The following is a 60,948-nucleotide window of genomic DNA, read 5'->3' on the forward strand; positions in this document are numbered from 1 at the left end:
CCGCACCACCAGACTACTGAAGGACTGGATTGGTGAACATATTGTGAATATTCGAAAAGGATTTGAGTTGCATAGTGTGTCTCTACACTTCAAAAAGGTACATCAGTGTGACCTGTCCCTGCACATGTCATTCTGTAGTGTGGATAAATTGATACAAGCCTGGAGGGGGTGCAATAAAGTTTGTGAGATATCTAAAAAAGAGACACGCTGGATATATGAGCTAGATACGTTGGCCCCCAAAGGGTTAAATGTGGATCCGGATATAAATTGTTTTATTAATACAGCATGAGTATCGTACATGTATGGGGTAGGATCGTTTCTATTATTTTCTTCTATGTATTGGTTGCAACAATTTGTTGGAAAATGGTGGGGTGGATCCATACATTTATGATATATTAAGGATGGAATTGGATTAGTAATGACTATATGTAATTGGTTGATCTCTCTGCTGTTAGATGTAGCAATTGGACATATGTTGATAGTTGGGAGCTTATGTGGGTAAATATCATGAATTGATCTAGATTAGGAGTGTTGGTATGTACTAGTTTTAGGTGTGCATCTGTAAGGGTGACGGCTCTGAACGAATACCGTTGAGTTTTTAAATTTTTCATTTTAATTTTCTAACTTTTTAATAAAGATTACATAGTGCGCTGCGAAGGGGGGAGGAGTTAACTACGTCTTAAGCCGCCGGTCTACTGAGTGCCGTCAGCCCCTGATGAGTCACTAGGTGACGAAATGCATTGGGCGGAGCTATGGCACTCGTGACTGACAAGGAAGGAGGAAGCGTGAGAAGGGACGAGAGCGTGAGATTCGAATCCAGGACGGCATCTTGCAGAGCGGTCGCCTGGGGACTTTATCTGTACTGATATGCCTGTGATCTCTCTTCGCTTGTGAGTGCAATACTTTATCTTTTTAATTAAAACGAAGGTTTTACACTATTGTGGCGCTTTTTAGTTTTTTAGAACCCGGCTTGGATTAATTGGATATTGGCCGTGGATTGTATCTGACCCCCTAAGCTGTCATTCCCACCTCCGGATATTTGGGAGGTCTCTGGGATGAGTGCGGGCATAAAGGGGGGGGTGTCCTTGGCACTGGTGTTGTTGAATTGAGGTGTTGGCGAGTATCACATGTGGGAGGTGTTGGATTACATTTTATCGCAGTTATACACTATATGTGTTTTTTTCTTCTTTGCATATGATGTGTGGGCCCTATTGTTATACTGATAACAGCGTGGATCATACTACAGTGTGTGCCATACACAGGAGAAAGGACTGAACTTTATTGGACCGCTGTGGTAAACCGTATGAGTGTTTAAAGGGGAACTTCAGCCTAAACAAACATACTGTCATCGAGTTACATTAGTTATGTTAATTAGAATAGATAGGTAATATAATCTCTTACCCACCCCATTTTAAAAGAACAGGCAAATGTTTGTGATTCATGGGGGCTGCCATCTTTGTCATGGAGGCAGCCATATTTTTGGTTGAAAGGAGGTGACAAGGAGCAGGAGACACAGTTCCAACTGTCCTGTGTCCTGATAACCCCTCCCAAAACAGCAGAACGAGAACAACAACATTTGAAATCCTATCCTGCTTTGCACAGCATTAGGGGAAAAATGCCCGGGCAGTTTTTTTCTGTGCAGCTAAAAATGAGGCTTGTAAAAGAGAAAAAAAGTTCTGATGCTGTGAAACAGTTAAAGAAACACAAAGCCTTTCCAGTGCTGCTGAGTCCATTTTTAGTCTGGAGGTGCACTTTAATTACATTTTGGCCTTTGAGTGCGGATCTTTTTTAGAGCATCCACAAGGCAAACCTAGACAGCTGCCTGCGGGAGCACGCGACATCACATGACGGCACACGACGGGCGCGAACGAGATTTCAAACGATCACAGCACTTTGCTTGGGAGTCGTTGGGGAGCTTAAAGATCCGATTGGCAGTAACATTCGCAAAGCGTCGTTTGACACTCGTAGCCATGTTGCAAAATGATCACTCATCGCTTAAAAAAAAAAAGCCACGTAGGAAGAATCGCATACAAAATTGCAACGTGAGTACGTGCGTTCAGTTATCATATTTATAAACACACAGTTTACTCAGTAGACTTCATAGTTAAAGAGAACCTGAGGTAGCTTGGAAAAAACAAAACACTGGCTCCACTCCGCCTCCCAGACCAATCTGCGCCACTCCACGCCGCTCTCGGTGGTCCCATTCATCCACCGCATAACCTCCGATCACCGGCGGAGGATATCCAAGACGTCCGCGACCCGGAAGTTCTTCCTGGGTCACGGCTTAGATGCCGATTGGAGGAAGCTAGCGGAGGAGGGGAGCGAGGTGACGGAGGCGCGGGGGAGAGAGGCAATGGAGGAGGCGGGGAGAGAGGTGATTGTTGGCTGAAGAGGCTGGCGGCAATCAGATTGTCGCTAGTGTTGGAAGGGGGGGGGGGATGAGCAGAACCTGGGGCAGCACCAGAAGGACATCATAGCTCCCAACTGTCCCTCTTTTGGTGGACAGTCCCTCTTTGGGAGCCCTGTCACTCTGTCCCTCTTTCCTCCCCATTTGTCCCTCTTTCAGGACTTTGTCCCTGTTTCTATGTAAATATACAGATTTCTCTACTAAAAAAATGTAAATGACTCCAAACTTTATTCCCATTCTTTAAATTGATATATTACTCATTTTAAACAATGTTAAAATGAAGAAAAATGAACCAGGATAGAAAGGACCAGTGTGGTTTTAATTACAAAACAACATTTTTCTTATGAAATCTTTGTTATGTGTGACTAGGGGCGCGGTGGGGGCGTGATCAGGGGTGTGGCAGGGGTGTGGCTTAAGTGTCCCTCTTTCTGATCTCAATAAGTTGGGAGGTACGGGACACAGAGGCAAGTCATTGGGCACATGCCTCTGTGTCTATAAACTCCATAAAATCCGCCTCGGGTGCTGAATAATAAAATTCTACCGGTAAGTGGCATAATTAAAACAGCTGTAAAACTGACAAAAGCACCCAGTGGCATTTTCCTGCAGAGTGTCATCCATCCTGGCCAGGTTATTGTTTACATGCAGGAGGAAGGCAGGTGTAATGTAGCAGTCACATAGCTGGCCTGTGTATCACATATCAGAGCTGGGAGGTTCCCCAGTGAGCTCTCTGTACATTGGGAGGGTTGCTGCTGTGGAGAGGTGTCCTGGCTCTGTGGAACGCAACCAATGCTGCAGAGCTGGTCTGTCATGTGCCTGAGTGACACAGACTCACTCGTTACTGAACCATTCTTCACGCATTGCAATGTGCGCGTTACCAGCCTGACTAATGACATCACGTGACAAAGCTGTAATTAGTCACACAGCTTTTTCTAAGCATCCAATCTAGACAGGCATGAAAGCCAGGATGTTTATGTTGGGATTTTGTGTACAGTGTTTGTTTTCTACATGGTACAGGGTCAGAGTTAAAGTGTACCGGAGTTGAATGGGACAAAAGGATATTTACTTACCTGGAGTTTCCTAAAAGATCCAGGGCACCAAAGGCAGAGGTATAGTGTGGTGCGCCGTTGGAAGAAAATGGGTGTGGCTATGATGTGGGCGCTGAAAATGGGATTGACCATGACGTGGGCATAGCCAACTGTAATGTAACAGTGTAACTCAAAAAGGCCCTGAGTTTTTTTTACCCAAAACACAGTAAGGCCCCGTTCACACTGCACGTGTTTCCAGCCGCGTTTTGGAAATGCGTGCAGGTGGCCGACATGCACGACATCAGACATTGCATAGAGTGCAATGTCTGATGTTCACACTGCATGCGTTCCGGACCTGTGCGGACCTGTTTTGCCAAAACGCATGGCTGTCCCATTCACTTTTCAGTGATGGATCAGCCACGCAACGCATACAAACGCGGATGGCGTGCGTTCGTACGCATTGCGTTCCGCGTGCGTGCCCGTCCGCGTTTGTAATGTGAACGGGGCCTAAGACAAAATGACCTAATTAGACAACATTTTCCCCCAAAAAACACACAAGGCAGAATTCCCCCCCCCCCCCCAAAAAAAAAACATAATGCAGCATTACCCCGATGATGTGGTGGTCTCACATCATGGATATACAGGCAATAAATATGCAGAAAATATGTGATGTTATGTCAATATGACCAAAATCTGAAGAATGAAGGCAATTCTGAAAGCAAAAGGGAGGTCCAATTCAGTACTAGCAAGTAGTAACTAACGCCACATATGAAATGCAGAAACGGTTACCCCAGAATGCGTACGAGAGAATTCGCCGCCGGGAGACTTGGGCGCAGGATACAGCCGGTATGGCTTATCCTACTGCTGCACAAGTTCCTGGCGACGTTAATACTATTCCCCCTCTAGGTCCATGTGGATAGTGGGGAATTAAATAATTTGGCTTCCAGCTATAGCTGGAGGCCAAATTACAGTATTTTAAAAGTAACTTCAGCTCCGTCTGACGGCGCTGAAGTTACTCACTGTGCGCCGCTATTACCGTAATTCCCATTACGCCCCATGGTGGTGCCAGCTGCGCCCAAGTCTCCTGCACTGGATTGCCAGTGTTCAACCCCAGATACCAAATGTAGAATCCATTACTCTAAAATGTCAAAATTCAGAAGCCATTACCTCAAATGTAGAATGCAGAAACCATTACCCCAAATTCAGAAACCATTACCCCAAATTTCAAATGCAGAAACCATTACCACACGTCAAATGCAGAAACATTTATCCCAAATGTTAGATGCATAAACCATTACCACACACGTGATAGAAACTGTTACGCCATATACTGGATATGCAGAAGGTGGGAGAGGTCAGTAAGTGCTGGCTGAGGGTGGAAGAGGTGAGTGGGTGCTGGCAGAGAGTGGGATAGGTCAGTGGGTTTTGGTGGAGGGTGGCAGCAGTCAGTTGGTGCTGGTAGACGGTAGGAGAGGTCACCTGTAATGTACTTGTAATTACTTGCTTCGGTGGAGCCCCGGGGACAGCAACAGTACTTCTTGTGAAGGACGCGGGCATCGGTGTTCTTTCACCCAGCATGTTCCTTCCACTCGCTCTCCCGACTCCGGGCTCCGCTGGGTAAAACGCGTTGTCTATTGTGCATGAATAAATATACCTTTTCCATTAACTAATAGTTTCTCCTTCTGAGAAGGTAAGATTTCTCATCTACATAACAATCCACAGTAGTATATCATCAAGGGTGCCTTCACCGGCAACGACGGGTCCGCCGGACCCTCCCGCTGGGCGGATGTTCAGCCGACAGTAGTGCGTGTGTACGCGCTGTTGGCAGACTGCCGAAAGCGCATACACGCACTACTGTCGGCTGAACGCCCACCCAGCGGGAGGGTCTGGGCGGACCCATCGTTGGCGGAAGTAGTGCGTGTGTACGCACCTTAAGACAAGTGGTGAATGTAAAGATCCATCCCTGAAACTTGCTACAAAAAAGACAGTCTGCACTCTGCACACCAGACAGGAAAATAGAGAACACCCATAGAGAAATGGTTGCATTGGGATATTATTAAAACAGTTTTTAATAACAATATACTATTGCATATCAGCCTGGCAACATGGAAAGCAATACTGTCCTATTTCCATGACTGGAGATAATCTTTAAAGGAATGTAGAGTTAAAAATAATAACAACACAACAATCCAAACCTACGCAGGGCATTTGGGTTACCCCCATAATTATTCCAAAGTTTCAATTAAAAATTCAGATGTTTTCACAATAGGCCAACATCCAATCTGGATAACCAGCGGCCCTAGAAATGGAGACATTCGGATGTGTGCTGGAATTCCATATAGGGCATCATTATACGGTGGAACTCTGTATTGTCTTAATTTAGACCTGTCCTCATAATGCATTCAAGTAAGCTCAATTAGCACCTTTCCTTTACTATAGCTGCCATTGACCGTTGGTTGCATTTCATTTAAAAAAGTTGACCGCCTCTTTTAGTACTGCACATTTTTGATCAATCAAAACTGTTCATGGTGTCCACTGGTCCCCAATTTTATGGAATACAGTACCATATTTATGGCACCGTGACTGTCCTGCACTGCTGCGATCTTGGCTCCTGCCGTGAATTCCTTTCCATAGTTCAAGAGGCAGCCAGGCCTCCACTCTGGGTGATCATCCATGGTTCATGGTCATCATGAGTAATGCATTGCTGTATTCCCAAACAAGGCCAATATTGTCTGATTGTGGATGTAATTCCATCAGGAACTCTGAAAGATGGACACAAGTGTTGGTTCCATGGTTTCCTTACTCAACAATTACCCACATAGGCAGTTCTTTTCGGGTTCCTTGGTGACCAAGATCGGCCGTGAGTCCATCACAAAACTGTTGCGTGGAGAATCCTTGTGCAAGTGCAGGGTGTGTCGGGCGATCAGTTCTTTTGCCATAAGGAGAAAGACCTCATCGATGTTACGAGCCTCTTTAGCTGATGTCTCCAAAACTGCCAGGAGCCCAAATTTCTCAGCCAACGTGCAGGACTCTTCAAACAGGACCTGACGGTTCTCCACCAAGTCCGACTTGTTGCCTGTGAAGGAGCCACAAAACATTTGTGAACCAACAAAGCTTTGACATACCACAAGGAAAGATGCCCAATCTAAAGACTTATGTTATAAGTCACAACTCATCACAGCTCAATATGAAGCAAAAAAAGATATATTTATTGAGGACTTATCCAAGACACAAAAATAAGTTAAAAACAATCATTAAAACCACCTTCTTAATCCAAATGTAATTGTAAATCTCTATAGCAGCAGAACAAGTGCCACAGTGTGTGTAAAGTGATTAATGAAAAAATCAATGTGCAATGAATTGCATAACCCTCCAATAACAATCCAAGCAAAACCACAATTACAAAAATTGAACAATACAAAAACTATGAAAAGTACAAAAATGCAAAAATATGTACACGACCAATGAAAAGTGCTAAATGCGTGATCCATGCAGAACCCCAATGCAAAAAGAAAAATACAAAAACTATAAAAAAAAGTACAAAAAATACAGAAGTACAACAGTATGTACACGACCAATAAGAAGTACTTGATGCAGGTAGTGTATAATACGTGGGATGCTTGTGCAAAGTAGCAGGCTAGTCAAGATCAAGCAACAGTGCTGCTATAAGATAATTATATACAAACAAAGTGCAAGATAGTGCTAATGCTTACCAATGTAGGATGGCTGCTGCATATAGAGAGAAGGGGGGGGGGGGGGAGACGCCTTGCGCGTTCACAGCGTGCGGCTGCTTCTATGGAAGCTGAGCCTCCATAGAGGCAGCCGCACGCTGCTAACGCGCAAGGCGTCTTCCCCCTTCTCTCTATGCAAGGAGAGAAAAGGAAGGAGAAAGAAATGAAAGGCAAAGGACAAAGTGAAGGAAAAGGGACAAGCACAGGGGGAAAAAAGGAAAGAAAGGAGCAAAAACAAAGGAAAAGACAAGGTAAATCTAAAGGAAATGAAAAGTAAAAGAAAACAAACAAACAAACAAACATGTTTCTATTGTTCTCAGAACACAAACAACAACAACACACACACACACACACACACACACACACACACGAGACAACCTACCAATAAGCATCACCATCAGGTTGGCGGCTCCATATTTCTCCACTTCATGGATCCAGTGGGGGACAGACTCGAACGTCTGCCGCCGAGTGACGTCATAGGCGATGATGGCCCCATGGGCACTGCGATAGTAGCTCTGTGTGATTGTACGGAACCTCTCCTGACCAGCCGTGTCCCAGACCTGTACCTGAAGGAGATCATCACATTACTGAGCTTCACCAAGCACCTGTTTAGCACTCAGAGCATATCAATAGCACATTTAATATGCATGCCGACAATGTGGATCATTAATATAAAAAAAAAAACTTTTACATTTAAAAGTTTAACAGAAGGTTTATTGCCCTACTTCTTCCTACTTCTCAGGCCTGCTGACCGCAGAAGTTTCAAGCAGATCAGGACTTATGTAATTATTTTACTGTACACATTAGCAGAGAGCAAACAAAAGCTTTCATCATTAGTGGGGTAGGTTGATTGGACACTGTGCTTCAAAAAGTTTAGAGAAGTCACAGATGCTATTTTCACTCCTTCCCCTGGATAAATAATGGGCAGCTAGAAGGGGAAGGGGGAACATGGCAGCTCTTATAGCTGATCTGACCAGGTCTGCCATTTTAAAATACTTTACCACTAGTTTAGAATCTGCTTTGATAGATGTTACTTCAGCCTGTTTTGCCACATTAAAGCGGGATTGTCACCATAAAAATCAAATTTTAACAGCAACTGGTCTGAGTGTATTAAGTGATAAAGATGCTAATCCTGCATTCAAAACTTTTTCAGCTGTGATGGTTTGGAGTTATTAAATACCTTTGGAGCACTGGCCCTTTAATAGCCATTGCCATTCAGTTGCATGCTGGGGGTTCTTTTTATCTATAATATATTCCTCCTCTTCCCTTTATTTCTCTGCCTAGCTGAAACATGATCCTCTGCTCACTTGTGTTTACAAGTAGTGTTGGGCGAACGGTGTTCGCCACTGTTCGGGTTCTGCAGAACATCACCCTGTTCGGGTGATGTTCGAGTTCGGCCGAACACCTGACGGTGCTCGGCCAAACCGTTCGGCCACATGGCCGAACTAAGAGCGCATGGCCGAACGTTCCCCGAACGTTCGGCTAGCGCTGTGATTGGCCGAACGGGTCACGTGGTTCGGACCCGAACGCGCTCTGATTGGCCGAACTGTCACGTGGTTCGGGTAAATAAATACCCGAACCACGTCATATCTCCGCCATTTGTCTGTGGGTTTAGCTTTGGGTAGGCAGGCAGGGTAGTTCGCGCTCCAGCCACGCTAGCCAGGGTCCCCCCTGTCATTGTGTCGCTGCTGGGAACAGTAGTACACCGCTCGCTCAGCCACACTATATAGCATTCTGTTTACTGCCACTCTGTGTACCTCGCTCAGCCACATTATATAGCATTCTGTTCACTGTTCTGTGTCTGCTGGGAATAGTGGTACACCGCTTGCTCAGCCACACTATATAGCATTCTGTTTACTGTTCTGTGTCTGCTGGGAATAGTGGTACACCGCTTGCTCAGCCACACTATATAGCATTCTGTTTACTGTTCTGTGTCTGCTGGGAATAGTGGTACACCGCTCGCTCAGCCACACTATATAGCATTCTGTTTACTGTTCTGTGTCTGCTGGGAATAGTGGTACACCGCTCGCTCAGCCACACTATATAGCATTCTGTTTACTGTTCTGTGTCTGCTGGGAATAGTGGTACACCACTCGCTCAGCCACACTATATAGCATTCTGTTTACTGCCACTCTGTGTACCTCGCTCAGCCACATTATATAGCATTCTGTTCACTGTTCTGTGTCTGCTGGGAATAGTGGTACACCGCTCGCTCAGCCACACTATATAGCATTCTGTTTACTGTTCTGTGTCTGCTGGGAATAGTGGTACACCGCTCGCTCAGCCACACTATATAGCATTCTGTTTACTGTTCTGTGTCTGCTGGGAATAGTGGTACACCGCTCGCTCAGCCACACTATATAGCATTCTGTTTACTGTTCTGTGTCTGCTGGGAATAGTAGTACACCGCTCACCCGCCACTGTATAGCATTGTGCTCTGTGTCGCTGCTGGGAATAGTGGTACACCGCTCACCCGTCACTGTATAGCATTGTGCTCTGTGTCGCTGCTGGGAATAGTGGTACTGTATAGCATTTCTGTACTGCCACTGTACTGCTGCCAGTCAGCGTGTACTGTAAGGATAAGTGAAATGAGGAAGAAATCCGGTGAAAGAGGGAGGGGCAAGGGAAGAGGTGTTTCCCCTGACGGTTCACGTACAGGCCACAGGGGAGCACCCAAGAAAACCCACTCAATACCGCCCATGTTGTCCAGGACAACAACCCTCACAAATCCAAAAGAACAGGACCAGTTAATTACTTGGATGACCTCTCAAGCGTCCAGCAGTGGGTTAAGCAGCACCAGCACATCACGCACGAGGTCCGAGTCCTCAGCCAGTTACAAGGAGCCAGTGGGCACAAAGCTGACACAACCGGCAGCGACACCACGCACACAACTGCCAGATAACCAGTCCGATGAATTACCTCAGGACACAATGGGGTATTCGCAGGAGCTATTCCCAGCCCAACAAACTTCCACCTTTCAAAGGTCAATGGAGGAACAGCCAGAAATGTTGTGCCTGGATTCACAACCGTTAACTGTGGGAAATGCACCGCGCACTGAAATACAAGGCGAGTCCGAGGAGGACTCGGAAACCCAAATCCCAGAGCAATTTGGGCAGGAGGGGTTGCAATTGCAGGAGGTCGGCCGACAAGATCTGGAAGACGACGTTGGAGTGTGCTGCGCAGAGGTTGTTGTGGGGAGCTCTACTCCACGGCGGCGGCCCACAATGACATATGACGAGTTTGAGGAGATGGAAGAGGAGGGTATGGACAATGTGGACAGAGACCCAGATTTTGTTTGTGAACGAGAACATCGCCGTCGTAGCAGCAGCACAGATGAGTCTGTTGAAGAACCCACTGCTGCACGAGTTCGCCTTGTGCCACAAGGTAGGCGGCGCGCAATTTCAGGCACCACAAGCGTGGAAGTTCAAGTGAGAGGCAAAAGAGGAGCAAACAGAAATCGCCAGCAAGGAGGCAGGTGCTCCAAAGTCTGGGCTTTCTTTGAAGACTGCACTGAGGATGTTACCATGGCGATTTGCAAGGTGTGCAAGACCCGCCTGAGCAGGGGGAAAAGTATTAACAACCTCTCCACCACCAGCATGAGCCGTCACATGCTATCCAAACATCCCACTCTGTGGGCAAACGCGTCAGGACAGGGTACCAGCAACAACACTGCCTCCCTTGGATTCACCAGACTCACCACCAGACCCGCCTCAGCAGCAGCAGTAGCCCAGCCATTGCGTGGTTCACAACATTCACAAACATCAGACGACGCTGACACTGTCACTTTCCGGAGTAGTGCTCTTGAGGTCTCCCAGTGTTCATCAAACACAACAACCAACAGCCCTTCCGTGTGCAGCGCTACGGTTCAGTTGTCTGTGTCGGAGATGTTTGAGCGCAAGAGGAAATTGCCAGCAAATGACCCCCGGGCCGTGGCAGTAACAGCCAGCATAGCCAAGCTTCTGGCCTGCGAAATGCTGCCATATCGAGTGGTGGAGACAAACAGCTTCAAGGGCATGATGTCAGTGGCCATCCCACGTTACGTGGTTCCCAGCCGCTACCACTTTGCGCGCTCTGCAGTGCCTGAGTTGCATGAGCACGTGGTCAGCAAAATAACCCGAAGCTTGAAGAATGCCGTTGCCTGCAAGGTTCACCTCACCACTGACACCTGGACGAGTGCGTTCGGCCAGGGTCGATACATCTCCCTTACCGCGCACTGGGTGAACCTTGTGGAGCCTGGCAGCGATTCCTCACCTGCTACGGCACGGGTGTTGCCCACGCCACAAACAGCTGCACCGCCGTCCCTCCCACTGGATAACAACAGCAGCACCTACCTCTATGACTCCTTCTCCTCCAACGCATCTCAAAGCTGTACCTCATCCGGAAACGCTAACCCAGCAGCAGTAGGATCGTGGAAGCAGTGCAGCACAGCTGTTGGCATGCGTCAGCAAGCGTTGCTGAAGCTAATCTGCCTTGGGGATAAGCAGCACACAGGGGAGGAAATTTGGAGGGGAATAAAGGAACAGACGGATTTGTGGCTGGCACCGCTGGACCTGAAACCGGGCATGGTTGTGTGTGATAATGGGAGTAATCTCATTCGCGCTTTAAGGTTGGCTAAGCTGACACACATCCCTTGCCTGGCGCACGTGATGAACCTAGTAGTTCAGCGGTTCCTGAGGACATACCCAGGCGTGGCCGATCTTCTGTTGAAGGTGCGTCGAGTGGCCAAACATTGTAGAAATTCCAGTACTGCTTCGGGGGCACTCGCCAAGATGCAGGAGCGCTTCAATCTCCCCCACCATTGCTTGCTGTGTGATGTCCCTACGCGCTGGAATTCTACGCTGCACATGCTAGCCCGCTTTTGCGAGCAGAAGAGTGCAGTGGTCCAGTACATGACGGCGCAGTACCGAGGCGCATCCGGCCAGCTGCCAAGCTTCTGTGGATCCGATTGGGCCAACATGTTGGACCTCTGCCAAGTCCTCCAAAATTTTGAGCAATCCACGTTGCTTGTGAGCAGTGACAACTTTTCAGTCAGCATTACCATACCACTGCTGTGTTTACTGAAGAGGTCGATGTTAAAAATCAAGGAAACAGCTGTCATGATGCAACTGGGGGAATCTGAAGGAGAAAACGATCAGCGTGATGGTACCAACATCAGGCCATCGGCCTCAGGGAACGCTGGCCCCAGCAGCTATGACGAAGAAGAGGAGGAGGAGGAACAGCTGGAGTTGGAGCAGGAATTTCATGCCACCACTGACGAGGGCCAGAGCGGTGCACGTTGGACTTCCACAATTCAACGCGAATGGTCAGCAGAAGCAGACCAGGAGGAAGGTGACGACTATGATGCATCACAACAACTATCACAACGCTCACAAGAGGATGATGAGGATTCTGGTAGGACTCTGGCACACATGGCTCAATTCATGCTAGACTGCATTGAACGTGACCCACGCATTGTGCGCATTCTGGACAACACCAATTACTGGGTTTATACCCTTCTGGATCCACGGTACAAACACAATGTTCCAAAACTGCTTGAAGAAAGAGTCAGACAGGTCAAAATGGAAGAATACCAGCAGGCCCTTGTGGAGACTTTAGAGAGGAGATTGACATCCTCCCCCTCCTCTAGCCAGTTGTACGCAGACAGACTGACTTCCGCAAACCCAGGACGACCAGGAGGGCAGCAAACAACGCAAGCCGCAGCTAGTACCCAAAAGGGAACGGTATCGGCAGTGTCCTTGGAGTGGGAAAATTTTCTGACACCCATGCAGCAGCAGCCCACTGAACAGCAAGCGTGCAGATCCACCTCCAACACCGATCGCCTGGAGAAGATGGTCAAGGACTACATGTCAGATGACGTAGCTGTGTCGAACAATCCATCTGCACCCTTCAACTATTGGGTATCGAAGCTAGACACCTGGCACGAACTGGCAATGTACGCAATAGAGGTGCTGGCTTGCCCGGCAGCCAGCGTTATGTCGGAACGCTGTTTCAGTGCTGCCGGAGGCATCGTCACAGATCGGCGTATCCGCCTCTCTACAGAAAATGCAGACCGTCTGACTCAAATTAAAATGAATCAATCCTGGATTGGAAATGACTACGCAACACTCCAGGACCCCAACCAAGTAACATGACCAATGAACATCTGGGATGGTGTAGCGTTTCCGGTCCCTGTTTATAGAACCTCTCATCTGTATTACATTTATGACTGCATGGCGGCAAAAAGCATTGCTGCTATATCCGCACGCTTTTTGTCCTCATGCAAGGCCTGGGTTGTTGTGTCTCAAAAACCGTGGCCTTCTACTCCTGCGCCTGCTCCTGTTCCATCACGTCTGCTGCTGCTGGGTTAGCGTTGCCGCGTGGTCCCTGTTTATTGAACCACTTATCTTTATTACATTTATGACTGCATGGCGGTACAAAGCATGCTATCCGCACGCTTCTTGCCCTCATGCAATGCCTGGGTTGTTGTGTCTCACAAAGCGTGGCCTTCTCCTCCTGCGCCTCCTCCTGTTCCATCACGTCTGCTGCTGCTGGGTTAGCGTTGCCGCGTGGTCCCTGTTTATTGAACCACTTATCTTTATTACATTTTATGACTGCATGGCGGTACAAAGCATGCTATCCGCACGCTTCTTGCCCTCATGCAAGGCCTGGGTTGTTGTGTCTCACAAAGCGTGGCCTTCTCCTCCTGCGCCTCCTCCTGTTCCATCACGTCTGCTGCTGCTGGGTTAGCGTTGCCGCGTGGTCCCTGTTTATTGAACCACTTATCTTTATTACATTTATGACTGCATGGCGGTACAAAGCATGCTATCCGCACGCTTTTTGTCCTCATGCAAGGCCTGGGTTGTTGTGTCTCACAAAGCGTGGCCTTCTCCTCCTGCGCCTCCTCCTGTTCCATCACGTGTGCTGCTGCTGCTGCTGGGTTAGCGTTGCCGGTCCCTGTTTATGGAACCGCTTATCTTTATTACATTTATGACTGCTTGGCGGTACAAAGCATGCTATCCGCACGCTTCTTGCCCTCATGCAAGGCCGGGGTTGTTGTGTCTCACAAAGCGTGGCCTTCTCCTCCTGCGCCTCCTCCTGTTCCATCACGTGTGCTGCTGCTGGGTTAGCGTTACCGGTCCCTTTTCCTGGAACCTCTTATATGTATTACATTTATGACTGCATGCCGACAAAAAACATGTTACCTGTGCAAAGAAAACAGACATTTCCCGCATTTAAAAGACAGTTTTCCCTTTGAAACTTTAAAATCGATTTTCTCAAAAACTATAAGCTCTTTTTGCTAATTTTTTTTCCTCTTGTACCCACTCCCAAGGTGCACATACCCTGTAAATTTGGGGTATGTAGCATGTAAGGAGGCTTTACAAACCACAAAAGTTCGGGTCCCCATTGACTTCCATTATGTTCGGAGTTCGGGTCGAACACCCGAACATCGCGGCCATGTTCGGCCTGTTCGGCCCGAACATCTAGATGTTCGCCCAACACTATTTACAAGCAAGGCTGAGTTGACTCAGCGATTGGAGGCGAAAAGAAAAAAAAATTAAGGGAAGAAATGACATCAGTATTTAGCCTCAAACTGGGCAAAAAACATGGCCGCCACCAGGAACAGAATTCTCTTCATTTACTATATAAAATTCACTGAAATCAAAACTTGGACAGTACAATACATGTGTTATGTAAGTAGATCAAGTATTTATCTACTTATATGTGTATTTTCCATTTCATAGTATGGCTAATCCTCCTGCTTTAGTGTGTGTTTAAACTATTGTATCTGGAACAATCACTGTACAAAGTGTGTACAGTATTTAGATGGTACATCTGGTGACTGTAATCCTGCAAACAGCCACTGAAGTGACTCCAAAGTTCTGGATTACAACCTAAAGGATTAGTGATATACTTGAAAGTTGGATTAAAGTATGTTTTTCAAATAATAAATACAAATGCTACATTGTGTAAAATGTACACAGCCTTAGGGAATTGTGGTTAATGACTAAATAATTTATACATGAAAATTGGCCAAAATTCACAAGATCCTGCTGGTGATAATAAGGCAAGTGCAAATTTATCACCACTCATCAAGTTGTATTTTAAGTAAATTCACTAAAGAAGCTTGCCTTATTAACATGTAGTGATAAGCTTTCACAGTGAGAGTGTTGTCTTATCACTCCGGTCCTTAAAGTGAACCTCCGGACTAAAAATCGACTCAGCAGCACTGAAAAGGCTTGGTGTTTCTTTATCAGTTTCACAGCATCAGAACTTTATTTCTCTTATACAAGCCTCATTTTTAGCTGCACAGAAGAAAACTGCCCGGGCATTTTTCCCCTAATGCTGTGCAAAGCATGATGGGATTTCTGATGTTGTTCTCGTTCTACTGTTTTGGTGCAATTTTTTTTTTTACAATTTGAATTTGAGATTTGAAGCCTAGTGTGTGCAGCTGGGAGGGGTAATCAGGACACAGGACAGTTGGAACTGTGTCTCCTGCTCCTTGTCACCTCCTTTCAACCAAAAAGATGGCTGCCCCATGACAAAGATGGCAGCCCCCATGAATCACAAACAATTGCCTGTTCTTTTAAAACAGGGTGGGTAAGAGATTATAATACCTATCTATTCTAATTAACATAACTAATGTAACTTGATGACAGTATGTTTGTTTAGGCTGAAGTTCCCCTTTAAGTTATCACCTTTGTAGTTATTCTCACATGCAGTAGGTAGGGAGGGGAGGAGCACACACAGGCAGGATTTAGCTCCACCCCCTCATGCTGCCAGGAAAAATTACAGCTAGCCTGTGAAGGACAGCCAGGGAAGGAGAGAGAGGCTGTGTGTGTCTCTGTGTGTTAATGTCTGTGTGTGTCCAAATATTCTGAAAGTAACCTTCTACATATCTTATGGGAATGCCCCCTCATTAAAAAAACAGAAAAGTATGGAATTTGATGTTCGATGAAGTGTCCATATTAACCACTTGAGGACCGTAGGCATACACCCTCTAGTGACCAGGCTATTTTTTTTACCAATTAGGTCACTGCAGCTTTAAGGCCACGCTGCACGGCCGTACAACTCATCACAGAAGTGATCCCCCCCCCCTTTTCTGCCCACCAACAGAGCTTTCTGTTTGTGGGCTCTGATCCCTCCTGAGATGTTTGTTTATTTATTTATAAGTATTTATTTCCTGTTTTTAAAAAAAATAAATTTCCCCCTTTTTATCTTTATTTCCCTCCCCCGCCAGCCAATCACAGCGATCGACTCTCATAGACATCAGCCTATGAGAGCTGATCGCTCTCCGTGACTCCAGAGGGGACAGACGTGCCACACGGCTGTCCCCAGTGCAGCGCAGTCTTAGATCGCAGCGCTGTAGTGTTCTTAGACGGCGGTTTCCCCGTCTAACAGTCTTCTAGCGATTTTCTGCAAAACCCCGCCCCAGGACTTGACGCCAATTGGCGTTAGGCGGTCCTGGGGTGGCCGCCACGATCACGCCTGTCGTGGTCATTGTATAGTTACAAGGTCATGACATCACACTGTGGGAGGGGTTTCACCACAATATGAGCCATACAGACCTCCCCTGATTATTGGAGAAAAGGGAAAGATTTCTGGTGGGAAAGGGTTATCAGCTACTGATTGGGATGAAGTTCAATTCTTGGTTAATGTTCCCCATGTTCAGAGGTGGCTACACACGATACTATAAATTGATCTGATTTTACAGCAACTCCATAAAAAAAAAAAAAAAAAAAAAAAAAAAAGATTGGACTTCCAGAAAAAATCTAAAGCTTTTTTTTATTCGACCAAAAAATTGGACAGATTTTCCATTTTTATTCAATAAAAGTTGATTGGGAATGGTGGATTTTTCTGATCAATTTTTATGAAAATTGAATGGTGTGTGGTAGATTGTCCATTTATTAATATATACATCCAAGCAATTTTCTCAGTTTCCAATCATGTTTATCCTAAATGAGGAAAAATTTAACATAGATGTGTGGTACATTGGTCAGATTTTTGAAATGTTACAATCGGTCAGAAAAAATTGATTGCAATTCTTGAATTGAACAGATATTTGAAAAATTGTATGGTGTGTGGCCACCTTAAGACTCACCTCTTAGATACTTTTATTTGAAAAACATAACAATGGTCATGTGACCAGATCAATAATTGATCAATAGATACGCAGCTGCTTTATTAAACCTGAAAGTTGATGCAATAGATAGATGATGGACCTGATGGGTACATAAAGATACCATATTTTTCTTACTGGTCCGTGGCTTACTGGTCCCCCCTAAAGAAAAAAAAAACGAAAAACAAAAAAATCCTTACCTTGACCTTCTTTCCATCAACATTCAAATTACGAACTGTGAAGTCCACCCCGATGGTGTTCTGGTGTTTGTCAGTGAAGATCCCAGACTGGAAGCGTTGCACCACACAAGTCTTCCCTACGTTTGAGTCGCCAATCAGAATTATTTTAAAGAGGAAATCAAAAGGTTCATCCATGGGAGGACTGAGTTCAGACATGGTCTTCACTGCTGAGGGCCCGGGGGTCAGTGGAACGTCTATGAATGATCAGGAGAGGCGGAACATGATGCTGATCCTAAGTGAAGGAAGGGATAATGTTAAAAGAAATGCATAGGTCTTTTTATCTGTGTTTAGCAAGAAATCAGTTATTCAAAAATATACCAGACAGCCAAAACATGAAAACCAACACTTAAAGGATTCCTGAGGTGAGAAAAAAAATAACTATTTTTACTCACCTGGGGTTTCTTCCAGCCCCAACAAGTGACTTGTTGGGGCTGGAAGAAACCCCAGGTGAGTAAAAATAGTTATTTTTTTCTCACCTCAGGAATCCTTTAAGCAGCTCCGGTCTTCCTCTATCTCCCACCGGCAGCCTCTGAAGATCACCGACATCGACCCCGGATGAGTTGGCGTCTTCTGCGGATGTGGGAGTGTACGCCTGTGTCTCAGAGCATACTGAGCCCATGTAGTAGTACTGCGCAGACGCAGTACGCTCCTGGTGATGCGGGTGCGCACGGCGTGGGCTGACCAAAGCTGGGGCAAGGGACACATGTGACTTGTAGAGGCTTGAAGAAATCCCTGGTAATAATTTTTTTTATTTTTTTTTTAATGGCACCTCGGGAGTCCTTTAATATCATGAATGCTCCTCTTATGCCACCAAAACAGCTCTGAGCCATTGAGGCGTGGGCTCCACAAGACTTCTGAAGGGGTCCTGCTGTGGTATTCAGCCTCATGGTATTAGCAGCAGATCCAACTTTTGTGAGGTGAGGCCTTCATTGTTCTTGTTTTAACAGCACATTCAACAAATGCTCAAATGGACATCTGGCATTTTAAATTCAATCCAACTGTTGTCTATGAAGCTTGCACACATAAGCTCTCTGCTGTGTTTGCGTTATTCTTATCTCCTGAAATCAGTGATTGAAAAACCTGGAAGCTCCCTGTGGCATCTCCTAAGTGACTGATAAGCCTCTAGAGCGAAAAGAAAGGTAAAGTGCCCATACACTTCCATTTTAAATTGGAAGCATTTTTCAGCACACTTGAGCGATTTTATGGGCAGAATCGAGTGTGTTTTTGATTGGAATAGTATCGGAAATGTTGAAAATAAATGGTCGAAATGACAACTATCTTATCGTGTGTCGGCGCGATCGATGAAGCGGCTCGATTATTTGTACTATATAGAGGCATTCAGGGGGCCGTATCGGAGTGCAGTGTCATCAATAGTGGGCGTAATTAGTCGAGAACATAGTAAAAACGGAACATGAACCGTATATGTGTGTAGCAGGCGGATGATAAAATTACTGTCGATTTTTGTTTGAGATTCGATTCATGCTATCGATCGCACGGGAAACCGGGTGAAAAAAAGTAACGTGTTCCCAGCGTTAGAGCATCAGTCGGTGGCCTAATCCACTGATCCACTTTTTGCCCTGCCTGCGGAAACCACTTTATTGTGTCGGCACTGCAGTCTCTCCTCCCCTCTCCATAAAGACAGAACTGTTCTGCTGCTGCTGCTTAGTGAAGCATCTGTACAGCATTGGGGCCCATGCAGTGTCAGTCCGCAGGATTGAGTTCAGTCCTGGCGGGCAACACAAACTATGTTCATCTTGTGGGTGTCTACTTACCTTAAAGGACATCCGAGGTGAAAATGAACTGAAGAGAAAAACAATTGTATGCATTCTCCTCCTATAAAAATTACATTTTTTTTTCAGATATCCCACAGTTTTATTTTGTATTTAACCACTTCAGGATTCTGCGTATGCTTAAGTACGCCCCTGAATCCTGAAGTGGATTGCATGGGCGGCCGTTCCATGTCAGTTCACAGAGCGTGTCTCCGTGAACACCCTGCGAGCCGCCGATCGCGGCTCGCAGGGTAAATGTAAACACGCGGGGATCTTCCCCGGTGTTTACATATATACGGCGCTGCTGCGCAGCAGCGCCGTAGAGGAGATCGGCGATCCCCGGCCTCTGATTGGCCGGGGATCGCCGGCATCTGATAGGCTAAAGCCTATCCCATCAGGCGCAGGACGGAAATCCGTCGTGCGCCGCTCACAGAGGGAAGGAGAGGGAGGGAAGGGGAAGGAGGCCAGGAAGCGCTGCGGAGGGGGGCTTTGAAGAGCCCCTGCAAGCGCAAGCAGCCGGCGGCGATCAGACCCCCCCCAGCAGGACATCCCCCTAGTGGGGAAAAAGGAGGGGGGGGGGGGGAAGTCTGGTCACCCTGGCTGCTATCTGATCGGTGCTGCGGGCTGGAAAGCCCACGCAGCACTGATCAGAAAAATACCCCCCTGGCACAGAAGTGGTTAAATCTAGTTTTTAAGTTTTTACTGCTTCATTGTCTCTGATCATTGACACCTTCATTGAAGTACGCTAGAGCTCAAATCTATGAGTTATTGACCCTTTTTATCTCTTTCCTGCTCTCAGAAGACATTTACTGACAGGAACTTTTTTTATGGCTGTAATTACTAATCAGTGAGGGTTATGGTATAGTCTGACCCAGTCCAACATGGACAGAAACTGTCTCTTGCATACCTGATTTTTAACTCTTTCAGGCAGAGAAAGAAAAAAAAAAAAGGAACACAGCATAGTTATTTGTGTGCTAGGCACTGTACATAAACATGTCTATCTCATCATGTCACGGGTCGCCTCGGTTGTCCTATAAATTCCCCCCAGCAACAACAGTCAATCAGTGATACAACACAATGGAATAGTAACGACCTTGTCAGTGACGTCCAGGGACAAATGTACGCACTTTATAGTGGCCATACATGGTACAATTTTTTCATCCAATCTTACCATTTCTATGTAATATAAGGGAACTGCCTAAATTATCCTTTCAGTATATTCACTTAATTTACCCTTATACTACACAGAAATGGTAAGATTGGATGAAAAAAATTGTACCATGTATGGCCACCATTAGATTTTCAGCCCAGGACAATCATGTTTGTTTCCACCTAGGGGAACAGTGTATTTGGCTTAACCTACTGACTGCCAGCAAAAGTTGATAAAATATAACAATGTGAACAAGCTGGAGTAAGTTTGCCAAAATTCTTGCAAAAGATGGGGCGGAACTGTACAAAATATGTTTTTCTCCAGAAAATCCCTGTAACTACCACAGCTTAAAGTGGACCTGAGCTCAGAACTTCCTCTCTCCTCTAAAAGATACGCCACCCAGCATAATAACCTTTAAAGAAAACATTTGTACAGCTGATACAAATCCTGCAATTCATTTGCAAGGTTTCTACTTCCTGTTTTCATGGTAGCAGACATATTAACATCCTGTGCTTTCAAATGAGCTTATCTACCGTGGCAGTCAGCTGACACAGGGGAGAGATCAAATTACGACTTGCAGTGGCGTAGCTAAGAAGCTGTGGGCCCAATGATCACTACTATTCAAATCAACTATAAAAGTGAGTATTATCAGCACAGGACCTATAAAGAGTTAATACTGTGTTTGAGGGGTGGGCTCCTCAGGGCCCCTCTAGCCCAAGGGCCCCGATGTGGTCGCTGCCTCTGCACCCCCTAGTGCTAAGCCACTGACGACTTGCGATTAGACACAGATGAGGGGGAATTAGACAGGCTAAACTCTCTAAATATATACAGGGTGCATTTCTCTGTGTTTTCTTTCTGTCCTGTGCAAGAGTTCAGGTCCACTTTAAAGGGAACCTGAAATGATATGGAGGCTGCCATATTCATTTTCTGTTTGCCTCGTTCTTGTTTCCGGTGCATGATTCAGACACTACTGCAACTACAGAGATCAGTGGAACTGCCAGGCAACTGGTATAGTTTCAAGTAAATAAATATGGCGCCCTCCATATCCCTCTCACTTCAAGTTCCCTTTAATTATGTGATGTGCTGGTTCTTTGTTTGTAACTGGCAGTAGAACAAAGGTTATATAAATATACACAAAAAGAGTCTTTCTGCCTGAAGAGATGAAAGTATAATCGCTCAATAGATGCTAAACTGCCCATTAAACACAACAGAGAGATATAAGTGTCACAGCCGGAAGGCCTGATGTGGCTTTTATCACTAGAGAATGACAGAGAAACCAGTTCTGTAAAATATTGAAGACCTTTCCTTATTCCCCCGACACATGTGGTGTCAGTTTACTGCAGATATTAAGTCTGCAGTAAAGAGCAAAACCCCATTCATAAAAACTCATGAACTACCGTCTTTCCCCGAAAATAAGACACTGTCTTATATTAATTTTTGCTCTAAAAGATGTGCTAGGGCTTATTTTCAGGTGATGTCTTATATTTCTATTCAGAAGTGTTCTCAGCAGAACATTTTCTGTTCCTTTGTACTGTGCTGTTCATGGATTTGAAAGTATGCTGTGTACTGATCAGGCACCTGCCCTTTCATCCCTGCACACAGCTGAGTGATAACCTTGTGCTGAAATGACAGGACCGGTGCCCAATCGGCACTGCACCCACTGTGTCCCAGCTTGCTGGCTGACCTCTTCCTCCTGTGCAATCTACTGATCAGGCACCTGCCCTGTCTTCCCTGCACACAGCTGATAAACTTGCTTTGTGCAGGATGACCTGTTCAGTGCCGATTTGCACTGCATCACTGTGTCCCCACTTACTGGCTGCCTTTTCCTCCTCTAACTTCCGCTAGGGCTTATTTTAGGGGTAGGGCTTATATTTCAAGCATGCTCAAAATTCCAGCTAGGCCTTATTTTCAGGGTAGGACTTATTTTCAGGGAAAAAGAGGGTATATATAATCTCATCACAAAGCAGCAGAGAATACCCAAACCGCTAGGAATTTATAGGCAAACCACACCAAGCATTGCTTTTTAGTAGGAGGGCTTTTTGGTCTCTTTTGGCCTGCTATACTTTACTATACAGTAGTTCTGCACCTGCGCAGTACCGTCCTGATGACGTCAGTCAGACCACATGACCCGCGCTGTGGAGAGCAGAAGAGGCCGACCTGGAACCCGACCTGGCGAGGTCGGGCTCTGCAGTGGAAAAGACCGGGAGCCTCCAGAGCTGCGGCGAGGGCACAGGACGGCTGCCACAGGCTGGAGGAAGCCCCGGGTAAGTGGATTTTTTTTTTTCAAATACCTTGAACCATTACTTTAACCTCCCTGGCGGTTAATTTTTTTTTACAAATTGTGAAAAAAAAAAATTTTACAATTTTTTTTTTGTTTCATGTAAAGCTACTAGAGTGGTAGCTACATAAAACACCACTAGAGGGCGCATGTGGCCCTCTAGTCCGATCGCCGCCGGCAACAATAGCAAACAGGGGAACGCGTATATAACGCGTTCCCCTGTTTGGCTTCTCCTGTCGCCATGGCGTCGATCGGCATGACGTCATGGACGTCAGCCGATGTCCTGACGTCAGGCGCACTCGATCCAGCCCATAGCGCTGCCCGGAACTCATTGGTCCGGGCAGTGCAGGGCTCTGGCGGGGGCCCTCTTCTGCCGCTGCGTGCGGGCGATCGCCGCAGAGCGGCGGCGATCAAGCTGTGCGCGCAGCTAGCAAAGTGCTGGCTGCGCGCACAGCAATTTACAGTATAAAAAAAAAATCGCCCCACCAGGGGCTGAGAATGAGATATCTCCCTGTGCGGCATAGCCCGAGCTCAGCTCGGGCTTACCGCCAGGGAGGTTAAAGACACAGCTCTGAATTTCCTTAGTGCACTTCTTCTTTGGGCTGATGCAGATATCTTTAGAATATTGCAAAAAATGCAGACCTGCCAGGAGACATAGGGCATGATGCAATTAAATTTTTTCTCCTAAGTTCTCTCCTAGGTGATTTTTTTTTTACATCTTATCAATAAAATGCCTTTTAAGCCACAAGCAAGCAAGAGAATACTCTGAATAATTTTGTCAGTATTTTTCACCTACTTTTTGGTAATTTTTTAATTGCCAAGTAGTGACAAGTTATTTAATTGAAGATGAAAAATGATCTCCTAGGAGAAATCTTAGGAGAAAAAGTGAATTGCATCAGGCCCATTGGCATAAATTCACTAATGCTGGGAATACACGTTACGTTTTGTTTGCTGAGAATCGTTCCGATAGATGCCTTCGATGATAAAATTCCGACATGTCCGATTCTCCGATCGATTTTGTTCTACTCGACTTCTCATAGAAGTGAATGGCAAAAAATATAAGAAAAACAAGCGGAAGATAAGAGAATAGAGCAGAGGATCGAATGGCTAATAGACTGCACGGAGAATCGAACGCAAAAAACGTAACATGTATTCCCAGCATAAGAGCATACTGGTGATGATAAGACAAGTAAAAACTTATCACCATACATTGATCGGTATTTTTAGTGTTAATCCACTAAGGAAGCTTGCCTTATTAACATGCAGTGATAAGCTTTCACAGTGAGAGTGTTTTATAACTCAAGTCCTTATGTTATGACCTCTGTAGTTATTCTCACATGCAGTAGATAGGGAGGGGAGGAGCACACACACAAACAGGATGTAGCTCCATCCCTCCTGCTGCCGATATGATTACAGCTAGCCTGAGTAGGACAGCAGGAGAGCGTAGTGGCTGTGTGTGTGTGGCTGGGTCAGTGTGTGTTTCTGTGTCTCGGTGTGTGAATTTGTGTGTGTTTGTGTGAATAGATAGATAGATAGATAGATAGATGTATATGTATATATGCTTGGGTGTCTCTCTCTCCCTCCCTTTCCATGTGCCTGCTGTGCATATTTCCCTCTATACAGAGTCCCCTTCTGCATAAACTAGTAAAAAAATAAAAACAGACAGCTCAGAATGCTTCACTTTGCATTGCAGTCTGTAGTAACGCTGTACTGAAAGCGGATCCGAGATGAAAAACTAACTATAACAAGTAACTTGACTATATATCTTATCTAAAGTTTAGATAGTTCACACATCAAATCTAGCTGCAAACAGCTTTAATAGAAAATTATTATTTCTTCCTGTGATACAATGACAGCAGCCATGTTTGTTAACATTACACAGAGGCAGGCTTATCTGTATCTTGAGCACTCAGCCTGTGAAAAAAAACCTAATCCCCCCCTCCTCTGAAATCAATGGCTAGTAACACCTCCTCCTCCTGCCCAGACTGAGCTCCCATGAGCCCTTGCTACTGCCAAGGCTCTCTGAAACCTGTGGGCGTGGTTTATTTAGTTTATAGGGAATTAGAGTATTAAAACAAAAACAAAAAAGTATTTGGCTTGAGGAATGCCCTATAAACAATAGGAAAGGAACACAATTCTGCAATGAGTAAAAGTTCACCGCGGATCCACTTTAACTACAGCTCAGGCCAGGTGATAACTCCTCACACACTGTACACTTGCATTCCTCTCTGCGAATTAACATCCTGTCTTTAACTTTAGGATTCTGTTATTTTATGGATTGGGAAACCTTAACTTAAGAAATCACTCCTTAATTTAAAAGACAGAAGCCTTATTTTAAGGTTTGCCTGAGGTAAATTCTTTAGTGAAAACTAAATGCTTTACCACCATGGTGATAACAGTAAAAGAGAAAAAAAAAAAAAAAAAAAAAAAAAGCACAAAATCATTACTAAAGACAGGAGATGAGCTCAGTGAATTGTTGCCATTATTTTAAAGCTTTAGGCTACGTTCACATAGCAACATGAAACATTCAGTTATGTTATCAATAGGGTCCATTCACGTCATCAGTTTGGAACTGATTCCTTTGATCTGTCTCAGTGCAATGCAAACTCCCAACTCCCAACCTGCACAAGGTTTCACGACCGTGGATGCGTTTTCCACAGTGTGGTGGAAATGCATCTGCTCCAGACCCCAACCGGACACAAAACACCTTTGGGACAGACACTGCGCTGCCCTCTCCGAATGAGCGGTTTATGATCCATCTCAATGTGAACTGAGCCTCAGTCTGAAGATAGCAGGGAGCTAGCGCTGACAACCTGCTGGTCTTTCCACCTTGGTTCATCTGTTTGCCTATCTCTCCCTTATCACTACTAGAGGGTATCAGGCAAAAATTGGATGCATGCGGCTTCTGGAAGAATCTGGCGCAGCCATAAACGTTGATTGAAAATAATAGTCAAGCCGACTCCAATGGGCACCTGGCAATTATCCTTTTTTTTTTTTTTTTTTTTTTTTTTAAAACTAATTCATCAGGCGGCATCGGCGCTGGAGCGGCAACCTGGAAACACACCAATGCCCCCTCCTGGATAATGTAATGGTTAAGGGCTCTGCCTCTGACACAGGAGACCTGGGTTCGAATCTCGTCTCTGCCTGTTCAGTAAGCCAGCACCTATTCAGCAGGAGACCTTAGGCAAGTCTCCCTAACACTGCCACTGCCTATAGAGCGCGTCCTAGTGGCTGCAGCTCTGGCACTTTGAGTCCGCCAGGAGAAAAGCGCAATATAAATGTTGTCTTGTCTCTCCACCTTCCCTCCCCCCACCCCCCCCCCACCCCCCGGGACGCTGCTCCTCTTACCCTCTGAGCCAGCGGTCACTTCCTCTAGGATAGTCCACAGGTCACGCTGCTGATCTGAGGTCTATGATGATGAGGCGAGGGGACCGGGCACTATCCTAGAGGAAGCTGCTGCTGGCTCAGAGGGTAAGACAAGCGGTGGCTGCGGGGAGGGAGGAGGGAGCAGGCTGGCCACCAACCTGGCTAATCTATACAGGAGGCATCTACCTGGCTAACCTATACTACCTATACTGGGGGAGCATCCTCACAGGTTTGCCTCAGGTAGCAAAAAATATATTATGGGCCCTAAACTGGGGGGTGATTAGGGTTAGGCACCACCAGGTGTGGTCTTAGGGTTACGCACCACGGGGTGGCGGGGGGTATAGGGTTAGGCACCACCAGGTGTTAGGGTTACACACCACCGGGGGGTGGGGGGGCTAGGGGGGTATAGGGTTAGGCACCACCAGGTGTGGTCTTAGGGTTACGCACCACGGGGTGGTGGAGGGTATAGGGTTAGGCATCGGAAGAGGGAGGGTTTTGTGTAAGGGTAGGGTTAGATTTACCTATAGTAAAATATAGGTAACAATTACCGATATCGAACGCAAATTGTAACTTTAAATATAGTAGAGTATCAGTAAATTTAATGATATTCTATTATCGGCACTGTTCCCGGGCTCGATTTTCCACAGCCCCCGAAATTCACGTACGCCTTCTAGAGCGCTCAGACCAATCATACACGCCCTTCAGCCCCTTCTATTATTTTTGTAACCTAATAGATACGGAGATTTTGGGTAGAAGTGTTACCATAAGAAAGAGAACCGCAACTATAAATAACTTTGGAAACAAATACGGGTAGAAGGCTGCGCATCCCTGACCCAATACTACAGTTGAATGGCTAATCGCTGTGGCGTACACCGCCCCTCCTGGACTGAAATGTACGCCCGCATCCAAACAATGCAATACTGGTCTATGGAGAAAGTTTAGCTTCCATTATATTTTGCATGCAAAATACAATTTACTGGACATCTGCACCAACGTTGAGGTAATTCTCCGGAGCAGATGTCCTACACTATCTGACCTAAGTTAAAAGCATATGTCCTTAAAGAGTCTGAAGCGAGAATAAATCTCGCTTCAGACCTCATAGATAGCAGGGGCACGTGTGCCCCTGCTAAACCGCCGCTATCCCGCGGCTTAACGGGGGTCCCTGATCCCCCAAATCCCCTCGTTTCTGCGGAGGAGCGCTTCCTGGTTGGGGCAGGGCTAACCGCCGCAGCCCTGCCCCACGCGCGTCTGTCAGCGCGCATCTCCGCCTCTCCACCGCCCCTCTCAGACTTCCTTCACTGAGAGGGGCGGGGGAGAGGCGACGATGCGCCGCTGATAGACGTGACTGGAGGCAGGGCTGCAGCCGTTAGCCCTGCCTCCAGGAGCGACCAAGCCTGCGACCAAGTGTCGCAGTGGGGGGTTTGGGGGTGAAGGGACCCCCGTTTAGCAGCGCTATAGCGGCGGTTTAGCAGGGGCACTATGAGCTCTGAAGCGAGATTTATTCTCGCTTCAGAGTCTCTTTAACCCTGGCAGCAGCTAAGCAGAAATGTGTAACTTACGTTCAATATGAACAGCAGAGAATAAAGCCAGCACTCACCACATGGGTTGCACTTGAATGACTTATCACCTCATGTGCACCGCTTATACAGCTCAAATACACACTCAGCAATCAAACAGATGCAAGACATATGCATAACTAAATAGGTCAGATAGTGTAGGACATCTGCTCTGGAGAATTACCTCAACGTTGGTGCAGATGTCCAGTAAATTGTATTTTGCATGCAAACTATAATGGAAGCTAAACTTTCTCCATAGACCAGTATTGCATTGTTTGGATGCGGGGCGTGCATTTTTAGTCCAGGAGGGGCGGTGTACGCCACAGCGATTAACCATTCAACTGTAGTATTGGGTCAGGAATGCGCAGCCTTCTACTCATATTTGTTTCCATAATTTTGTAACTACCAGGCTAGCAGCTCCCATTGTGCTTTCCTGTTTGCATGGTAAGTATATAGTTATGCATATGTCTTGCATCCGTTTGATTGCCGAGTGTGTATTTGAGCTGTATAAGTTGTGCACATGAGGTGATAAGTCATTCAAATGCAGCCCATGTGGTGAGCGCTGGCTTTAATATCTGCTATAAATAACACCGAGGCCCACATTGGAAGTTTTGTTCCGTTTTTGTATACATACTTGGTAGTTGGTTAGCAAGATAGTAAAATATGAGTACAAAGTGCAGCCCTGCAAATGGCATTCTCTGCATTGTCCTGTAAAGCTTGTACACCGGAGCACTTTTTTTTGCTTTGCCCAGTGTTACATTTTTTTTTTTTTTTTTTTTAAAGAAGCCCTGCCTTCTCTAAACCTTTGAAGAGCTCCAAATGGGCACTTCAAGTGCCTGCGCCGACATAAACATAGGTATTAACTATGAGGAACAAAGAAAAAAAAAACTTTCACATTTTCAGTCTCTCTTTATGGAATGTGCAAGGAGGAACAGTTGACCTTTACACAAGAAAAAAAAATGTTGAAATTTTTTTTGAAAGGCATGGCCCATGGCTGAGGAGACATACAGATTTACTGTGCTGTTAGGGAGGAACACGCACACTACAAAATGGAAGGCGTCAGTGCCATGAAAGCCGGGGTGTAACTACAGGGGGAGCAGCCCTGCAATTGCATGGGGGCCCAGAGCTGTATGGGAGCCAAGGGCGTAGCAGCTGCTATGGGGCCCTGGAGCCGAGGGGGCCCAGGTGGTACTTGATGTATTCACCATTAACTTTCTTGTGTTCCTCCACCCTGTGATTTTATCTAAATGCCCATGGACTATATGCAGTGTAGATCACATGAGAATGCAAATCTCCCATTTAAAGAAAACCTGTAACAAAAAAAGTTCCCCTGGGGGTTACTTACCTCGGGTGGGGGAAGCCCCCGGATCCAAATCGAGGCTTCCCCCGTCCTCCTTGGTCCCACAGGGGTCTCGCTGTGCCCCTCCGAACAACAGGGTGTAAATATTTACCTTCCCGGCTCCAGCGTAGGCGCAGTATCGGCTCTCCGCTCGGAGATAGGCGGAAATAGCCGGGGAAATAACTATGCTGTGTTCCTTTTTTACTTTCTCTGTCTGAAAGAGTTAAATATCAGGCATGTAAGTGGCTGACTCGGACCTGACTCAGACAGGAAGTGACTACAGTATGACCCTCACCGCCTGCGCCCCTTCCCTCCCCCTCTGTAAGCCGATTGGAGGAAGCTTATGGAGGCGGGGAGGGAAGGTACGCAGGAGGGGAGCCGCGCTATACAGGAGGCGGGGGAGCTGCAGCCTGAATGTAAACAGCAGACTAGCAACAATCTGTGTATCGCTAGCCTGGCGGTTTTTACAATGGGGGGACAGCAGAGCACGGGGGGAGACTGGGGGCACACTGTAAGGACACAGAGGCTGGGCATTCTATGACGAATGTCCCTCTGTGTCCTAATATTGATGTCACAAACCCACCTCGGGTTCTCTTTAACAATGGTAGCAATAGCATGTAAGGGGGCTTTGATATTCATAAATGCATGCGTAATTATGAATGCTTGCAATTAACTATTAGACCCATTAGATTGTAAGCTCGCAAGGGCAGGGTCATCCTCCTAATGTTTACTGTTCTTGTAACAATATTTGTGCTGCTTGGAACTCTGCTGTACATTTGTTAGTTGTATCTATGTTCCCCTTGTCGTCTTATTGTGCTTTGTAAAGCGCTGCGGAATATGTTGGCGCTATATAAATAAATAATAATAATAATAATAATAATAATAATAATAATAACTACGAAATTAATTACGCTTTTCCCAAAAAGTTCTCATTACTGTTACGATGCGACCTTTTAAAAAAATGTGTACATTTATTTCATTTTTTGCCTACAAATAAAGTATATATAACTTTTTGTATCCCTGTATGATTCAATCTTTTTTTGTTTCTCTGTGTAATTCACACACTACTGATGTATAAAAGATCAGCAGGGCTGCCAGGTAATTGGTGTTGTTTAAAGGGGAACTGAAGTCAGAGGTATACGGAGGCTGACATATTTATTTCCTTTTAATCAATACCAGTTGCCTGGCAGCCCTGCTGGTCTATTTCTCTGCAGTAGTATCTGAATAACACCAGAAACAAGCATGTAGCTAGTCTTGTCAGATCTGACTTTAGGCTACTTGCACACGAAAACGTTGCTATAGGTGCCACGTTAAGGTCGCATAACGTGCACCTAACGCAGCGCCTGGTGCTCTTCGATGTGGACGTCAGAGTGAGCCGCGTTGTGCAGCTCACTCTGGCGTCCGTGATGCCGGGATGCGTACTCTTGGACGCATGTGGCATCACGTGGTCCCGCCGGCCAATCGCTGCACAGAGCGGCCGCTCCAGGAAGTAAACACTGTACGTCACACCGTGCAGTGAATATTAATTAGCCATGTGCCTGGCCGCTCTCCGCTCCTCCCCAACATGACTGACCATGTGCAGACAGTCTAACGCGGCTTAAGCCGCTGTAACGCTATAGTATGCTGCACATTCTGAAGAACGTGCAGCGTTACATGTAACGCAACGTGGGCAGTGTGAACAGCCCACTTGTGTTACATTGCTGTGCGTTGGGGGAGCGTTACAGGCTGCACTAACGTGCGCCTGTAACGTAAAACACCTGATCTGCTGCATGCTTGTTCAGGGCTATGGCTAATAGTATTAGAGGCAGAGGATCAGCAGGGCTGCCAGGTAACTGGTATTGCTTAAAAGGAAATAAACATGGCAGCCTCCATAGACCTCTCTCTTCATGCCAGAGGCTGAGTCCTTAAGGCTGCTTACACACCAAGACGTTACAGGCGCACGTTAGTGCGCCTGTAACGCTCCCCCAACGCACAGCAATGTAACACAAGTGGGCTGTTCCTACAGCCCACGTTGCGCTACATGTAACGCTGCACGTTCTGCGCAAAGTGCAGCATGCTACGGCGTTGGTGCGGTTATAGCCGCGTTACACTGTTTGCACATGCGCAGTGGGGGGCGGAGAGGAGGCGGGGAGAGTCAGCTACAGTAGCCGCGCACATGGCTACTTAATATTCACTGCACTGGCGGGCGCTGATTGGCCGGCGGGACCACGTGATGCGGAGTGTCTGGCTCCGCATCACGTGGTCCCACTGGCCAATCAGCGCCACTCTGGGAGACATTATAGGAATCGAGCCGCCTAACGCGGCTCACTCTACCGTCCTCTCTTGCAGCACCATACGTTGTGTTAGGTGCACGTTATGCGACCTTAACGTGGCACCTAACGCAACGTCTTGGTGTGCAAGAAGCCTAAATGCACCCAAGGTGAGAGGTATATGGAGGCTGCCATATTGGCTGCCATATTTAGCAATACTAGTTGCCTGGCAATCCTGCTGATCCTTTGCCTCTAATACTTTTATCCATAGACCCTGAACAAGCATGCAGCAGATCAGCGAACACCGCCATTGCAGCGCAGAAGACTTGGGCGCAGCAGGGAGTAACGTCGGCGCCGTCAGAAGGCGGAGCTGAAGTTACTTACTAAACACTATAATTCAGCTTCCAGTAATTGCTGGAAGCCGAATTATTTCATTCCCCACCATCCATGGCGGCCTGGAGGGGGAATAGTATTTAACGCCACTGGGACTTGCGCAGCAGCAGGATCAGCCATATACCGGCTGTATCCTGCGCCCAAGTCTCCCGCGCCGATTCCTCTCGTATGCGCAGATCAGGTGTTTCTGACATCACTTGCAGATCTGACAAGATTATCTGCATATGATTTGCAGGTCTTGTGCGCTCCTCCCTCTGACTCAAACAATATGTTCACTGTATATATGTACTTCTGTCAACCAATTGGATCGCTATATACCTAATTGAGTGTGTACCTCAATAAGAAAAATGAAATTAAAACATGGTATAGCGCTCAACAATTACACACTCCCAGACCCACATAGAATCAGTCCATAATATCTCAAAACATGATCCTAGAAAAAATCCTTTTCTTAACCACTTGCCGACCGCACGCTTATACCGTGCGTCGGCAAAGTGGCAGCTGCAGGACCAGCGACGCAGTACTGCGTCACCAGCTGCAGGCTGATTAATCAGGAAGCAGCCGCTCGCGCGAGGGGATCGCCGCCATGTGACAGGGGACGTCCTGTCACTGGCTGCACAGGACGGATAGCGTCCTGTGCAGCCCGGATCACCGGGGAGGGGACAGGTAGGAGAGGGAGGGGGAATTTCGCCGCGGAGGGGGGCTTTGAGGTGCCCCCCTGCCAGCCACACGCAGGCGGAAGAGATCAGACCCCCCTGCACATCATCCCCATAGGGGGGAAAAAAGGGGGGCAATCTGATCTCTCTGCCTGCACCCTGATCTGTGCTGGGGGCTGCAGAGCCCACCCAGCACAGATCACTAATAACCACGGGTCATCAAGTGGTTAAAATCCAAGTCCTGCTTGAGTCCTAGGGGAAGAGGCGGATATAGAACACAGCATCTGACACTACTACAAACAAGCGCTTTTGGCTGGTCTGTGCTGGGTCAGCACAGACAAACGGTGAGAGGCTTTGTTGAAATACGGTGGAAGTGTCACTGGGTGTTTTGTTACAAAATTTAGGGAACCACTGGAGATAGATCTTATAAAGGGAGTGGTGAACCAAGCTGCCATACAATATTACCCTATGGAAGTGTGTTTTGCTTTTATGGTCTGAATACTGAGGAGGCGTGATTGGAGCAGACTGGTCGTGTGGGATCACTGACAAAGTGTCACAAGCGTGTTTTGCCGATCAATTCAGGTTGGCTTACAGATCTGGTGAGCGTATAAAGTTTATCATAATTGTGCAAAGAAGATTTGATGAATGAAGGACTTTTAAACTTGGATTTTAAGAAAAGGATTTTTTCTAGGATCATGTTTTGAGAGATTATGGATTGATTCTATGTGGGTCTGGGAGTGTGTAATTGTTGAGCGCTATACCATGTTTTAATTTCAAGATTATCTGCATGCTTGTTTCTGGTGTGATTCAGACACTTCTGCAGCCAAATAGACCGGTAGGGCTGCCAGGCAACTGGTATTGTTTAAAAGGAAACAAATATGGCAGCCTCCATATCCCTCTTGCTTCAGTTATCCTTTAAGCAGAAATCTATGCAAAAATTGATTGAAAGGCAGTCGCCATAATAACCAAAGGATGGGCATGACAGCCAGGGAAGTAGATTTTTTTTTTTGTTTTGTTTTGTTTAGAAGGTCAGCTCTTGCCTATGCACATTACAAGCAGCTGGAAACCTGAAGGGTTAGCACCCAGCCTGAGCAAAGGTCTCCCTGTGCAAGCTAGACAATAGAAGATATGTCTCTGTTATACCTGGGTGTATGAATGAACAACGAAGCATTGTGCTGAGAATAAGCAACTAGAAATTGTGAATTAAATTATGGCCGCAATTCACTAAGCTTATCTCCTGTCTTTAATAACGATTCTGAGCTGTTAATACTGTTATCACCATGGTGATGAATCATGTAGTATTCACTAAGGAATTTACTTTAGCCTTAAAAAAATAAATCATTCTATTCTTAAGTTAAGGAGTGATTCCCAAAGTTAACAACTGAATCCTTAAATTAACGACTGAATACTAAACTTAAGGACAGGATGTTAATTCACACAAAGGAATCCAAGAGATAACTACTGTAAAGTGTGTGAGGAATCATCACCTGGCCTGGGCTGTCCTTAAAGGAAACATCAGGCAAAAAATGTAAAATAATCTTTACTCACCTGGGCCTTCTTCAGCCCCTTGCATCCGACTGTCCCACGCTGATCGCTCCGCTCTCTGCTGCCGTCCCGGGCTCCCGCACGCTGTTCAGGCCTACCTCGAGGTCATCCTTACTGTGGCTGCGTGAAGCGCCGTCAATCATGGCCACGTGGTCCACGGTGTACTGTGCGGGCACAGAACTACTGCGCCTCCGCAGTACGCCGCGGACCATCCGCTCATGATTGACAGCGGCGCTTCACGCAGCCGCAGTAAGGACGACCTCAAGGTCGACCTGGACGGCGACGGAGAGCGGAGCGATCAGCGTGCGACAGTTGGCTGCAAGGGGCTGGAGAAGGCCCCAGGTGAGTAAAGCTGATTTTTACATTTTTTGCCTGATGTTTCCCTTAAACTGAATCAGAGACGAAGCACCCTCATGTATTTTACCATATATATATCAGTAGGAACATTAGAGAAAACATGGCCGCGGGAGGATTTTTTTTCGCCCGATTTCTTTTTCCCATCATGTAGCTAGCCTAGCGCTAGCTACATGATTCTCCCCTTCCTCCGCCGGCGATCATGCCCATAAGAAAATCCCGTTCTGAATGGGATTTCCTTTAGGGCTTCCCCCGTCACCATGGCGATGACCGGAGTGACATCATCAACGTTATGACGTCACTGGGACTCCCGATCCACCCCAAAGCGCAACCTGGCCAGGCTGTGCACGGGGTCTGCGGGGGCCCTCTTTCGCGTCGGGTAGCGGAGGATCGGCGGCGAGCGGCAGCGATCGGGGCAAACACGCAGCTAGCAAAGTGCTAGCTGCGTGTTTGAAAAAAAAAAAAGTTATCAAAAATCGGCCCAGCGGGGCCTGAGCGGTGCCCTCTAGCGTCTGTCCAGAACGCTAGAGAGGTTAAAGGGAACCCGAGTTGGGAATAATATGGAGGCTGCAATATTTATCTCCTTTATTGTCAGAACTGACAAGATTAGCTACATGCTTGTTTCTGGTGTAATTCAGTTCACTACTGCAGCCAAATAGATCAGCAGGACTGCCAGGCAACTAGTATTGTTTAAAAGGAAACAAATATGGCAGCCTCCATATCGCTCTCACCTCAGATTCACTTCAAGGATTGTGGTTATAGATAATGGCAGTTGGTGCGGTTTGTCTTTTTTCATATCTGCTAGTAGTAAAGATGATGATGTGCAGGCTAATTGTAAGGCGCTTAGTATGGACCCGGACATACAATGCTATATACTCCTTTCTGAATTGCCTGAAGAAGTGGGGTCACGCCCACGAAACTCGTAATATTGTGGAGTGTATAAATAAATTCGTTTTGTGTTATACTATAAAACATTCTTTAGTGTCCTTTGGAGTGGCTAGGTTTCCACCTCTACCACATCCATGATTTAAACCTTTTATCATATTATTTTATACTATTGGCGCCTCTGTTCACCTGCCGGCTAATTGTGGAGCAAACTATATGAACAAATTAAACGGTGAATATCAATCATTTTTTAATCTCTCTCTTATCTTTTAACTTCTCACTTTTCAATGGATTTATTCCCCTTGCCCCCCGCCTGTTTCGTTTAGCTACAGTCCTTCTTTAAGTATCGGTAATCAGACACCCAATCGGTGAGTGGGGACCTAATGTGGGTAAGAATAAAGAATACAAATAAATGGTTATAGGGGGAATATATATATCGAATATAGGGGTAGGTGGTTAGTATTAAACATGGAGGGCGCAGGGTTAGCTGGTGGGGGTTCTTGTTAAGCACTTACAGGTAAGGTTTCAAGTGAGGACGGGTGACCAGTAGTGCAAAAGTAAAATATCAGTGAACTAAATTACCAATATTTTGTAGATTACCGCACTATCCGGCGCCCAACTCATGCATTGGCGCTGCAATACGTACTCCTTAACCAATATTTGCGCACTGGCAGCATTTCTGATGAGTTTTCCAACAATAAACTGTCTGGAGAGGTTTGTTGACGATTTACCAGGATATATTGGGATCAAGAGGTCACGGGCGGAGTGATGAAATATGGCGAGATTATAAACTTAATAGAGGGAGACACTGTCAGCTCCACTGGTTATTGATAAAATAAAAAACAATTAACCCTTTTGATCCCTCCCCATTTATACATGTTTTGCATATTCTGGTAAATAAGTTTAATTTGTTAACATTATGTTATGCTATTAATTCATATTATGGTGTATTTATAGAGGGCTGACATCTTTGTCTTTTACATAGTATATTTAGTCGTGTCACTACCGTATGAAGCAACGTACAAATGGTAAATCAAAAATTGATTTAAAAAAATTATGAACGGACCTGACGGTAAATTTCAATCAATCGGACGCAGTGATCGACTGCCTATAGCGCTGCACTGTATAAAACAGTGCAAAGTGATAGATTTTCAATACATTTCACGGTGAACTGAAATATACGGAAAATCTGTGTGCAGTATATGTCGGGGATTGGATCCCTCTATGATCATATTCAGATCAAAGAAGGCTTGACCTGTTGAGTGGTAATGGGCAGCACGGTGGCGCAGTGGTTAGCGCTCTCGCCTTGCAGTGCTGGGTCTCCAGTTTGAATCCCAGCCAGGTCAACATCTGCAAGGAGTTTGTATGTTCTCCCTGTGTCTGTGGGATTCCTCTGGGCACTCCGGTTTCCTCACACATCCCAAAAACATACAGATAAGTTAATTGGCTCTTCCCCCTAAATTGGCCCTAGACTATGATACATACACAATACATACATACATACATACCTGACTATGGTAGGGATCAGATTGTGAGCCCCTCTGAGGGACAGTTAGTGACAAGACAATAATCTGTACAGCGCTGCGGAATATGTTGGCGCTATATAAATACTAAATAATAATAATAATAATAATAATAATAATAATCTAAGCATGTATGTTAGCCTTAACACTCCCTCAAAGGGGCCATACACTAGGCGACCAACCAACCAACCATCCAACTCGATTATTATAATCGAATTGGATGAAAATTGGTGCTGCCAAGTGCATGCCCGACCGACAAAGCGACCAATTTCGGGACAGAAATTGGCCGCACAGTCGATCACGCATGTTGGAAAATGTCGGGCCGAGGTTGGTTGGTCGGGTGCGCGGCGGTATGGCAGCCGAACTGCGAACGAGCAACGAGACGACGAAACCCTCACCGCTGCCGCCACAATGTATAAATGTATGCAGTATGTGCATTTATACATTACCTTTCCGGTGTCAGCCTCCACGCGGTTTCCGTCCATCTCGCCGGGTTCCGCATACACGCCGGCGGCGCTATGTCTCACGTCACGAAGGCGCATAGCTGCTGACGTCAGCCGCTATTCGCCGCTAGGGTGTATGCGGCTTACCCGGCGAGATGGACGGATGGACCCGGCGAGCTGCTACAGGACAGGTAATGTATAGATGCACTACACTACATACATTTATACATTTTCAGGGCAGCGGCAGGGCGGACAGCGGCGGCTCAGCCGATTCCCTGATGATTTCATGCTGAAATTGGACAGGAATTGGCCTGTAATGTATGGGCAGATTCGATTAGAGACAAATTTATCTCTTGGTCGAATCTGCCCATATTCGTTCTAAATGTATAGGCACCTTCAGAGGCGCTCACAATTTAATCCCTACTGTAGTCCAAGGCCAATTGACTCCCTCCTCTATCGATGCACACGTTCTATAGACACTCACCTAAAGGATTATTAGCAACACCTGTTCAATTTCTCATTAATGCAATTATCTAATCAACCAATCACATGGCAGTTGCTTTAATGCATTTAGGGGTGTGGTCCTGGTCAAGACAATCTCCTGATCTCCAAACAATGTCAGAATGGGAAACAAAAGGTGATTTAAGCAATTTTGAGCGTGGCATGGTTGTTGGTGCCAGATGGGCCGGTCTGAGTATTTCACAATCTGCTCAGTTACTTGGATTTTCATTTTCACGCACAACCATTTCTAGGGTTTCCAAAGAATGGTGTGAAAAGGGAATAACATCCAGTGTGCGGCAGTCCTGTGGGCGAATATGCCTTGTTGATGCTAGAGGTCAGAGGAGAATGGGCCGACTGATTCAAGCTGATAGAAGAGCAACGTTGATACCTCGTTACAACCTGAGGTATGCAGCAAAGCATTTGTGAAGCCACAACACACACAACCTTGAGGCGGATGGGCTACAACAGCAGAAGACCCCACCGGTTACCACTCATCTCCACTACAAATAGGAAAAAGAGGCTCCAATTTGCAAGAGCTCACCAAAATTGGACAGTTGAAGACTGGAAAAATGTTGCCTGCTCTGATGAGTCTCGATAGAGTCAGAATTTGGCGTAAACACAATGAGAACATGGATCCATCATGCCTTGTTACCTCTGTGCAGGCTGGTGGTGTAATAGTGTGGGGGGTGTTTTCTTGGCACACTTTAGGCCCCTTAGTGCCAACTGGGCATTGTTTAAATGCCATGGGCTACCTGAGCATTGTTTCTGACCATGTCCATCCCTTAATGACCACCATGTACCCATCCTCTGATGGCTACTTCCAGCAGGATAATGCGCCATGTCACAGAGCTCGAATCATTTCAAATTGGTTTTTTGAACATGACAATCAGTTCACTGTACTAAAATGGCCCCCACAGTCACCAGATCTCAACCCAATAGAGCACCTTTGTGATGGAACGGGAGCTTCATGCCCTGGATGTGCATCCCACAAATCTCCATCAACTGCAGGATGCTATCCTATCAATATGGGCCAACATTTCTAAAGAATGCTTTCAGCACCTTGTTGAATCAATGCCACGTAGAATTAAGGCAGTTCTGAAGGCGAAAGGGTTATAGTATGGTGCTCCTACTAATGCTTTAGGCGAGTGTAGTTTGCGTTTATTAGTTGCATTTAAAGTGAATGGGAACCGCATTTAAAAAAAAAAAAAAATGAAACAAATACTTAAGGAGAGGGAAGGCTCTGGGTTGTATAGAGCCTTCCGTCTCCTCTCTCAGTGCCCTCTATCCTGTGCTGGCTCCCCTCCCCCCCCCCCCCCCCCGTTTCAATCCCCCACCGAAAGGGTATTTGGAAGTCTTCGGGAGACGTGCAGCTCCATTCTGCACAGGCGTGAGCGTGCAGGCGCAGTACAGGGCCATCCTTCTTCAGGAGCACTCGGGCTCCCTGAAGACTTCTGATGCCTCCTTCGGATGGGTAAAGCAGTATTTGACTAAATTAGTCAAATACTGCTACCGGGCGAGCCAGCACTGGAACGAGGGGACCAGGAGAGGAGCCAGAAGGATCTATAGGACCCAGAGCATTCCCTCTCCTTGGGTAAGTATCTATCTCATTTTTTTTTAATGCGGTTCCCATTCACTTTAAAGTAAAATGGTTTAAAGTGTACCAGAGCTGTTTTAAATAAAACGTTGTATACATACATGTGGCTACGCAGGAGAAGTGCAACCTCTACCTATCTCTCCAGCAGCTGCTGGAGAGATACGCAAAGAACGCACTTCTCCTGCATAGACTGGCGCTGACTGATGGAAGTGACAGGACCCGGTAGCTGCAGAAGACTGAGGACGGCGGCGTGGGAGCGATCCGTGCATATGGGGCTGGAGGAAGCCACATGTATGTATACAACGTTTTATTTAAAACAGCTCTGGTACACTTTAAAGCCTACACACATCCAATTTTGACTGGCCAATCACTGACCAGCCATACCACCATATAGTAGAGAGCTTACCTACACAATCTGTTCATAGTATTCAAAATCTGTTGGCCATCATAGGAGGTGATAATACTGGCCAATTAAAATTGAAAGTGTGTACCAGGCTTTACTTTGTTTTTCTTACGTATTAGTTCCGTGTATAAATGAATTCCTGAGGAAGAGAGGAATTTCTAGTGTTCCCGAAAATCTTGCATCCATACATATAATTATATAGCAAATTACAGGTATTCTCTACACAACACAGACCTTCAGAGTAGATCGCCATAGGCAATAACTGGAAACAACAAACCGCCGTCAGCTCCCAGTGCCAACATTCTAACAGGTGACTCTCGGCAGTGGATGTTATTAAACATAGCAAGTAACTTCAGTAAAAGAACAAGAAACTAAAAACAACAACAAGAACAAAAAAAAAACAAAAAAAACAACAAGAATAAAAAGAACAAGAAACTAATAACCTAAAATGGTGACTGTCTTGAAAAGGGTGATTTATTTGGCTAGTAGCGACGTTTATATAAAGTCAGGGGATTATTTTACAGTTCGCATGGAGAGAATACAACAGAACTCACCCATTTATACAGAGACTTTTGTGATTTGGAGAAGGCTATAGAGACTGCAGAAGGGATATCAGTAACACTCTGGCACCCAGCCTGCCTGGACTGGTGGTTTTCTATAGTAAGAGGAGGCCATTAGTTTCTCAATCTATCATAAACTGATCACAACTCTCTATAGATCTCCAATAAATATCCTCTAGCGATCCCTTTTCCCCCCGGAGTGCTCCGAGCATGATCTGATGATCTCTTACCTGCCACCTGGTCTGCAGGGATCTGTACACCTGTCAGACACCTTCCTGTGAATGCATCTCACCTGGATGAACAGGTAAGCCTGCCTTTTTTTTCCCCCGCCCCTCCCCTGGAGCACTCTGGGACTTGTAGTCCAGGAACTAGGACAGCAATAAGGAAATGAATACACCTTTCTTGCCAACAGACCTTTCCATGTCCTTGAGTGCTTTCTGCCAAGAGATAAAAAGGCAGCTTTTCAGCAGAAGAAACATATATACAGGCAAAAGTTACAAGTCAGTAAAATGTAAGGTTAAACGCTAACTACCTGTGCTTGTAAATAATAATATCAATAAACATGTTGGCCTCGAGGCAGACCGGTACAGAGCTACAGCACATTATCTAAGCTGTCTCACCAGTCTAAAACCTGGTCTAGCCGGTCAGCCCTGGGCTTAAAGGGGACCTGAACTCTTGCACAGGATAGAAGGTAAACACAGAGAAATGCACCCTGTATGGATTTGGAGAGTTTAGCCTGTCTATTCCTCGGCTGTGTCAGCTGGCTGCCTCAGCAGAGCAGTTAATTTGTATACCCAGGATGTTAGCAATATATCTGCTTCCATGAAAGCAGGAAGTAGACACACTGCAGATTTATTGCAGGATTTGTATCAGCTGTAACAAAGAAATGTTTTTTTTTCTTTAAAGGTTATTATGCTGTTGCTTATCTTTAAGAGCAGAGAGGAAGTTTAAAACCTGCAAACCTATGTAGATTCCAGACAGACTCCTTTACCTGCCCCCGCCCCCCAATAATGCAATATACATTCGACCACTGAAAATATTTAAAGCGGAACTGCAGTGAAAATAACATAATGAATTAAACTGCATATTTTTGTACAATATTCATTTATAGATTATTTAGTCAGTGTTTGCTCTCCCTGATTTACATTCTGAACTGTATCACTGGTGGTGACATCATTAGTTCTGCCAGGTGATCTGTACAGAATGTTCGTTACTGAGGGCCCGTTTCCACTGTTGCAACGCGATTTCGCCGGCATTCCGACACTTGTAAAAACGCATGCGGATGCGTTTCCGCATGCGTTTTACCCGCGATTTCGCGTGCGATTTCGCATGGCAGGGTGCCATGCGAAATTAACCATGACACTGCCAGGGCAAAATAACATTGAAAAAGGTGCGAAATCGCACGCGAAATCGCGGGTAAAAACGCATGTAACAAACGCATGCGTTTTTACTATTAAATACATTAGCGGCGATTCGCACGGATTCCCGACGCAGGCGAATTCTGTGGGTCCCATCGTGCAGATTTGGCCCGCCGCCAAATCGCTCCCGCACACGGCATATGTGGAAACAGCCCCGGCCACTTCAGTGTAACAAGCGAATCCGCATCTCGTTGCCGCATGCGGATTCGCTATGGTGGAAACGAGCCCTGAGAGTTCTATGCACAGAGGGAGATACTGCTTGCTTGGCCAAAAAAAGTTGTTACTACCCACAATGCAACGAGGCTCACGGACAGAAAACTGTCAGGACCATGGTTATGACATCACACTGTGGGAGGGGGTTCACCACAATATCAGCCACACAGACCTCTCTGATGATCTGTTCAAGAAAAGGAAAAGACGTCTTGTGGGAAAGGAGGTATCAGCTGGGGCTCGTTCACACTAGGTTGTTTTCAGCCTTTTTTCAAGCGCAGGCGGTTTGTAAAATCGCCCACAAAACGCTTGTGCAATGAATGTCTATGAGAAGGTTCATATCGTGAGCAGTGCGTTCAGCAAAGCGGTGCCTGGACCATTTTTGAGGCAATTTTGCCTCAGTGGAAGGTATAGGAAAATTGCAAACGCTCACAAAATCGCTTTGTGCAGCAATTGCGTCAGAGTTTTTCAGAATAAATACATTGTACTTATTCTTTTCCAGGTCAAATAATTCACTTCCTGACTTCACAAAACCGCTCTGGAAAAGCGCTTAGAAAAGCGATTTTACCCGTAACACAGCGCGCAGTGGAGTGCCGGGAGGGGGAAAAAAGCGCACAAAAAAGCAAAACGCTTGCGTTTTTTATTTTAGGTGTGACTGAGGCCCTACTGATTGGAAAAAAGTTCAATCCTGGGTTATAGTTCTTCTTTAAAGGATACCCGAAGTGACATGTGACATGATGAGATAGACATGGGTATGTACAGTGCCAAGCACACAAATAACTAGGAGGTGTTCTTTTTTTTTTCTTTCTCTGCCTGAAAGAGTTAAATATCAGGTATGTAAATGGCTGACTCAGTCCTGACAGGAAGTGACTACAGTGTGATCCTCACTGATAAGAAATTCCAACTATAAAACACTTTCCAAGCAGAAAATGGCTTCTGAGAGCAGGAAAGAGATAAAAAGGGGAATTTCTTATCAGTGAGGGTCACACTGTAGTCACTTCCTGTCTGAGTCAGGACTGAGTCAGCCACTTACATACCTGATATTTAACTTTTTCAGGCAGAGAAAGAACAAAAGGAACACAGCATAGTTATTTGTGTGCTAGGCACTGTACATACCCATGTCTATCTCATCATGTCACATGTCACTTCGGGTATCCTTTAAAGGACAACTGTAGGGGATAGGAGGAAAAAGAGTTGAACTTACCCGGGGCTTCTAATGGTTCCCCCACAGATGTTCTTTGCCCACGCAGCTACTCACCTATGCTCCGGTCCCTGCCTCAGAGAGCAACGCATAGGGGACACAGAGGAATGTCATGGACCAGGGAACCTGCCTCTGTGTCCCATCTGCCCCCCCTGCGCCTCCACAGGTACACTTTAAGGGACATTTCACATATATTGGATCCTGCTGCCTTGTACTACAAGGGACTGCTAGCAAAGACCTGTTTATATATGTCTGTGTGACAATGCAGCACTGCACATTTTTGGGCCAGTGGATGCTACTATTCATTTGATACGTGGCACACATTTGTTCCAAGCAGCAACAGAGTGGAGAGTTGGAGGCACATTTTGATGTATCTGAAAGCAGATTTTTCACGTATGTGAACCAGCGTCTAAAGGGAACCTGTACTGAGTAAAAGTATTTAAAATAAACACATGATGTACCTGCAAATGAATATTACATACTTACCTCGCCATCAGTTCCTCTCAGAAGCTCACCATTTTCTTCTAACGCGATTGCTTCCAGTTCTGACTAGATCTAGTCAGACTTGTCTCTCCAGAAGCTGAAAGCCTTAGGCCCCCTTTTTACTATATCAGTTGCTGTCAGTTATAACTGAAAAGACAACTGATATGCAAGGAAACATCCATGTTTCCCTATGGCTCTAGTGGGCGATATTACTGGTTAACCGAGTGCTGACCAGGAAGCTGTTATGGGGTTTTGGCCATTTTTATAATGGAGGATGGAGAATTCCATTGATCACAGTGGACAAACGGGACGCAGGAGAAGAGAAAGAGATTGATGAGCAGACTACACTGGAGGTAAGTATGAGTTGTGTATGTTTATTATTATTTCTATTTTATTATTATGTTTATTTTTGACTTTTAATTTTCAGTTCATGTTTGCTTTAAACCTTGAACCACGTGGAAGTTGCATAGCATATGACAAAATAAATACTATTCTGCTTACAAATCATTAGTATGGTTACATAATTTGTTTACAAGAAGCTGTAGTATTTAAATATTGCTAACGAGAATGTGATTTATTGCACCACCTACTGGTCTATCTGGAAATATGTACAAGGTAATATTTATTTATAGTAGTATCTTGCCAAAAGAATGGAGATGCCCACCAAATCCTTGAATATATATGTTCCATTCACTTCAGTGGACAAACATGAATAAAATCAAGCCCCAAGTACAATTTCTTCCTATCTAGAGCACAAGGCATTTACAGGTATTGTGAAATTGAGTGAATTGACAAATGATTGTATGTGCAGTTCTTTGCTATCTTGGAAGAGCTGCTAACATTTTGATGACCATAGCTTAGAATAGGGCTGTGGTAATAAATGTTCTATTTATTATCCGTACTACACATACAATTCAATATAGCATACTTTTTTTTGCTTCAAGTTTCCTTTAAAGGACAACTGTATGCAGGGCCGGGCAGAGGTGAGAGAGGCTCCAGCCTCAGGGTGCAGTATAGGAGGGGGCGCACAACTCACTAAGATGCCATTCCCCTATTGTGTTTGAAGCAGAGAGAAATAAGAAAAGGAGAGATTAAGAGGTAGGTGTGTGTGTGTGTGTGTGGGGGGGGGGGGGAGATGTTGGATTCCCTGGGGTGCCTCTTAGTCTAATAGCAATCAGTGTGACGGCTGGGGTGGGCGGCAGTGCTGGTCGTAATGGAAAAATCTACGCTTACGGATCATTACGCGTAATTTTACGCTATTACGCATTATGCAATTACGGTTACGGCTTAGGAAATTATCTACGGTACATCACTGTAATTACGCGTAAACTTACGCAATTACGCGTAAGGATACCGTAATGAAGGCGCTTACACTACGATGTTACGCGTAGTGCCTTAATACCCATTAATGCGTATTTTTTGACGCATGCGGACGATATGTACGCAATAGCCGTCAATGTGACAGTTATTGCGTACATATCATTCGTATGCGTCAAAACGTACGCTTATACTGAAGGGCGGGAGAAGATACTATTGGTTGCTTAGGATGTTGACTGATTGGCTACTCTTAGAAAATGGGAGATTTTACGTTAGTAATTACGCGTAAAATTACGCGTAAGTGTTCGTAAAATTACGCATGCCTAGCAATTACGGTAGACAGTGTAATTACGATACCACTTACGGTCTTACGCGTAAATAACTACGCGTAAGACCGTAAGTTACGCGTAACGCTTACGCGTAAATTTACATTGAATTACGATGCGTAATTACGCTCATGCGTAATTTCGGCCCAGCACTGGTGGGCGGGATGAAGGGGCGCACTTTGGTGGCTCAGCCTTATCCCGACTCTGCTCTAGCAAGACACGCCCACTGTTCCGCATAGGCTTAACTCACATCAGGCTTTGAAACATAACAATAGGAACTTTGACATCACTGTAGAAAACTGAGATGGTGTCAGAAGTTTGGAAGGGGAAAACCTAAAAAAAAAAAAAAAAAAGAAAAACAAAAAAAGATTAGCTGAAATGTAGTTTATGTCTGGACCAGGGCCGGAGCTACCATAGGAAAAAATGGGCAATTGCCCCAGGGCCCCAGAGCCCATAGGGGCCCCTCCCCCATCTTAACTGTTGCTCCCCAGGGACTCTGCAGAGTCTGTTAAGTTGGGAGGTGATTGGGGGAGGGTCAGCAGCCAGCTCAGGGGCCCAGGAGGGGGATTTGGCTGCAACAAAGGGCCACTAATGACGCTTTTTGGTCGGGGGGTGTCTGTTGGGGGGCCCCAGGCTAATTTTGCCCTAGGGCCCAATTGTTACTTGAACCGGCCCTGGTCTGGACTCAGGGGTAGAGATGGGCCGAACCTCCGATTTTAGGTTCGCGAACCGGGTTCGCAAACTTCCGCGGAAGGTTCGGTTCGCGTTAAAGTTCGCGAACCGCAATAGACTTCAATGGGGATGCGAACTTTGAAAAAAAAAAATAATTATGCTGGCCACAAAAGTGATGGAAAAGATGTTTCAAGGGGTCTAACACCTGGAGGGGGGCATGGCGGAGTGGGATACACGCCAAAAGTCCCCAGGAAAAATCTGGATTTGACGCAAAGCAGCGTTTTAAGGGCAGAAATCATATTGAATGCTAAATGATAGGCCTAAAGTGCTTTAAAACATCTTGCATGTGTATACATCAATCAGGTAGTGTAATTAATGTACTGCTTCACACTGACACACCAAACTGTTCACTGAACAGAACAGGTATGCAGTGGCGGGTTCACTGAACAGAACAGGTATACAGTGGCGGGTTCACTGAACAGAACAGGTATGCAGTGGCGGGTTCACTAAACAGGTATACAGTGGCGGGTCCACTGAACAGAACAGGTATGCAGTGGCGGGTCCACTGAACAGAACAGGTATGCAGTGGTGGGTTCACAGAACAGGTATGCAGTGGCAGGATCACTGAACAGGTATGCAGTGGTGGGTGGGTTCACAGAACAGGTATGCAGTGGTGGGTTCACAGAACAGGTATGCAGTGGCAGGATCACTGAACAGGTATTCAGTGGTGGGTGGGTTCACAGAACAGGTATGCAGTGGCAGGATCACTGAACAGGTATGCAGTGGTGGGTGGGTTCACAGAACAGGTATGCAGTGGCAGGATCACTGAACAGGTATGCAGTGGTGGGTGGGTTCACAGAACAGGTATGCAGTGGCAGGATCACTGAACAGGTATGCAGTGGTGGTGGGTGGGTTTACAGAACAGGTATGCAGTGGCAGGATCACTGAACAGGTATGCAGTGGAGGGTGGGTTCACAGAACAGGTATGCAGTGGCAGGATCACTGAACAGGTATGCAGCCAGGAAAAGCTAAGCCTAACTAATCTTTCCCTATGAGAGACAGACAGCAGCTCGCCCTACTCTCTCTAATGCAGGCACACGAGTGGCCGTAATGGCCGCCGCTGCCTGCCTTATATAAGGGGGGTGGGGCTCCAGGGGCTAGTGTAGCCTAATTGGCTACACTGGGCCTGCTGACTGTGATGTAGAGGTTCAAAGTTGACCCTCATAGTGCATTGTGGGGCGAACCGAACTTCCGGAAACGTTCGCCTGCGGGAGGCGAACGCGAACCACCGAAGTTCGCCGGGAACCGTTCGCCGGCGAACCGTTCGGCCCATCTCTACTCAGGGGCATCCAGGGGGGCCCAGAGTTATTTTAGGGCCCTAACTACTAACCTTCCCCTCCTCCTATTTAGGGAACTATCCTTCACATCAGGTGTTTTTGCAGCTACACTTGTTATGGGTGTGAAGAGTATGAAGGCCACACTTGTGTAATGACCCTTGTGAGATGGGCATTTGTGGTTACACCACTGCCCAGCAGGGCTGGTTCTAGACTTTTTGCTACCTGAGGCAAACTTATGAGGATGAACCCCCCACCTCCACCCTCTTTGGAATGATCGCACAACACTAGATATGGCCCGAACGGTTTGCCGGCGAACAGGAACCGGCAAACTTCCGTGGTTCGTGATCGCGGAGAACCACAAACTTTTCCAGAAGTTCGATACGTGGTGTATCGAACTTCCGGAAAAGTTTGCGGTTCTGCGGAAGTTTGCGGTTTGCGGAAGTTTGCCGGTTCTTGTTCGCCGGCAAACCGTTCGGGCCATCTTTAGTGTTGTGCATATACTACATCATTAGCGTCAACTTTGACCCTCTACATCACAGTCAGCAGGCACATTGTAGCCAATCAGGCTACACTTCCTCCTGGAGCCCCTCCCCCCTTATAAAAGGCATGCAGTGTCAGGCATTTCAATCACTCGTGTGCCTGCAGTAATTAGAGAAGGGAGAGCTGCTGCAGACTCACATAGGGAAAGCTTAGTTAGGCTCTTGAAGGCTTGTTAGCTTTCTCCTTGCTGATTCACCCCTCAACAGCTCTTTTGAGAGCTAATCTTGTTCTTGTGATCTATTTTTTTTTTCGTGTGTGTGGCCCACTTGCATTATATACAGCACTGTCAGTCAGTCACAGCTGGCATTTGGCCCCTTGTTGGTAATTCCTACTGTGCTACTGCCAGGCCCAGCACATTCAGTGACTACCTGTGTGTGTGACAGGCAGCTGCACATTTGTAATCCCATCCCAATCACTGCACCTGTTCACTGTTCAGTGCACCTACCTACCTACCTACATGAGCGCACGCATTGTTAATACCCCCAGTCATTGCATCTGTTCACGGTACCTGTGTGTGTGTGTGCGTGCGTGTGTGTGTGTGTGTGTGCGTGCGGTGCAGATTTGTAATACCAATCACTGCACCTGTTCACTGTTCAGTGCACCTACCTACCTACGTGAGTGCATGCATTGTTAATACCACCAGTCATTGCACCTGTTCATGGTACCTGTGTGTGTGACAGCTGCACATTTGTAATACCAATCCCTGCATACCCACCTGTTGTTGTTCAGTGCACCTACCTACCTACCTACATACATACATGAGCGCACGCATTGTTAATACCACCAGTCATTGCACCTGTTCACGGTACCTGTGTGTGTGACAGGTGCACATTTGTAATACCAATCACTGCATACCCACCTGTTGTTGTTCAGTGCACCTACCTACCTACGTGACCGCACGCAGTGTCATTTCACCTGTTCACGGTACCTGTGTGTGTGCGTGCATGCGTGCGTGTGGTGCAGATTTGTAATACCAATCACTGCACCTGTTCACTGTTCAGTGCACCTACCTACCTACGTGAGCGCATGCATTGTTAATACCACCAGTCATTGCACCTGTTCATGGTACCTGTGTGTGTGACAGCTGCACATTTGTAATACCAATCCCTGCATACCTGTTCACTGTTCAGTGCACCTACCTACCTACCTACATACATGAGCACACGCATTGTTAATACCACCAGTCATTGCACCTGTTCACGGTACCTGTGTGTGTGACAGGCGCACATTTGTAATACCAATCACTGCATACCCACCTGTTGTTGTTCAGTGCACCTACCTACCTACGTGACCGCACGCAGTGTCATTTCACCTGTTCACGGTACCTGTGTGTGTGTGTGACTGGAGGGGGCGTGGTTAGGGGTGTGGCCTAAGTGTCCTGATTCCTAGCTTTAAAATGTTGGGAGGTACGGCCCAAACTGTAACGTGATGTTGAAAGGCAAGTGGTGTCATCTCTGGCACACAGCGTTGGGTCAAGGGTCCATCTGACCACGTGGTCTGCAAAGCACGGTCAGGCTTGCCCGAAGACTAAGTCAGTCCCCACACACAGCATCTCTGCCTGCATGCCGTGTGACTGCCTGCCCCAAGACTAAGTCGCTCCCCACAAAGCATCTCTGCCTGCAGGCCGCCTGGCTGCCTTCCAACAGGGTCCAGGATGCCAGGCGGATTCCTGAATTTTTAAGCGGCCGCTATAATAATTTTTCTGGTGCATGTACATACCTGCCTAATTTTTCTGGCTGCAACAACAAAACAAAGGCATGTACATGTGCCCATTCCCCTTCGTGATCATTACCTTGCCGTGGTGAAGGGGCTTGCGTATCACAATGAAGCAATGACTGCCGGCTATATGAATGTGTTGGGGGGCACACCTGACCCAAGAAGATAGATAATAAGGTAGTTGCTTCATTGTGGACAGACCAAATTCGATCAGCTGGTCAGTCACTGTTGTTCTGTCATTCAGCTACCTCAGCCCGGTGACCATATGGGCTTGAAAACCGCCATCGCCTGCACTCTCGCCATGGTGCAACCAGTCCAGCACGGCCGTCACTACACAAACAGCTGTTTGTGGTGTGTTACACAGTGAGTTTGGGGTGTCAGTGTGAAGCAGTACACTAATTACACTACCTGATTGATGTATACACATGCAAGATGTTTTAAAGCACTTTAGGCCTCCAATTTAGCAATAAAATGTTATGTTCTGCCCTTAAAACGCTGCTGTGCATCAAATCCCGATTTTTCCCGGGGACTTTTGGCGTGAATCCCACTCCGCCATGCCCCCCTCCAGGCGTTAGACCCCTTGAAACATCTTTTCCATCACTTTTGTGGCCAGCAGAAATGTTTCTAGTTTTCAAAGTTCGCCTCCCCATTGTAGTCTATTGCGGTTCGCAGAAGTTCACATGTTCGCGAACTTTTGCAGAAGTTCGCGTTCACGGTTCGCGAACCGAAAATCGGAGGTTCGAGCCCTCTCTACACAACACACGACAATTTACTCTGCTTCAATTAATGTTCTCACATGACATGCTGAAGCTCAACACAATAGCACACTGGCTGGCTGTAAGTCTGTGAGTCTTGTTCCATTCCTACTTTGACTGCATGCTGTTAATTAGTGCACACACAGTACAAAAATGCTGTCCCTGTAATCTCTGCCGCCTGATGCAAATGTTTCACCTTGCCTCATGAGAGAACCGGCCCTGCTGCCTAGGCTAATACTTTAAATTATTTTCCTGTTACCAGAATAACTCAGTACATGTATTTTTTAATAGATATTACCATACAAATTCCACATCTGAAGGAGAGCAAGGGACTACATCCAGTCTGTCCAGTCAAGCTGCCCAATTACAGATCTCCTGTCTCATGGTGGCACACACAGGAGCAGACAGCTATACCCAGCGCTCAGAATCTTCTGCATTTCCTATCAGAGTTTGTGCCTGGCTGTGGGAAAAGCAGGAACCTCTGTTGCTGGTGGCTGGCTGTAATGAATGTCACAGTTCAGCACACACAGTGGCACAATGGCTGATGCTCACAATGAAACTACTGTGATTATTATAATGAGATACAGTAAAGCATTGTGTCTCTCACTCTGAATCTGAGCAGACCCAGCTATCATCACTGACATAGAAATTCTATGCATGCTTTGCCAGGACAGCCAGCAGAGGGCTCACAAGTCCTTGCAGATAGAAGTTTAACCCTTTCAACCCAGCAGGGATTTTTCACCTTATGCAACAGAGCAATTTTCACCTCCCATTCATTCGCTAATAACTTTATCACTAATTATCTCAATGAATTGATCTATATCTTGTTTTTCCCGCCACCAATTAGGCTTTCTTTGGGTGGTACATTTTGCTAAGAATGATTTTTTTCTAAATGCATTTTAGCAGGAATATTAAGAAAAAATTGAAAAAATTCATTATTTCTCAGTTTTCATCCATTATAACTCTAAAATAATACATGCTACCATAATTAAAACCTATGTATTTTATTTGCCCATTTGTCCCGGTTATTACACCATTTAAATGATGTCCCTATCACAATGTATGGCGCCGATATTTTAGACCATCACTATTTACAAACTTATTTAAAAATTCGTAATATACCCTCTTCACATGCATATAAAAAAAGTTCAGATCCTTAGATTACGATATATGTTTTTTTTTTTAAATTGTCTTTTTTTCATTAAAAATGTTATATGGGTAATTTTTGGTGTGGGAAATAAACAGTTAATTTTAAATGTAATCATGTGTGTTTATTGTACTAAAAAATGTATGTAGATGTAGTTTTACTATTTGGCCACAAGATGGCGACAGTGAGATTTTTTTTTTCAGTCTTTCTCACTTCCAGGAAGCATGAGGAGGACGGGAAACGTATTTTTTTTTTTTTTTTTTTTTTAAGAAAGACTGCAGCCTCTGATGAGAAGCTGTTGGTTTTTCTGCTGGGGACTTGGATCAATGCATGGGAGCGTGCCGAAGCTCGCAGCAGCACAGCAGCAGCCGTCTGGACGTGAGGATCACATCCAGGCAGCATAAATGGGTAAAAGGCAACCTCTTTTCCTGAATAAGACATTAAAGTGGACCTGAACTCTTGCACAAGACAGAAGGAAAACAGAGAAATGCACCCTGAATGTATTTAGAGCGTTAAGCCCAATTCCCCCTCATCTGTGACTAATCACAAGTGTAATTTGATCTCGTCAGTGGTGTCAGCTGGCTGCCTCGGCAGAGCAGCGAATATGTAAACACAGGATGTTAACCCTCTGTGTTCTTCCATGAAAGCAGGAAGTAGACACACTGCAGATTTATTGCAAGATTTGTATCAGCTGTAACAAAGAAAAGTTTTTCTGAAATGGTTATTACGCTGTTGCTTTTCTTTTAGACCTGAGAGGCAGCTCTGAGTTCAGGACCGTCTGATAAGAAAACTGATACTTTCCGTGTGTGTGTGTGGGGAGGGGGGGGGGTTGGGGTCTGGATCCTAATGTGGCTTGCCTTGTTCTCTGCATCCCTGCTCCAGCATAAACCCCCAAACAACAATAAACAGTATGTACATTTGCCACTCTGCACGTGCGCACTAGTGGCTTTCTGCTCGGGCTACAGCGGAAATGACTGAACCCGACCAGCTATGCTGTACTGCACAGTAGAGTGGACCTGATCGGCTCGGATATTTCCACCGGAGCCCGAGCAGAGAGCCACTAGGGGGAGCCTGTGCTGGATTCCCTCTGCTGAGGTGGAGGAGGCTTCCCCCTCCCAAGGTTAGTACCCCCCAGGGACACATTTTGTCACTTTTACACTATGCATGTTGCGTTGCGATAGATTCACAACAAAGCAGTAACAAAAAAAATTTGCACTGCACCTTTGAAGTGCGATGCAACACATATGGCCCTTTCCCGATAGCAATCGCTTAACGCCAGCGATTGCATTTTGTCACTAATTTTATGACGCGATCTTCTATACACAATGCACTAGCACTGCAAAATCGATTGAAAAATCGTTCCTGAACACGATGGCGCTTTTGGGAAAAATTGAATAGCGCTAGTGGAAAATACCTCTCGTGATTCCTGTTAAATTGCGAACCTAGCGATTTAAAAATGGCTAGCGTTTTGCAATTTAGCACTGCAGTGCTAAAGGGCCCATATAGGCATACCTATGTAATCGCTGCCGGGAGACTTGGGCGCAGGATACATCCGGTATACGGCTTATCCTGCTGCTGCACAAGTCCCGGCGGTGTTCATTACTATTCCCCCTCCAGGTCCACGTGGATGGTAGGGAATGATATAATTTGGCTCCCAGCTGTTGCTGGAGGCCAAATTACAGTGTTTTAAAATGTAACTTCCACTCCAACTTCTGACGGCACCGAAGTTACTCACTGTGCGCCGCTATAGACGTAATTCCTATTACGGTCTATGGTGGCGCTGGCTGCGCCAAAATCCCCTGCACTGAATATAACTGCTCCGCCACACAGTACATTGAAAGTTTACATTGTTGCCCTGTAAACGCATTGCATGCTGCGCTTTATCCCGATGGAACCCACTGCACTGCTGATGCAGCGATGTGTCATACCACAGGCATAATTGTATCACATTAGAATGTAATAACATTGTGTGTCAATTGTGTGAAAGGTTTGTTTCAGGATTTGTATCCACTGTAACAAAGAAATGTTTTTCTTTAAAGGTCATTATACTGTTGCTTATGTTTTAGACCAGAGAGGAAGTTGAGTTCACATCCGCTTTAATAAGTATTTCTCTTTATAGTAGTTATTGCATAGCAGATCTATTGGAGCAGACAGGAAGTTTTTTTTGTTTTTTTGTTTTTAGTGTGTGTTAACTTCATCTGCTTTTTAAAGAGTAACTGTCGGGCATAAAAATTATTTATTTGTATCTGGTAAACAAGTAATAAGGATGCTAATCAGGCAATCCAAAAGTTAAAATCACTATTACTTTTCTTGCTGATAAATGATCATTCCCCAGTTTACCTGACTCTTATTTGGTACACACAAAATTTGGTACACAAAAAGGAAGTTGCAGGGCATGCTGGGTTGTCCTTTTTTGCTTCTCTACTTCCCCTCAGACTTAACTAATGCAGCCTGATTGGCTGAAGCTTCGTTACCTTCTGTTTTCCCCTCCCACACCTTTGTTCCTCTTTGATTGGCCAAAATTTCTCATGCTGAGACAATGCACTTTCTATAGTGAAGGGCAGGTGTAACGGGTGTCAACACGCAGAGAGAATCTGATTACTGGTGATCTGCAGAATCACCCACAATGCAGATATACACCAGATTATGGATGATCTGCAGTATCACCAATAATCCGGGTATGTCTAACCTCTGGACACCAGTATAATGTGAGTGTTTGGTGTAACAGTACAACTCTGAGCATAGACCACCAGGGACCCCGGTGGCCTGAGTGACTTGAGGAATACTCCCCTGAGTGTGGGGAATATTCCTGTAGCCTGAGGAGTCGCTAGGAGAGGGATCCACGCTGGGTTGCAAGAAGCCCTGCTGCCATGGGCGTCCGCACATACGGCAAAACCGGGCATCTGCCCGAGCCTGGCCGCCCGCTGCCCCCCCCCCTGGCCGTGTGCCCGTGCAGCCAGAAGGAGGGAAGCAGCGCAGAGAAGAGAGAGAGCTATGGGCACAGTGGGGAAGGGCGGACGTCTCCCCCCCCCCTTCCCTCACCTTAGGGGGCTCTCTCTCCCTCGCTGTCCCCTCCGGAATGAAGTGTGCAGCGGCTGGGCAGCGGGCAAAACTTACCTCGTCTCGCTCCTGCGCCGGAAGTTCTGGTGCTGCACTCTGGTCTGGATCAGACCAGAGTAGCGGCTAATCCATCCGGCGCGTGCGACGAGAGGAGGTAAGTTCCGCCCGCTGCCCAGCCGCTGCACACTTTATTCCGGACTCCGGAGGGGAGAGCGAGAGAGGGAGGGAGAGCCCCCTAAGGTGAGTGCCCATAGCTCTCCCTCTTCTCTGCGCTGCTCCCCTCCTGCTGGGGCACACATGGCCACTTTTTCTGGGGACATATCCCCCTGGCTACATATACTGGGACATATACCCCTGCCTACATATACTGGGACATATACCCCCTGCCTACATATACTGGGACATATACCCCCTGCCTACATATACTGGGACATATACCCCCTGCCTACATATACTGGGACATATACCCCTGCCTACATATACTGGGACATATCCCCCTGGCTACATATACTGGGACATATACCCCCTGCCTACATATACTGGGGACATATACCCCTGCCTACATATACTGGGACATATACCCCTGCCTACATATACTGGGACATATACCCCTGCCTACATATACTGGGACATATACCCCTGCCTACATATACTGGGACATATACCCCTGCCTACATATACTGGGACATATCCCCCTGGCTACATATACTGGGACATATACCCCCTGCCTACATATACTGGGACATATACCCCCTGCCTACATATACTGGGACATATACCCCCTGCCTACATATACTGGGACATATACCCCCTGCCTACATATACTGGGACATATCCCCCTGGCTACATATACTGGGACATATCCCCTGGCTACATATACTGGGGACATATACCCCTGCCTACATATACTGGGCACATATACCCCTGACTACATATACTGGGCACATATACCCCTGGCTACCTGTTCTGGGGACATCTCTACCCCTGGCTACCAGTTCTGGGGACATCTATACCGCTGGCCACCTATTCTGGGGACATCTATACCGCTGGCCACCTATTCTGGGGACACCTATAGACCTGGGGCTCCCTATTTTTGGGGAACCACTGCTGTCAGATTGAGTGTATTTTGGGGAACTGCTGCCAGGTGAGAGGTGTCTACATATTAAGGGGGCATTCTGCCTATTTATGTGAAAAGCTGTCTATTTATGTGCCTCATGACTGCTGAATTTGTCTTGTTGCGGGCCTCATGGTTACTGACTTTGTCTTGTTGGCGGCCTCATGATTTGTTGGGGGCCTCAAGATTGCTGAATTTGTCTTGTTGGGGGCCTCATGATTGCTGAATTTGTCTTGTTGGGGGCCTCATGATTGCTGAATTTGTCTTGTTGGGGGCCTCATGATTGCTGAGTTGGTCATGTTGGGGGCCTCATGATTGCTGAATTTGTCTTGATGGGGGGGGGGGGGGCTCATGATTGCTGAATTTGTCTTGTTGGGGGTCACATGATTGCTAACTGCGAGACTATGGAAAAAACTGAATCATCCTCATATGAGACAATAGCATTAAACCTACTTTTTCCGCTTTTTAAAACAGAAAATGAAACTGGGAGGTTCTAAAAAAATGAATAATTTTTTCAGGAGTCGGATGGATGAAATTGTTTATCTTCACAGTTTATTTTCAACTTAATTTTCCATAATGTTCATGTATGAGTTAAAACGTTTGTATTTAGTTTAAATTGCTGTTGGCACTTTGTGATAAAGTGACTTTGCAGTTTGGACACTCGACCTCCAAAAGGTTCGCCACCACTGTCCTAATCTAATGTCCCACCATTGCTTAGTTCATGTAAACTTGTCTCCACCCACATTCTGGTTCATGACCACACCCATTTTGCAGCGCGCCGCATGACGTAGCTCCATTTCGGCGCGCCACCCCGCTTTTTGCTCCCCACTTTTTGCCCCCCCCCTGGAAAATTTTCTGCGGACGCTCATGCCTGCTGCTAATATGAACAGACTTGCCCTAACTAGGTGTGAGGGCCTATTCTCTATGCCCTGGAACCGGGCTAAGGCAAATACACATACAATACAATCCTAGCTCTGGGTGTGAGGTCCGTGATCACAACACCCTGGAACTAGCCTACCGAATACCCTAGTCTTGGGTGTGAGGTCCGTGATCACAACACCCCGGAACTAGTCTAGAGCATAACATAGGAATGACAGTATCCTAGTCTTGGGTGTGAGGTCCGTAGTCACAACACCCTGGAACTGGTCTAAAGCATAACATAGAACTGACACAGTATCCTAGTCTTGGGTGTGAGGTCCGTAGTCACAACACCCTGGAACTGGTCTAAAGCATAACATAGAACTGACACAGTATCCTAGTCTTGGGTGTGAGGTCCGTAGTCACAACACCCTGGAACTGGTCTAATGCATAACAGTAAAGCCACAAGAGTAATCTAGCTCAGTGTGAATCCCCAGGTCCACCTGGCTCTTAACACACTGTAGGATCTGACTGTGGTCTGTGTGGCAACACATAAGCATTCGCAACGGCAGACAACGTGAGACTGAAGGACAAGCCGCTATATAGTGCAGCGCAGATCAGCACCGCCCAGTCCCCTTCAGCCAACCACCGTTCGTTCTGGGATCAGCTGACCAGTAGAGTCAGCTGACCCCTTTCTGCTTCCCATAAAGCTTCTGCCTCTCGGCGCGCGCGCATTCCTCAGCCTATGTGCACAGGAAGGCTGAACCACATCAGACACATGTCGCCGCACAGAAACCACCAGGATGAACGCGGAACTAGCCGCCGCGCCGTCAGAGCACACGACAGCTTTTCCACAATCCTTCACAGCAGGCAAATCAGACAGAGCGTTAGGGTGCATACACACACGCAATTTTTATTGACTGATTTACCACCCCCATGTAGTATGAGAGGGACTTGAATACTACAAATATATTGTGTAGGTAAGCCCTCACACTACTTGGAAGTGGTAAAATTGGCCAATCACAATTTGATGTGTGTACCAGGCTTAAGGGAGGAAATTACATCAGAATTCGCTTCAAAATAGCCACAGTTAATATGGGAAATGCTAAGAAGGGTTTTCTCTTTTTGTACTTTAGAAAAATCACTAAAATCAAAACATGGACAGTGCAATACACGTTATGCAAGTAGAGCAAGTATTTATCTGCTTGTATATGTGTTTTTCTGAGATAGTATGGCTGACAGCTCCGTGTTGTGCACAGCAGTGGCACTGTTACTTATGGTAAAATACATGAGGGTCCTTCGTCTCTGGTTTACTTTATCAGTGGAAACAGAGAAAACACCTACCCTGCTTTCTGCTTCATCCTTCACTGCTCAGCCTGCTTGTTAACAGCCCTGATAAAATCCCAGACTGAGCATTCAGTCTGGCTTTGCTCAGGAATCATTATAGCAGAGCCACAAGGGGGCAGGCTTGGGCTTGAAAAGACAGACTCAGCTATAATGATTCCTGAGCAAACCCAGACTGAATGCTCAGTGGGGGAGTTTATCTGTTAAGCAGGCTGAGCAGTGAAGAATGAAACAGAGCAGGGTAGGCAGTTTCTCTAATGTTTCCACTGATATATATGGTAAAATACATGAGGGTGCTTCGTCTGGTTCCCTTTACATTTTCTTCAATGTTAAGAGAGGCTATGCCGCTCAGGAGGATATCTCAGCCCCTGGTGGGGCGATTCGCCCCATTTAAAGTTCTGTACGCGCAGCTAGCACTTTGCTAGCCGCGCGCACAGCTTGATCGCCGCCGCTCTGCGGCGATCGCCCGCACGCAGTGGCGGAAGAGGCCCCCTCCCGCCAGAGCCCTGCGCTGCCCGGTCCAATGAGTTCCAGGCAGCGCTATGGGCTGGATCAGAGGCGTCTGACGTCATTCCGATCGTCGGCATGGCGACAGGAGAAGCCAAACGCGTTATATACGCATTCCCGTTTGCGATTGATGCCGGCGATGATCGCACTAGAGGGACACATGCGCCCTTTAGTGGTGTTTCATGTAGCTACCACTGGTAGCTTTCCATGAAACAAAAAAAAAAAAATGGATTTCTGCCTATTTGGCAGAAAAAAAATGCCAGGAGGGTTAAAGGGCTTCTGAGGGCTGGGGCTTCTTACAGCCCATAGCAGCTTTCTGAGTCCCTCGCCGCAGCCCCGGTCCTCCTCGGAGACTCGCTGGCCGCCTATGATGATCACGACCCCGCTTGCAGGTTGGGTCTTATGTGCCTGCGTGTTCACGTTATCTGGCGCCTGCGTAGTTGTGTGCAGCCGCAGTATGCACCAGATGACGGAGGACGTGTGGGCACGAATGCCCATGCAGGCGCAGAAGACCCCGACTTGCCGGCATGGTCGCGATCATCATGGTCGGCCAGCGGGACACAGAGGATAGTTTGATCATCCCTGCCATTTACTGACAGGGAAGTGTTTTATGGCTCTAATTACTTATCGGTGAGGGTTATGCTATAGTCTGACCCAGTCAGAAACTGTCACTTACATACCTGGTATTTAACTCTTTCAGACAGAGAAAGAAAAAAAGGGAACACAGCCTAGTTCATCTGTGTGTTTGGCACTGTACATACACATGTCTATCTCATCAGGTCACCTCAGTTATCCTTTACGGCTTTACTTAAGTGCGATGTCCGCTTGTGGCTTCAATCAGTCCCTGGAATCCCCCTAGTAAAATCTAACTTAAATGTTGAAGCTTCACAGATGGGAAGAGACTGTGCTCCTCGGTCTGTTACTCCCCTCTGTGCACGTTCATGTCTGACTCATCTCAGCTTTGTGTGTGACACAGTGAAGCAGAGCTGAGCATGCCGCAAAGCCCTGGAAGTAGCTACTGGGTCGCGGTCATCTTGCTGGGGGATATCGTTTTTTAAAAGGCAAAGAAATGCTTGGGAGTGGCGAAAACTGCGCTGATGAAGTAACTGAGGACTACGGATTGTGAAAAAGGAAACCGGTCATTAAAAGTTTCTGGTTTCCTTTAAAGGGGTTCTCGTGCACTTTAAAAAAAACCAAAAACTGCCACTTACCTGGGGCTTCTGTCGGCCCCCTGCAGCTGGAACGTCCCGCGCCGTCTTCCTCTGATCACCTGTTCCCCGCCGTCGGCACCGGTGTAATTGTTCGTCTAACCAGACGAATAGAAGTGCTGCTGCGCGCATTTTCGATCCCGCAGGCGCAGTATGAAGTTTTCCTGTATTGCACCTGCACAGTAAGCTCCCAGGATGTTTATTTTTTTGCAAATATTTATTTCTTTTATAATACATTTCCTCTTTTTTATTGTTTTTGCCCCAGTCCCTCCCTCCCCCCCACCAGCCAGTCACTGTGATCAGCTATCATAGGCATCAGCCTATGACAGCGGACCCCTCCCAGCCTAACCCCCCCCCCCCCCAGGCTTTCTAGTGTTGCAGGCTAAAAGCTCTATAAGTATGTGGGGTTTACAGAAAAACAGTATCTCTCATAGCTGTTCTTTAACCACTTTATCCACCCCGGCAGTATATCTACGTCCTCTGTGACTTCATCTAAGCCACGAGTCAATAGATATACGTCTTGTAGCAGAAGCAGTGCTGTGCAGGATTGGGCTTGCTCCTGTGCACATTTCTGGCACTATCTGATGCAGGACTAATTGGTGAATGGGAATATATGTTTCCTGAGCTAATGAGATTTATTTTTACCATTAAAAAATTATATTTTCTCATTTCATAGTGAAAAATACACTCTGCACACACGCATTATTTCAGAATCAAAATATCTTCACCATAAATTGTGCCCGGAACATAACATACGTTTTGTGAAGCCAAACAAAATTTGTTTTTTTTTTATCTACAATAGCACTTTTTATTTTTAAACTGGAATTGGTAAAACTGAGACAATGTGTTTTTTCTATTTTTTTCCTTGTTTTCCCATTAAAATTCATAGAAAACAAAATTGTTCGAGGGAAAAAATGGCATACAATGATTGCCTAGTTTGTCTTGGAAAAAAAACAATATATCATTTGAGTGTCATAAGTAGGGATAAAGTTATTTCTGATTAAATAAGGACATAGCTGTCAAAACTGCTCTGGTCCATAAGTGGGAAAAAAGGTCTGGATGCGAAGTGGTTAAAACAACATTTCAGATTTACCTTAAATTCATGCAAAGAAAAGTCCTTAGAGAAATCTAATATGAAAGTGCACAGGATTCATTGAGAATAGTTTATTTCTCATCAATAAAATACAAAACACTCAAATATTTCAGAAACACGTTTAGAGTCAGATTTATCAAAATCTAGCAGAGCTAAAGCAGAAAATAAAAAGCAACTCGGCAGTATTAAAAATGACAGTTTTCCAGATATTGCCCATATTTTGGGTAAGAGGCCTTTTTCAGTAAAATGTCCAGACTTCCTTCTGCGCTGCACCAAAAGCCAGTGACTGAGAACACTGCACCCCAATTTCCCTCTGTGTACCTCTGTTTATTAGCTGCACCAATCCTGTACCTCCACAGCCTTTGCTGCACGGAAGAAACCACCCAATAGAGGTTATCAATGAGATGAAAATCGTTCCAAGTTCATGCAAATTCAGCAGCTTGAAAATGGACCAATCGAGTGTTGCAAAGAATGGATTTGTCCAGCCCACTTATACTCTGCATACAAAATTTGCACACTCCTGCATCAACTCAGAACATTGCCCCTCCCAACACATTTAAAGACAAATTAATTTGGCCTC

At 46.2% G+C, this 60,948-nt stretch overlaps 1 protein-coding gene across 2 annotated transcripts; it reads right to left on the reverse strand.

Moving 5' to 3' along the window:
* Window positions 1-5,472: 5,472 nt before the first annotated feature.
* On the reverse strand, window positions 5,473-48,445 carry RAB19 (RAB19, member RAS oncogene family). Of its 2 annotated transcripts, none has more exons than XM_068273094.1 (4): window positions 48,426-48,445; window positions 17,460-17,730; window positions 7,546-7,729; window positions 5,473-6,508 (listed from the first exon to the last, which is right to left on the reverse strand). In XM_068273094.1, exons 2-4 carry the CDS (start codon window positions 17,652-17,654, stop codon window positions 6,243-6,245), a joined length of 645 nt encoding a protein of 214 aa, XP_068129195.1. In that variant the 5' UTR covers window positions 17,655-17,730; window positions 48,426-48,445; the 3' UTR covers window positions 5,473-6,242. The 2 variants fall into 2 exon arrangements, with proteins under 2 accessions (XP_068129195.1, XP_068129194.1); XM_068273093.1 differs by lacking the exon at window positions 48,426-48,445 and adding an exon at window positions 40,293-40,372.
* Window positions 48,446-60,948: the final 12,503 nt, after the last annotated feature.

Source organism: Hyperolius riggenbachi, chromosome 3, assembly GCF_040937935.1.
Source record: "Hyperolius riggenbachi isolate aHypRig1 chromosome 3, aHypRig1.pri, whole genome shotgun sequence".
Taxonomy (NCBI): domain Eukaryota; kingdom Metazoa; phylum Chordata; class Amphibia; order Anura; family Hyperoliidae; genus Hyperolius; species Hyperolius riggenbachi.

Bases quoted from the DNA above. Each gene is read 5' to 3' on its own strand.
- RAB19 (XM_068273094.1), bottom strand. From the start codon at position 17,654: ATGTCTGAACTCAGTCCTCCCATGGATGAACCTTTTGATTTCCTCTTT. The intron at 7,730-17,459 runs GTAAGGATTTTT...GATCTCCTTCAG, and splicing joins TTGATGGAAAGAAGGTCAAG to GTACAGGTCTGGGACACGGC. The intron at 6,509-7,545 runs GTAGGTTGTCTC...GCTCCTTCACAG, and splicing joins CCTGATGGTGATGCTTATTG to GCAACAAGTCGGACTTGGTG.